This window comes from Diplotaxodon limnothrissa, linkage group LG4 (assembly GCF_057381915.1).
Source record: "Diplotaxodon limnothrissa isolate DT_005_m linkage group LG4, D_limnothrissa_male_GT1.1, whole genome shotgun sequence".
NCBI lineage: Eukaryota > Metazoa > Chordata > Actinopteri > Cichliformes > Cichlidae > Diplotaxodon > Diplotaxodon limnothrissa.
In genome coordinates, this window is record NC_140599.1 from 29,872,200 (window position 1) to 29,941,070 (window position 68,871).

A 68,871-nucleotide genomic window follows, 5' to 3' on the forward strand; every position below is an offset into this window, starting at 1 on the left:
ATGTAGCAGATAAGGTGTTTGTCAAATATAAACATGCTTATCCTCATAAGAAAGTTTTCAAATGCTGGTTTGCTGCAGGTTGCCTGCCTGCAGAGAAAATAACTTACCTTTACAGAATAAATCAAGGCTCGGACTCCGAAGCAGGAGAACCCGCAGATGATACTAGAGATGGCCAGCTTCCTGTGGTACTTGTCACTGCAGCAGGACGCAGGAGAGTCCTCACCGACACAGATTACTTGATTGCCAGTGTCCTCAGGTTGTTGAACACCTGTTCCTGGTACAGAGTTCAGCGGGAGCGCTTCCTCTATCGGTGCATCTAACTGATATGACTCTGACATCACTGCAAAATATGCCGTCAAGTTAGAGAAAGTTTAAACTCAAAGACAAGACGTGGTAAGCTGTGCGAGACAACTTTAAGCAATGTAAGGATTCTGTGTGCACAACAGCACTGGAAGGATAAGTTAATGGTTTCAGTGGCTGCTTGATAAGAATGTTTGTTTAAAGGATAAAAAGGAGTTTTAAGGAACTGGTTTCATTCTATCTGCTGGTTTCACCCTGCTTAGGTAAATGTTTATTTTGTTATTGCTCTGGCTTTTTGACTTATACATCACACTGCATTAATAGTCAGACAGAACAGTCCAAATAATCATCAAAGGGTTTTATGTATTAATTCTTTTAGCTATATTGTCCTTAATTTTTCAAATCAGTCTTTCCTTTGTGAAACTGGAGCGCTCGGGGTGAACTGTTGTTGCTGACCATGTGGCTTGTGTTACAATGAGTTGGCTTGGGGCAGCTTTAATAATTAATTTCCTACAAGGCTGTACAAAATCCCACTTAAGAATTTTATATGAAATGCCTTCTGCATGTCTAAACATCCCTCTCCGTGACCACCTCTTCCCTGGGAATACCGAGGCATTCCCAAGCCAGATGAGAAATATAATCTCTCCAGTGTATCCTGGAGCTGCCTCCACCCACTGGGACATATCCCAAACATCTCAGCTAGTAGACAGTCCCTCCTGAATGACTGAGCTTCTCACTTCATCACTACAGGAGAGCTCAGATAAAATTCAAAAAGGAAGAAGGCTCATTTTGGGCACTACCCACTGGTGTGTCCAAAGCTGAATAATAACCTGTAATAATAACACAAGTCAATTCATGGGGGTAGATTTCATGTTGCCCGTGCACATCTCTAACTACTTTGGTGAACTCAGCCACAGTAGTGAACGAGCCATCCCTCTTGTTCCCAGACTCTCTTTCCTCTAAGCAAAATTGGGATATAGGACATTAAAAGTACTCATTCTACTTTCTCACCATATGCTCAGTTGAGGTTCTCCTGTCCATGCTCTGATCAAACTCCCCCCACGCCCAAGTCTCTCCTTAAGCTATTGATAGAGCTGCACTGGCTTGGCGTGCTGGCACTCATTATCTGCCTCCTGAGTCCCACAAACCAATCAGATTCGACCCTTCTTCAGCTTGACAGCTCTCTTCACCTCCATCTGATTTGGGGTTTCCCCCCAAAAGGCCACAACCACCTTATGGCCACAGCTCCATCAGCAAAGAAGGAGCAGAACAGTATCTATTTAGACTTAATGCCTCCAGCCTCCTTTGAAATTTCTGCTGGAGGTTTGAATTGAGGATTTTGTGGAACCAGGTGCTCCCAGCACCTCCCAGCACCCTCTTGCTATATGTTCGTGTACACCAGGTTAGTCCAGCATCCTTTCCCACCATCAGATCAGCACCGCTCCTCTCTTCACCCTAGTCTAAACATGTTCTGCAAAATATGCAAAATTTGTAGTGTATTTTCTTAAGTGCGTGTGAGAATTTTTTGGGGGAGTGGGTATTTTCACAGGAAATAAAAAGTATCCCGTGAAAAGTGTAACATGAAGAGGATGATAGGTATCCATGTTCCCTGTTACCTAAAAACAAAACAAAAGAAAAACACTCCCTCCTCTCTAAAACAAACCAAAAACTTGAAAAACTTGATTGGCTGGTGCAATCAAGAAAAAGTATCAGCTGAGTGTTGGACTGTAATATTACACAGTTCTGTGAATAAACAGCAACTAAATTATGGCCTGTATCTTCAAATGTAGTGAAATACTACAGTAAACATGAGTTGATTGAGAAGGTTTTAAATAAAGTACAAACCTGATTTCTTCGGTCTGATGTCACTCCTTCAGTGAAGCAAAGGTTGTCTGGTTTCTTTTTAGGGTGATATCGAAGTCTTGATGAGAGATAAGCAGGTATGTTCTCTCCTCCTTCTGTAACCTGACGTGTCTTCCTTTAAAACGTGTCAGTTGAAGTTTAAAAATGTCCACAAATGGTCATTCAAACACCGTTCACCTGGTTGTAGGATGACGACATAAACCTGTGCTTCTACCATGTACGTTTCTGAATGACAGGACTGTGCATGAGGAATGAAGCCGCGCCTGATTCAATTCAATTCAATTCAATTTTATTTATATAGCGCCAAATCACAACAAAAGTCGCCTCAAGGCGCTTCATAGATACAGAGAAAAACCCAACAATCATATGACCCCCTATGAGCAAGCACTTTGGCGACAGTGGGAAGGAAAAACTCCCTTTTAACAGGAAGAAACCTCCGGCAGAACCAGGCTCAGGGAGGGGCGGCCATCTGCTGCGACCGGTTGGGGTGAGAGAAGGAAGACAGGATAAAGACATGCTGTGGAAGAGAGACAGAGGTTAATAACAGATATGATTCAATGCAGAGAGGTCTATTAATACATAGTGAGTGAGAAAGGTGACTGGAAAGGAAAAACTCAATGCATCATGGGAATCCCCCGGCAGCCTACATCTATTGCAGCATAACAAAGGGAGGATTCAGGGTCACCTGGTCCAGCCCTAACTATATGCTTTAGAAAAAAGGAAAGTTTTAAGCCTAATCTTAAAAGTAGAGATAGTGTCTGTCTCCCGAATCCAAACTGGAAGCTGGTTCCACAGAAGAGGGGCCTGAAAACTGAAGGCTCTCCCTCCCATTCTACTTTTAAATACTCTAGGAACAACAAGTAGGCCTGCAGAGCGAGAGCGAAGTGCTCTAATAGGGTGATATGGTACTACAAGGTCATTAAGATAAGATGGGGCCTGATTATTTAAGACCTTGTATGTGAGGAGCAGGATTTTGAATTCAATTCTGGATTTAACAGGAAGCCAATGAAGGGAAGCCAAAACAGGAGAAATATGCTCTCTCTTTCTAGTCCCTGTCAGGACTCTTGCTGCAGCATTTTGGATTAGCTGAAGGCTTTTCAGTGCGTTTTTTGGACATCCTGATAATAATGAATTACAGTAGTCCAGCCTGGAAGTAATAAATGCATGAACTAGTTTTTCAGCGTCACTCTGAGACAGGATATTTCTAATTTTAGAGATGTTGCGCAAATGGAAGAAAGCAGTCTTACATATTTGTTTAATATGTGCGTTGAAGGACATGTCCTGGTCAAAAATGACTCCAAGGTTCCTCACCGCGTTACTGGAGGCCAAGGTAATGCCATCCAGAGTAAGAATCTGATTAGATACCATATTTCTAAGATTTTCAGGGCCGAGTACAATAACCTCAGTTTTATCTGAATTAAGAAGCAGAAAGTTAGCGGCCATCCAGGTCTTTATGTCTTTAAGACATTCCTGCAGTTTAACTAATTGGTGTGTGTTATCTGGCTTCATGGACAGATAGAGCTGGGTGTCATCTGCATGGCAGTGAACATTTATGCTATGTCTTCTAATGATACTGCCTAAGGGAAGCATGTATAATGTAAACAGAATTGGTCCTAGCACTGAACCCTGTGGAACTCCATAATTAACCTCAGTGTGTGAAGAGGACTCTCCATTTACATGCACGAATTGGAGTCTATTAGATAGATATGATACAAACCACTGCAGCGCAGTACTTGTAATACCTACAGCATGTTCTAATCGCTCTAATAGGATATTATGATCAACAGTATCGAACGCTGCACTGAGGTCTAGCAGGACAAGCACAGAGATGAGTCCACTGTCAGAGGCCATAAGAAGATCATTTGTAACCTTCACTAAAGCTGTTTCTGTGCTGTGCTGAGCTCTGAAACCTGACTGAAACTCTTCAAATAAACCATTCCTCTGCAGATGATCTGTTAGCTGTTTGACAACTACTCTTTCAAGGATTTTTGATATGAAAGGAAGGTTGGAGATTGTAACTGGTTGAATCTGAAGGTGGCACCAGAGGAAAGGTCGTATTATCTGAATCAGCTCTATCTAAATTGCTTTATAATAAGTAGGAAAATAAGTGTGTCATTCATAATACAGTCTGTACTATATTACCTTACCCCTGACTGTAACCTGTCACTTGTGTTTCAATATGCTGGATATTCGAGGTGCATGAATGGTTCTGATTTGGCCAGAGGTCGTGACATTTTGAGGTAGTTCCTTGAGTTCGGTCTAGTTTGTGTTACCAGGTTTAATAAATCTGCACAAACAGATTTCTGGTGACTGGGACGTTTATATTAAATCATAAAATGTTTTTGTTTAGGTTTTCTCATCACACCATAGTAAACAGGAAATGGAACAGCTGAGCAGGAGGGTGCAAACCTTGTGCCAAGCATCAGCAGGAGCTCGGTGTTCAAGATGGATGCATCATGTGGGGTTCCAGAGTCATTGTTCCACCCCAGGATGAACACAGATGATCGAAGTGCTGCATGAAGCTCATCCAGGCATTTCTTGAATAAAAAAAACGTTGCCAGATCATTAGTGTGGTGTCCGGGAATACAGAGCTCTTTGGAGGAAAAGGTAAAAGTAGGTTCTCAATTTCAGAGAAACCAAATACAGGCACCACCTCCAATCCATCCATGGGAGTGGTCTAGCCATTCATGGTCCAGACTCCACCTAGGTTTTGCTGGCCAATATATGGGTCACATAATGGGTCCAGTCACTACTGACGGACTCCCGGGAATCTTGGATTGCATGGACTGGTTTTTCCTGTTCCAGTTTCTGATTACACCTCACACAACCACAGGCATGAACCCCAGATAAATTGTTGATGAGGAGAAAGTCCTCCTTCACCCAAATGTGGGAGCCAAAGTCACCCAGCCACATGGGTGACCTCTCCAAACGCCCTGATAGACTGAACTATTAAAAGAATGTGGTCAGTACAAGTAACACTATACATTTAAAAAAAAACTTTGTCAAATGATAATGAGATACTGTAAAACTATTAAAATATTTTGTTTTGTACGCACAAATACTTCAATCAAATCAAAGCATAAAAAATCTGTCATTTTATTAGAAAACAGCTTGTGTTAATGCTTGTATAAAAGTACAACATGTATATATATACATTTGACATTAATGAAGTAAATATTGTAACAATGCAATAATCCCATGGCAACGTTTTTTTAATGAGTACATGTTAAAATGTTTCAAGTGGATGAAGACCATAAAAGTTTCCTCATTTTATTATAAAATTGTTTGTTAATGTTTGTATAAAAGTGCAGCATATATATACATTTGACATTAATAAACTAAAATAGCAAGAACAGGACCTCATAATGTCCTGATAAAGCACTGCCCCAATCACTGCCTCGCATTTTATCTCCAGTAGAGACTCAATCCTAAAGTCACAAGTTGCCTCATTTTAAAGTGACTTGTTGATTGATTGATTAACTTATATAGCATCTGTAGTCATCTACAGTAAGAAAGTTAAAGTATAACTGTAAGAATATTAAGGATTGAGTCTTTACGGGAGCAGCTTTACATTTAAGTAGCTTTATATTATATATAACAGCTTTAGTCTTCAATCTATAATATATACATGTACGTTCGTATAGTCCACGGGTCAACAGATGGTTTAATAAATATCACAGCATATAACAAAAACAGTTGTTAGACATTTAATACTATTTTGAAAGATGTTTGTTCTTTGTGTAAAAACTAAAGGAGCTAGAAAAGTATAAATTAGGACAGCACCCATTTCAGCGTAAGAAAAACCAAGACAGCCTTTTTCCATTTAATGTAACCTGTAGTTTCTCCACAGCTTTGGTGTTCGTAGCCATTGATTCAGCAGCTTCCTGCTCTCCACTGTCCGTCTCCTTAAACATCAGCAGAGACACTCCTCTGGCTGTTCTCCTTTGAGGTTGATCAGTCAATCAAAGTGGCGAGATATGAGCCCAGTGCCAGCAGCAATGGAGCTGACACTAGAACGGAAACCCACGTCACGATGGAGATGATGCCCCATTTTTTGGCCTGTCTTAAATACTCTGGAGCTCTCCTGTCTGTCGTCGGCTCGGCCTTCTCAGCTTTTTCAGCATCCTCAGCCTGTTAAAGTAAACACATGACAATATTTTTCATTTAAAGATGAAATCAAAAAGAAGAAGCATTTTATTTCAGTTTCTCTTATTCTAAGGGAACATAATAATTGAATATGTAGATCTGAGGAGATGTGAAGGTTAAGATGTTTCTCATTAATGAGCTGTGTGTAAGTGGAAGCTGTGTTTTTGCTGCACACTCTGATGCTGTTCTCATAGGATTGGAAACAAATCCAGAGTGCACATTATGAATAATAACTTCCGCAGAACATTGCTTTTCTTACAACATGAGGATCATACCCTCATTCACTGCACTGTGCCTGGTTTAGGGCAAGTTTTTTAACACACCTGTACGAACAGGTGATTGTAGAGCTGAAAAACTCTTTTAAATTGAAGAAGAGCTGCATGAAGAAATCTGGTTTCCAACAGGAATTACTTGCCCTTGTCTTGTGTCAGATAAAATTTGACTAAAGCATCCCAAACCAGCCATGACAGTTAATCTAAGTATGGTTATTCTCATAAGAGACGCCTGCATGTACTCAGAACATGACTTAAAATAAAGTACCTTGACAGAATAAATCAAAGCTGGGACTCCGCAGCAGGAAAACCCGCAGATGATGCTACAGACGGCCAGTTTCCTGTGGTACTTGTCATTGCAGCAGGACGCAGTAGAGTCCTCACAGATTACTTGACTGCAGGTTTCCTCGGGTTGTTGAAGACCTGTTCCTGTTACAGTAGTCAGTGGAAGACTTTCAAGGTTGTTTAGATGGTTCTGGGATGACTCTGACATCTCTGCAAAATATGACGTAAAGTTAGGGAAAGTTTGACCCAAAAGACAAAAAACGAACATCTCAAACACGCTTAAACATTTTGTGTGCACAGAAACACTGAACGGACAGTTTGACGGCTGCTTGATAGACATGTTTGATTTTTCAAGATAAAAGCAACTTTAAGGAACTAGTTTGTTTTCAAAGGACAAACCCTGCTCAGGTAAGCCGGTTTTCTCCACCACTGAACAAAACAATTTCGATTCAGATTCAAAAGAATTTAAAATAAATGTTTCCCACGGGTTTAAACACGCTCTGCAAAAAAATGTAGTGTATTCTTGAGAATGTGAGTGAGGACTGGGTATTTCCATAAGAAACAGAAAGTATATTTTGAAGAATGTTGCAATACAGTGAGCAGCGTGCGTAACAGTGTTCCCCTGTTACTAAAAAATAAAAAAATAAAGTAATAGCTTGAAAAACTAGCTTGGTGGGCAGGTTGTTACGGCAAGTTGAAGCCTGAAGTGTTACTTATCTAGCCTCTGATTTAAAAGAGCCGGGCGGGCGACACCTACATTGTGCATTTTTTGGTAAGAGATGAGAAAATGTATGAGCCGAGTGTAATATTACACATGCAGGGCTGCGAATCATTTGTAGTGAAGAGGGAGAAAACTCCGTCCTCCACCCTTCACATGAAGTGGAATACAACAGTAAACATGAGGCGATTAAGTAAGCTTTGATCAAACACTGCTGTACACCAAAATCTTAAAGGTGGTTCTACAAGGCAAACAGAGTATTAACAACTAGGGAGCTAAGATTTTTTTAATCACTATGACAACCACTTAGACCGCATTCAAAGGCTGAAATCAAGTACAAACCTGAGCAAGTTTTAAAAGGCAGTGTCCTGAATCCACTCCTCAGTCTGATCTTTGTTCAAAGTTTGTCCGGCTTCTTCTCAGAGTGATATCAAAGCCTTGTTGAGATGGTCAGCAGGTCTTTTCCAACTCGAGCTGCCTTCCTTTAATATGTGAAGATTTCAGTTAAATATTTACAAATGGACATCCAAAGAGCGCTACTGTGATTGTAGAGAGACGACATAAACCTGATCTGTTCCTGTTCTACACAAGCTGTTGAATGACAGGAAGAATAGCCTTTGGTGAAACTCTGTTTGCGACTTCCACTCCCATTTCCCCTTTACTGCCCTGCCCTCTTTCCCCCCCGTCTCCACTCCCACTCATAAAATGTGTCAGCTTGTTATTACCTCACAGTGTTGCGTTAGTTCTCATATTTTATTTCAGTTTAGATTTTCCTTTCTCTTCCTCAGTTGTCGCACTGATACATAATGCACAGACTTACAACTGTTTCTTATTTCATACCAGATTCCAGAAGAGCTGAGAAAGGTGTGTCAGAACTTGTAATGCCTTCAGGTAAACCTGAGATTCCAGTCTGCTATCTATTTTTAAATTGCCCTTTCCTCTGATTGTACACTTGATTTTCTTTCTGCTCATCACAGCAGAATCAATCACTTTTAACACACCCTGCTTTTTTCCAGTCTCCTGACCCCCCCTCTACTCTCTGACCTTCGCATAAGATACATTCTTAAACACTGATGCAACCTGAGAGCATTTTTCCAACATTGACCCCACCCACTGTACACAAATACGGCTGTTCCCTGAGACTAAAAAACCTGCCGTGACGTTACAATCAGGGTGCTGTTTGTTTTGTGTCATAGTGCCAGGCATTTCAAAAAAAAAAAGAAAAAAAAAAGACTGCCAATATGTTACAACGGGCCGATCGTGGCTCAAGAGTTGGGAGTTTGTCTTGTAATCGGAAGGTTGCCGGTTCGAGCCCCGGCTCGGACAGTCTCGGTCGTTGTGTCCTTGGGCAAGACACTTCACCCGTTGCCTACTAGTGGTGGTCAGAGGGCCCGGTGGCGCCAGTGTCTGGCAGCCTCACCTCTGTCAGTGCGCCCCAGGGTGGCTACAATGTAGCTTGCCATCACCAGTGTGTGTGAATGGGTGGATGACTGGTTGTGTAAAGCGCTTTGGGGTCCTTAGGGACTAGAAAAGCGCTATACAAATACAGGCCATTTACCATTTACTACAGTTAATGTAATGACCCTTTCATATATCTAAATATAGCGACAGCTGGCTGTTTCAAAGCAATAAAATTGGTTTACAGAGTTGTAATTGAGCAAACCTAGACTGGGGAAAGATCACTGAATAAAATATTCAAATGAAAGTATACAAACAAACTACAATAAAGTTTTATGACATAGAATTTTTGTGGTAAATTCTGTCCTGTTAAAAGAAAAACCTCTGCTGTGTCTAGGAGCGGAGAAACAAAAACATACAAGTGATGCAGTCATCTGCACTGCCCTACATCCACAAATAGCTTCTGGCAGGAATATGCAACTCTGTAACACAAATAATGGAAAACAGCCAGAATCTGGAGACAAGTAAAGGTACCCCACAGAAACATTTAAACACCTTGAACTGTTTATTCTTCAAATTTGAAAGATCTACGTAAGTAAACTGGATCAACTAAAGCAGAGAAGATACATAAGATAAACACTGCTGTTATAGTAACTTTATTGAATGATGGCAAAACAAAGTCAGAGTAGGCTTTTTATGATTTTTGCCATCAGCAGGGTGTGTGTGATTTCCTCTAATTTTAAAGGTAATTAAGGCAGGATGCAGGGTTCAGTACAAGCAGCCTATAAGTCTGCTGCAAAATAGCAGTGAGCAAATATCCTGTAGTGGCTGAGTAATACTAGAAGAATGCGACTGGTAAGTTTCTTCTCCAGGTGAATCATTTAAACCACCTGTGACCTGTTACCGCCCACATTCCTTGACCTTTCCTGCATCAACAATACGACTGCAACTGTGTGCGATAAAACAACAAATGTTTTGTAGATGCACAGTTACAGTTCTGTGCAATAAAAATGTTTAGGTGCAAGTTGTACAGTAAATATATTTACATTCTCCCCAAAAACTGCAATAAAATGATGACATATAAGAATAGTTTGAACCCTATGAGATCTAACTCACCTATGGTAATGAATCTAAACCTTAGCCTTTGCTATCTGAATATATCATTCTCATTTATTTATTTATTTATTTTTGACACTAGGTCAAACTCAGTTTTACTCATTGCAACTAATTTTACAGAGGTCTAGGCTGATTATCAGAGCATTCAAAGTCTTAACAGTTCCACGTCTTCACTTGAACCCACCCTCACCCCCCTTTTTTGTACTTTTAGCTGTTTATAAGGGCATTTTAACCACTGTAAACACCTTGTGACAGTCTGGTATTTTTCCTGCCTTACTTAAATCTTGTTAAACCACATTTAAAGAAAAACAGTCTAAATCTGTCTGTTATTAATAACTGCAGACACATAACTAATGTTACATTACTTTGTAGAATTTTAAGGGAAAAAAACCCATCCACGAATTACCACTGACACTAAACTATGAAGATTTCTAATGATTTCTGCAATGTTGTAACTACAGAGGTGGGCAGGCCAATGGAGGGTGGGATTTTGGTGTTTGTCTTGGGAATTTTAGCTCATGTGTCATACCCCATGACAATTATTAACTTACACCAGTTACCATGGTCACTTGATTAACAATCACAATACGTGGTTGTTAATTGAGTGAGTCATAAGCATGTGTCATCAACTATGCTCCTGACACAGCGTTCCCAGTCTGCTGACTGACACACTATCAGTTTCATTGATGTTGATAACAGTATGGCTAAAACCGCCTTCAGTTTAACTTTGATCAGAAAGCGGTCCTGACCACTGGAGTCTCACAGATGCTGACCTCACTTTACAGATTTCCTGGGCCACATCATGAACATTGTTAGAATCTGATTTATCACCACAGAAATATAATAAAGATTCAGCGGTTATCATGTAACTAAATAACTCATCCATGTATCTCTAGTTTGCTGGATGATTGCAATGCACTGCTTACAGGAATCTTAAGAAACTACCTTGAACAACTAAAGCCACAGCTTGCAAAATTATAGGTAAATATTTAACTATGTAACTACTATAACTATTTATTTATAATTGAAAAAATATATTTATCTATATGTACTTCTGCATCCAAAGTTTTATAAATCACTTTCCATCCTGTATTAAAACTTTTAAAGTTTTAATACTGGATTTTATATTTCAGTAGCTCTCTGGCATGCTCATAAAAATGATGGATGAACTATGAACCCAGGTCTTTATGAACACTAGACACGCTTTGGCTTCAACATTTTTACTGGTCTACTGCTGGTTAGTTTCTTGTTGAATTTCTATTTCTTTATCAGTTTAACTTCTGTGCTTCACATGAAGCAGGTCTTTCTTACATCCGCAGGCTGAATTATATTAGGCTTACAAATGTCCTTTTTGACAAAGCATATAGTTAGGGCTGGATCAGGTGACCCTGATTCTTGCCTTAGAATTGGCTTAGGCTACTAGGGGCTTCCAATGATGCATTACTGTTTCTTCTTCACTGTGTGTTTACACACCTGCATTTAATTCTGCATTTAATCATTAGTTAATATTAAACTCTGGATCTCCTCCACAGTCTGTCTTTTGTCCTGTTTCTCTTCCCTCACCCCCAATCTGTCACAGCATATGGTCACCCCTCCCCAAACCTAGTTCTGCTTCAGGTTTCTTCTTGTTAAAAGGGACTTTTCCCTTCTCACTGTTGCCAAGTGTTTGGTGAAAGGGGGTCATTTGATTGATGGGATTTTCTCTGTGTTATTGTACGTTCATTACCTTGCAGTATAAAGTACCTTGAGGCAACTGTTATTATATTTGGCACTACATAAATGAAATTGAATTAAATCAATTTTAAGTGTCACAGCTATAACGTTTGTGGTAGTCTGAGTATCTTGACTTGACTTTAATACCAGTAAAACAGGAGTAAATACAGCAGAGCACAGGTGGGTTTGCAAGATAAACAACTGGAACTCAAGAATTAACTGGTTAATAAACTGGTTGAAAAACCATTCGTAGTTAAGCAAATGGTCCTTAGGTGCAAAAGTTCGATTACTGCTTTCTGCAGCAGTGAAGTTTGTTTCCTCAGAATGTGGGTTAACTCCCCAGTAAGGACCAGGAAAACCTCCCACCAACTTCCTGTCTTTGCAAAGTACTGTGATTGGGCTTGGCTTCCATTAGGCAGGTTATTTTCCAGCTGGTAAAAGGGGGAATGGACAAGGCAGGTACGTGGATTAGTCCAGATTCTCCAGAGAGGAACACAGGAAATGAAAGGCAGGTGAGTGTCTCACAGGTTAAACCCAAGCAAACAGTTCATAATTGCACTAAACCCCCTAAATAACAGTACCACAAAAACTGTTTAACAATCCGGTCCTGAGCAGCACTCTGAATTTAAATAATGAGGATGATCACTCAGGTGTACAACAGGTGTGCTTGCTCTGGGTTATCAGACACCACACCCACTGCTGTAAAGGATTGGTTAATCACCATTCACTTGCACAGAGGGGAGAGAGAAAAAGCAGGTGCCATACTAAGACAGGGTGAACCATTTCTATTTATTTATTTAACTGTATGTATTGTGTTTATACTTTTATGTTTAATTTTAAATCACCTGGAAGTTAAAGAATGGAAAAATGGTTAAATTACGTGAAGTTCATTGCATGAGCCGTATGAAACAAGGTTGGTGAAATTTAGGGGAAAGAAACTGTAGATATTGTCTTAAATGAATGTGCATTGCAATGTTGGTATCACATTTTTATTTATATTTATTATTTATATTTTATTTATTTATCCTGCTTGTGTACGCTTTTTTTTTTTTGACAGTATTTGTTTTTTATCATCTGAGTTCATTCATGTTAACTGACACATGGTTATGAAAAATATTTATTGCTCCTCCAGCAAGACCGTAAAAAGCGAAGAAAAAAAAACTATTTCTCGTTTCTTTGACATCATTTGAGCGTCTCCGCTGGGGCTCCGCCTTGAACTTCTAATCCACCAATGAGTGATCGGGAAACTGTGAGTGCGGAAGCAAACCCGGAAACGTCACAAATCAAAACAAAACAGGACACGTCGGCTCTGTCACGCTGAAGTCCACTTTTAGCTGGGCTTTAATTAAATGCATTCCAGTGGATCTGAAGCCGCAGAATTGCTCAGTTTGTTTAAAAAATCGTTTACATCCCTCCGACTATCGCTCTTAAAAGTATAAATGGAGACGGACAAAGGTGTGGTTTTGGCAACAGAGAGATATGGCAGTGCAGAATCCTGGAAGTATGTATCAAAAGATGGAGTGATGGAGAGGAGGAGAGATGGGAGTGAAGGTCACTCAGGAGGAAACTCGGTTTTTGGAGTTTTTAAAGTAAGGCACAAGTGAACTTAATTGTGCTTACGCTAACTGCAAACATCAACCTGAAGTTTGAACTTTTGATTTCAGAGCGTCTTTCTGCCTCAAGGTTATCCAGAGAGTGTGAGTGATGATTATCTGCAGTACCAGTTCTGGGATACAATGCAGGTACAGTGGGTAATACAACAGGGATAGTTACATATCTGTGACATTAAACCCCTTCAGTCACGCTCTTCCTCCTCTCTCAGGCCTTCTCCAGTTCCCTGTCAGGGACTCTCGCCACTCAGGCTTCCCTCAGAGGTGTTGGTGTTGGAAACCAGGAGGCCACCGTAGCTGCAGCCACTGTTACCTGGTTATTAAAAGGTGGAAAAGTACATTTACATTTACATTAACCCTGCACAGCTCGTGCTGACCTCACTGGTGTTTCGATAACAAACAAATGTGTCTCCCTGCAGATGGGACTGGCATGTTGGGAAGAATCCTCTTCGCCTGGCAGAAAGGGTAAGGCTTATATGAGAAGATCTAACCCAGTGTGCAAAAGCAAATACTTTAGATTCTAAAACTGTGGCCACTGATGATAAATTTTTTTTAAAGTGCATAAAATTCAGTGCTTTAAGGAAATTTAAGGAAGTGATTCTATCAGTATTTCCTTCAATGCCATTTGCCAGTCTCTTCTCTCACACACACACACACACACACACACACACACACACACACACACCATTGGCTTTTGTTCTGATAGAAATTATGTTCAGAGTAAGTTTCTTCGTCTTTTTCCAGGAGTAAGCTGGACTCTGAAGCAAAAAAATGGAGGTATGTGATAAATGTGTAAGACAAGTCATTCCAGTCACCACAGGAAACCCATTTGAGTTTTGTTTGTTTTTTAATTCCCAATTAGACTTTTTGCTGATGTGCTCAATGACATTGCCATGTTCATGGAAATACTGGCTCCTTACTTTCCTGCTTGCTTCACCTTCATTGTGTGCACTGCAGGGATATTCAAGGTAACAAACAAACAAACAAAAAACAGGTTAATTCTGATCAAAATTATTTAATGTACACCACAATTTAAAAGGCTATTCCCATTGCTAAATAGGTGATATAAAAATGAAATTCCTGTCTAGATGACCAAGGACAGCCCAGGTGCAAGGATGCAGAAAAAGTATAAAACGTTACGTTGCGTTATCTTGCATGTCATCCATTTGTGTTTGTCTTCTCCAGTCTATTGTTGGAGTGGCAGGTGGTGCGACCAGAGCGGCTCTCACTGTTCATCAGGCCCGCAGAGACAACATGGCTGACATCTCTGCCAAAGACGGCAGTCAGGTAGCTGCCACTTCCTACTTTCATCACACTGTGTATCATCAAGCTAACCAACGTGAGCAGTTTTACACTGTTCATTGTCTACATGTTTTCAATCTTTCAAATGTACCAGGATGGAAACTTAATGTGATGGTAATTAGAAAAGGATATATTCTGTATACAATATTTTGGTGTGGCACAAGAAAGAAGCACAAAAAGCCCTTTAATGGTAGTTTTAAGTTAAACCAGGTAAAGCACGTTTGATTAATAATAACAGCAACATTTCAGGCCCCTGCTACTGAAGCAGATACAATTTATTATGTACACAATGTTTATCTCCAGAGACACACAGTAAAAAACAGGTAATTTGTAGCAAATCTGTAAAGCCATCATAACATCATCATCTCTGTGTTTTCCTTTAGGAGACTTTAGTGAATCTGGCCGGACTGCTGGTCAGTCTGATACTCATTCCCCTCGTCACTGATAATCCAGTGTAAGTTTTGCTATATTTCAAATACTAATTATATTCTTAACGGGTCAGTTTACCCAAAAAACATGTTTTTGCTCCAGCCTGCAATGCTGTTTATGATTGTTTTGATGTGAGGTTCTAGTTTTGGAGAAAAACTTTTTTTTCTTGGCACTTTGAGCCTTCAAGGTGATTGTGGTACAGTTTTATTATATTATAAGACAAGGTGGACATTTCCTTAGCTGGTACTTCCAAACCCAGACAAAATGATCTAGAAGGATCGGGTCAAGTAAATTTGACTTAAACGACTGCACAGCAAGTAAAGTTATCAAAGAGAAAAAAAAATAAAGAAAAAGAACAAAAAAATGATAATCAAAGTATAGGATAATAAAAAAAAAAATAGTAATAGTAAATAATGTGGGTGAACTGTTGCTTTAGAGTGTTTCATGCCTCTAACATCACCCACCTCAGTCTCTTTCTCCCTTTCTGTCTTGTTTAGATTGACTCTCTGCCTCTTCTTCCTCTTCACCGTGCTTCATCTTTTTGCCAACTACAAGGCTGTGCGTTCAGTTGTCATGGAAACCTTCAACGAAGCACGGCTTTCTATCGTACTGCAGCAGTACCTGAAGGACAAACGAATCCTGAGTCCACCAGAGGCCAATCAGAGAGAACCAGTTTTCTTTGGTAAGAATTAAGTTTTTTGTGCTATCACACTGGCAGGGTAGAGTCCTGTGTCGAGTCATTGTAAATCTTATTAAGTTGTCTTCTGTTTTGCTTTTGATTTTGTTTTAGAGTTTGGGCAAACTGTGCCGATAAAGCTTGGAGTGAGGCTGCAGGAGATTGCACAGAGGTGATTTCAAAACTTGGTTTGCACGCATTTAAATGTTGCAGTAGCAATGAAAATATGCAGGGGAAGAGTGAGACAAGGAGGAAAAATCCAGAACAGGGAAGTTTTTATTAAATAGTTAAAGTCAGACACTGAAAAGCTGAAACGTTCATTTCTCAAATTACATGTTTTCGATTCTTTTCCTTGCGTCTTAGTTCCTCACACCAATGCAAGTGGAGGAAGCAAAGAAGAAGAAGGCTTTTCTCATTTCATGTGCCTCCTTGTCTGTTCTGTCCACCTTCCTCTGACCCCCAAATCAGTCTGTCTTAAATCACACACAGAAACCGTGACGGGCAGAAAGTTTGATGATCTTAAATAACTGAAACAGTTTATGGATAAAAACGATGAGCTGTTTAAAGATTCCTCCTCCTGCCACAGTTTGTGTATTCCAGCTGTGAGCCACTGGTCTGTTATATGTTGAAGTTAAAAACACTTCGGAAACATGTCATAAAACTAAAAGGAATTTCATTATCGTTCTGCTCATTTTGCAGCCCAGAAGATCTTGAGTTGGCTTTGAAGGAAAACAGCATGCCTTACCTGTTAGGAGTCAGAAATGGTATGCTGTCTTCCACCCATGCAAAGAAAAGCAGCATGTTTACATACTTGGAAAGTTATTTTTAAACCTCCTGTCTTTCTCGCAGGCTGTGTATGTGTTTGTTTGGGACCAGAAGCTTCAGTGAGTGACGAAATCAGAGCGATGTGCCAGGCGGTAGTACTCGGCAACATGCTGAGCTCGTCAAACTCCAGAGAAGCTACAGGGGCTGCACCGAAACAACAAAGTGAGCCTCTACCTCTTTCCATGTTTAACTGTTTAAATGTGAAGAACTGTAAAACTTCCTCTTTTCTTTTTAGAAGGTCACTGGGAAATGGTGCACAAGAGTCACAAGCTGATGGATGCCATTTTCAATCCATTACTTAAGGGTGAGCACATGCAAAACTGCTTTAACTTACCAATCATCCTCTCTGATTCCTTTAGTGGAAGCATGATTCTGGAAATGTAACCTTCAGGTGCTGAAGCTGCAGGATGGGACATGAAACGAACCCTGATCGACTGGGATGAGTGGAGAGTCGAGTGGAAAACAAAAAGCAGCTGAGAAGCTTTAAATAAACAAAGGTGTTTTTAAGTATGCCTGATTTGATTCATTTAGCTGCCCCAACTCTCCAGAGAAAAATAGTTTATATGTTTACAAGAATAATATTTTATTTATTTTTATATTTTAAGTAATTAAAAAAAAACCCAGCAGATCACCACGGAGAAAATGATCTTGGAGCTTTTTTTGTGTGGGTATTTTGAAGAAAATATCAAAGTATAGATGCAAAAACAAAACGGTAGGGAAGGGGGCGGTATTAAACTGCCTTAACCAATCAAGGCACAACAAAGAAGAGGGAGCAACAACATCCGGTGCAAAGCGGATATGTCAAGTTCGAAACATCGTTGAGTAAAATTATAATTTACTAATAGTACGTAAACACAAAATAATAATAATAATACTTGAAGTTTTCTTACATGCCACAGGGCTATTTCTTACTTATTGTTCTTAACTTTGTTTTTTTGTCATTTAAAAAAAATTGAAAAAGTAGATTAAAATATAAGTGAATTTACAAAATGAGACAAATCACTATAAGAGTAAATGTAAACATAATAGATACATAATTCAGTCCTCCCAGTCAATTTTAGTCTTAGTGAATTGTGGCTGTGTTTTAAAGTACATATATATATTTTTTAATGCCTAAATTCAATTTATTACATTACATACAGTAAGACAAGTGATTTTATGGACATATCTTTCTGGGGAAACCACAGTTGCTGAACGATAACACGAAATTGTAGACTTAACCCCCAAAAAGAAAAAGCTATTAGTTTAGGAGATCATTTCAAAGAAATATCACATTTATGGATCCAGCAAATTAATTTTCTGTAGTTTTCACCATATGGTTAAACATAATCTCAATATCAGGAATTTTCACAAATACCACGATTTTTGAAAAAACAAAAATCATATTAATTATCAATCCTAAATATTATTAATTTTTAATGATAAATGTAAAAAAAAGTACATATTTCTAAGGAAGAATAAATGCGACCTTTATTTTGAAATGTCCTTCCGGATGTTGAAGTGTCCAAATTGTTGTTAGCTGGAGACGTTTCTCATACAACTTTAGCGTTAGCAACAACAAAATCGGTTTTTGTGGTTCCAACTTGACCGAAATTTGACCATAAATGGGGAGATATACGTGTGCCTACAACTGCGACACCTCGAGCGATCCAGACGTAAAGTTTTTTAAGTAAGTTTTCGACAATAGCGCTGCTTTTTGGTTAAACTAAACCAACAGACAGCTAGAAGCACGTTTGTAAAGTAACAGTGGCTGACAGAACTAGGCTTGTATCAGTGTTAAGACTCAAATTTTCCACCTTTTCTCAACATTTTAAGCCCACATAATTAGATCTTTTTCTGTATACATGGGAGTGCAGTTCGGAGTGCACCTGGAAAAGTTACCGAGACGTGTACACAAGCTCACTAAGCAAAAAAAGGGCATAAACAAATAAAGTTTATCACTGTACATTTTGCTGCAGCATTATTTTTTTTTATGCAGTTGCAATAGAGGGGTTTTATTCACACTAAATTCTAAGTCAAATCGTTTGAGAACCACTTGTGAGCTGTGTGCTGTAGGAGTGACTTAAGGGTTTAAGGTGCTGGTGGGAGTGTATCAGGGATCAGCCCTGAGGTGCTTCTTTCAGCAACAAACATCATAGTCCATAGTTTTCATGGACTGTGATGCAGGGAACATTGTGACCTATACTGACAGTAAGGAACAGGTGTGAAGATGTGGACTTCAGAGAGAAGAGAAATGAGAGGGATACAGGTGTGATACTGCAAGAAGTAGATGTACTGAAGATAGATGAGTTTACATACCATCCAAAACAATAGACAGTGCATAAAAGAGGTGAAGAACAGAGTGCAGGCAGAGTGGAGTGGGTGGAGACAAGTGTCGGGTGATTTTTTTTTTTTTTTTTTGACAGGATAGCAGCAAGGGTAAAGGGGAAGGTTTACAAGATGCTAGTGAGACATGTTATCATTTATGGTTTGAAAATGGTGGCACTAACAAAAAGACAGGAGGCGCAGTTTGAGATGTTAAGATTTTTATTGTAAATGAGCAGGATGGACAGGATTAGAAATGAGTATGTCAGAGGGACAGCTGAGGTTGAGTGTTGGGAGACAAAGTTAGAAAGCTGCATTTTTTTAGATGGTTTGGACATATGCAGAGGAGGGACAGTGGATATATTGGACAAACGATGCTTAACATGGAGCTGTGGATTTGGTAAAGGAGAACATACAGAGGGTTGCTGTGACAGAGGAGGATGCTAAGCATAGGTTGAGATTGAGGCAGATGAACTGCTGTGGCGACCCCTAAAGGCAGCAACTGAAAAAAGAAGAAGAAAAAAGACCACTTAAGATCCTCTAAATTACATCTATGAGACAAAAATACTCCAGATTAAGATCTTTAACAGTAAATTATGCTCTTATTATTATGTTTTTCTGTTGTTTAAGTTTAATTATCTAGCTTACGTTCAGTATATCACGCTGGAAATACTGAGTGTTATATTACATATAGCATATCATAATTAGTTTTAACAGAGTTAGTCAACAGGTAAAATTTACTGAACTCTACACAATTTTTAGTGAGTTACTTTTCACACGGGAAAAAAATGTTTTCTGTGTGTGCATGCAGGTTTCCCCTGTACAATCCCCGAAAACTTAAAAAATGGGTACTGAACATGAAGTGGAAGGACTGGACGCCGACTCGCTTTTCTGTTCTGTGCATCAATCACTTTGAGGAGCAGTACATTGACAAAACGGGCAAAAGTGTGACACTTCGGGAAGATGCGGTTCCCACCATATTTACACCGACTGACAACACACAGAAAAAGAAGGTTTGTGTGTATCATAGATAATTGTTGGCATCATTTAGAAATAAAACATTTGTGAAATATTTAAAGCTGCATAATGAAACTCCTCCTGTTTTTCTGTTTAAACCTCAGCGGCTTTTTAAAAATAAAGGTGTTGTTACTGTCTCCTTGATACAGGCTGCCATTAACCCGAGACGTAAACGACACAAGGTGAGCTGACCCAGACAGTTAGCTTTTTATTGTTTAACGTTTAATGTTATTCATTTTTCTAAATGCATTACGTGTTGTTTATTTTATTGTGAAAGCAGCAACCTGGTGCTAAAAGCTCAGAGAAGGATTTGGCTGCATCTGCAACATCAGCTCTCCCTGCAACAGACGACAGTGTCCGGGCCAAAGAACCCAGCCAGACAGACCAAGAGACATCTGGGTATGTAACTACACACAAGGAGACGTTTACTGTCCTAGTCCTCTTTTCATAAATCAATAATAAGCAGTAATGCTTCAGTATGCACAGTACGGATGCCCTTCATGAGGGATTTGTGTCTCTTCCTTGTTATCTTTCACTTTTTAGGCAAATGTGTGAACAGCTACACTATGGAGCCAGTTTCTTAAATCATTAATTATACGTCTAATAAGTCAGTGTTTACAGTTTGAAGACTGCCATTAGCTTCTTGTGCATATTTGCTTGTTAATTATTAATAATACATTTATTTGTAAAGTGCATATTTACAAAGTGCTTAACCGTTTGAATAAAACCACACATTAAGGATAAGTGTACATAATTAAACATGCAGTTAGTCTTACATTCATTCCTGCATGCACACATTCAAAGAACCAAGGGCCAAAAACAACAGTCAAACAATTAAGGAAAAGCGGAGTTATGAAGCGTCACTGAAAACCAACCATAAAAAATTCAGCCAACCTGATAAGCTGAGGAAGGTTTAGCAGTGGCAACCTCAAAAGCATTATTACCTCTGGTTTTAAAGTAAAGACGTAAAACAGTTAAAAGACCTTTTCAGACCCAGATGACCCTCTTCAGTCTAAGCAGATCTGCTGTATAGGTAGGAGCCAAGCCATGTAGGGCTTTATATGTTATTAATAACATTTTAAAATGAAGAAAGGTTTAATTTTTGCAGTGTTTGTTCAATAAAGGAAACAAGGCTGGATGAGCTTAGAGATCAAAATTTAGATTGTGGTAAATAATATTAGCAGCATATTCCATATTATTCTCTAAAACCAACTTCCTCCTGTTCTCATCGCTCCTTAATTCACTGAATCTGCAACTTTTTTGTTATATATTTGCTGAGCTTTTAACATTCACACCATAATGAGGTTATGAGAAACAGTTTCTAGGTGTCACAGATTGATTCAGTTATATTCCACTGTATATTTATAGTGACCGTGTAGTTTGGGAAAGAAAGCCATATTGCTGACCAACTTGTAGTCTCGAGTTTAGTTTTAGTGCACTTCTTATCGTTCACACAGGTGTACTTAAAAGTGCTGCCTTGTAGTCATAAGCTATACATTCAAATATGCACATAAATTCTGAAAACAAAGCATTTTTCTTTGCGTGGTTTTGATGCTTGATATTTATTTGCTGAGAAAAATATTTGTTTTGTGCTCAGTGAGGGACATTTAAGATTTGTTAGAAGTTTTAGAAGAAAAGCAAAAGATTAAAAAGGATAAAAGGACTAAACATGTTACTTCTGACTAGTCAGTTTCTCTCAGAGGTATAAAAACAATCTGGTTTGTCAGCTGCTACCTGCTGAAAGATTGTGGCTCATAAATGTCTTTATAGAAGCAGTTAGCATTATACAAACGCCTCAGATTTTAAATTGATATATATTTAATGCACAAGCCTAAAAACCACAGTAATCTTGCAAAAAGGTTGTTTTGGATGGTACAGTTTGCAGGTATAACACAATGTCAAACCTAAGTTGTTGTTTTTTTTTTCTTTTAAAAGCTGATAAAAGCATTTAAGATGACATTTTCCTGCTGTACACGCATTTAAAAACAAATTTACAGTCATGGTGGTTTGCTGTATTGGTCCATTGGAGATCTGCCCACTGGTTAGGTCACTAAACCAGTTTTCAGATCTAACCAAAGGTCTCCTTGGGACTTGTTGTGTTGGCAAAGAGGACTTTCTGGTCGATCACAGGTTTTCTCTTGGAAAAAGATCAAATCAAATCAAACACCAGAGAGGTTTCTTTGGTGCTTCTCCTTCATAAATTTAAAATTTTTCCTGTTCTTTTATTTATTTTGTTAATAATTTCTGTACAGATATATATTATCGTTTCCTTAATGTTTTACGTTTTTTTCTGTTTTAATGATTAGAGATCCCAAAACGTCAGAGAAATGGAGGATTATAATTGATGAAGCACTGATGAAGATCGATTCATTTCCACACTTTTTTCATGGAGATTACTGTGTACCACAGGTAAATGGAATTGTATTATATACATACTGATCACTGGGATAGCTTAAGAGTTTATGTTTAGCTAATCTTATGGCATTTACGGCATATCCGATATGTTTTATCTTGTTGTTTATCTTCATTAGTGCGAGTTAATCTATGTGTGTGTTTCCACCTGCATCAACAGAGTATCCACTGGGCTCCAGATAATAATTTCAGTGTAAGTAGAATATTTTCAGTCTACTGGGGATGTAATAATTCTCTGAAACTGGATGAACGGATGAACACTAAAACCACAACCCTGATCACTTGATTGGATCATAAACAAAAAATAAACTTTTATTCTCATATATTTCCAGTTCACCCACTACTGGGACATTTTTAAACAGAATTCACCAGACTAGCTTTAACCAAGGGCTCCACACGGGTATCAGGACACTAAGTGTTGCGCACAATTGTGTCACAGTTTCCTGTCTCTGCTGCATTATTCTTACACCCCTTTAATCTGTAAAGGTTTGTCTTTTATATCGTGGAGCACTTAATTCACCTCCTCTTTTGTCATTTTTACAGCCTGAGGATAAAGACAATGAAAACATTATAGAGGTACGTCTGTTGTACGATTACCTGCAGGTGTTACTCCAAATCCAAACCAGGGTTTTGGGTGGTTTTGTCCCTCTGCCTGATGCATTGTCCTGACTGCAGGTGAAGGAGCCATGGGAGTGGCTTGCTCTGGATGTCCGAGGACCGCTGCCTCAAACAGTAAACGGACACAAATACATTTTGACGGTGACCGACTTCTACTCCAAATGGGTGGAAGCTGTGCCGATGACAGCGTGCCTCCCTTCAGATGTGGCAAAGAACGTCGTGGACATCATTGCGCACTTTGGATATCCACTGAGAATCCTCTCTAGACTGCCTCTTGACATAGTCCACAAAGTGAGCGCGCACACTTGATTAATCTGCCTGGACTGTTTTGCAAAACCTGATTTCATATCAACATCAAAAATGTAGTTGAAGTTTAGAAACTTGCATTTTTTAAAGTGCCTTATAAATCTGACTTGGAATTAGTGCCTGAAAACCAAACCCAAGGCAGTTAAACCCATGTGTAGTTATTATAGTGACATGCTTTTAATTTAGAAGAGCATATTTAACCTTCACAAGACCAACTCGGCAATCATATAATGCATAAAGAGAAGCTAATATACTCCTCCTTATTTTCTTTCACACATATACTGTTGTGGTTTGTTCCAAATGGGTAACAGTTTTGTCTTGTGGTACTTGCATGAATACAGTTGTTTTTTTTAGAGTTCCAGTATAAAAATATGGTGCTGAGAATGAAACTTTATCTATTCTGTGAGATGTCATGATAATTAAATGCTAATGAAATAATATTGGTTTTATTTTTGTTAAATTAAACATATACTCTGAATTGTCCAGTATAACATGTTATACTGGAAATGAATTACCACCAGCTGAAAAAGCCCTTTGTGTCTTCCAGCTCATAATATAATGCATGATACTTTTTTTTGTTATAAACTAATGTTATAGTGTGTCCTCATTGTCCAGTTTCATACAACTGTATACTGTGTGAATGTCTTCCCGATGACAGATCAACCGAGAACTGAAAGATCAGCTGAAGGTTGCTGTTGCTCTTGTGGTCTATCATCAGCAGACGGGCATCGCAGATATGATCACACCACAGCTGATAGACAGGTCTGTAAAAAGCCAGGGTGTGCTAATATTTGTTTTTTGTGACATTTTATAGTCTTGTTATGCCTTTATACCTGTAGTTTTGTTTCTTTTGGTCCTTTTCCAGATTTGATTAATTTTACCAAAATACATTTTGTCATTTGGATGACCTACAAAGTTCATTCTCTTGTTGTTGCAGGTGAAAACTTGTAGCTTTTAACACAGGATTAAAACACTTAGGTTATTAATAATATCACGAATGCTAAAGTCTCTGAAGTTTTCTGTTACCATATTGGTTTTGCAGTTAATAGTTTTAGATGCATTCGTGCTTTTAGGGCAGTTATAACTGTGCATGCACCAATAAATCAGGCAAACATCAGTATCTGTTTGTTAAGTGGTGATGTAACAGGATTATTCATAGTGAGTCATTCAAACCACACAGGAACATGTTTTAATGCATTGTGTTGTTGATGGATCATCTCTGAAATATAGTCCGTTTTCATCATCTTCTTCCTACCAGATGATAGTGGGAGACCCTCAACGTGAACTTTTATTGAGAATAGTTTTATCCAGATCTGTGCTAATGTGTTTCTATCAGCTCGACCATAACTAGCCACCTGGTAGTAAAGCATATGTCAAGTATCCCAAAGCTGCTGTTATTTTTTCCATCTACCTTAACATCGAAAGTTATAGCCGAGCTCTACTTTTTTCTTTTTTGTCAAAAAATATACTAAAGTGAGAATTTTGTCAACTTCAGATGGAAATTAGCTCTTCTTTACTTTTGGATGTCTGGACATGAAACTTTATTGAAACAGCGGTCACGCTCATTTTATTGGAGCTGAAAGAGTCTGGACAATTTTGAACTCTCTGTGGATTCTCAGTACTTGTTTTGTTGGGAGCTAAAGGAATATTTGAACAACAATTTTCTGCTGATGATGTAGTTGTCTTTTATAATAGTATTTATGTTTTTTTCTCAGTGAGATAAAAGGGAATAAATAACACCAAAAATATAAAATATCTGGCACCTGTGGACCAAACTGTTATTACAAACAATCGGCGCATAATACCTGGATGTTCTGTCATGATAGTAACATCTCAGTGCTGTAATGTTCCTAATCAAACAGGATGGTGAACGATCTAATAGAGGAGCATGCAGCTGACTGGGATGTTTACCTGCCTGCCAAAGTGTTCAGTCTGTGCTTCAAAGAGCATTCAGAGACCGAGGAGAGGCCTTTCTCAGTGCTCTGCTGTAAGGGAATAGAGCCTGTTCAATTCCCCAGAGAACTGGATGTAAGTGTAGGTTTTAAAATTTGAGTTCTAATAAATCTTTAATAAATCTTACAGGTAAAGTAAAATGACTTTCTGTGTAATCCATTTTTTCACAGTTTCCACTTTCCAAGATCCGAGAGAGTGCCTTTGTGGTTAGATAGAAGTTTATTCGGTGAGTTTTATGTGGAGTTGTGCACCACACTGTAATATAATATTCTGTATTTTACTGTTGTTTGGAACTGTGTGAAGCATATGGGGCATTTGTGGAATATATCACTGGGATTAGGTAATTACTGTTTCTATAGCAATTATTCAGGTTTATATTTTCTCTCGGTTAGATTATTGAGGTGTTCTTTTAACAAGCATCAGAAATCAGTTGAACGACTTCAAATCCAGCAGTGAGACGTCTTAAAATATTATGCCAGTTTTAGTGACACTACACTGTGTTGTTTTAAACTGACTTAACAGTGATGTTCAACTTGTCTCAGTTTTATTTTCAGGTCACTTTAATTGGAAACAAACTGGAGCTGCTTTAGCAGCAAACCAGGGAAGAAGAACGTGTTCAGTCCTGGAGGTATTCGTTCTGGTGGAAACCCTGATGAGTGGACCGGGATGTTCTAGTACTGAGTTCTGTGGAGAGGATTTGTTGATGAAGCTGTGCATTTCGACAGCATTTTCCACTTTGTCTGTGATACACTGAGATGCTCCACCTATTTTTCATTCGCAAGTATTTTTGGATGTAGTATTTTAATTCAGTTTTTTGCTGTAGCACTGCAGCAAAATGTCTTGCTTAAAATATATAGCAGCATGTCTGCAGTGTTGAGACTGGAACAAGCTAAATGTAGGTTAGGAAGGCGAGACAGTTTTCTGAGCCATAGGAGACTGATCAGTATAGCATTATTATTTTTATGACTTCAAGCAGTTCAGCCACCTCCACTGGTAAGGTTTAGGCTGCTGATCGTTGATGTTTTCTGTTTGTAAAAAGGTAAAAGATGCCAATAAACTTTATTTAAATATCATTTTTAATCACTAGTGAATAGTTTTTGTTTATTGACTATCCATGTTATTCTTATCCAATCTGGGGGTTCTTGAGGCCAACTCAGCTACCTTAAGGTGAGAGAGGGGTACACCCTGGTTGCCAGCCTATCGCATGATAACACAGAGAGACGGACAACCATTCATACTTACAATCTCACCTACAGCCAATTTAGACTCGCCAGTTACCCGATGCATGTCTTCAGACTGTTGGAGTAAGAGGACCCAGACTGGAAAAAAACAAAGTAAAACTTTCTTCTTTTTTTTTAACAATAATTTCACAAACAGCTGATTTACAAGTTTTCCAAGAATCAGTTGACGAGCCTACAACTCACTTCTGCTATTCTTATTTTACAGTAAAGAGAAGTGTGTGTTTTTCTGTCGCACTGTTTTTAGACACTGCTGACTCCTGAGGGTCAAGACAGAAAACCAAACCTCAGCTGTTGTCAGGTCAGTCATCCCACTCATCTCTGAGGGAAGGAAGGCGTGATGAAACACTTTAAAAGGTGTCGATGTTACAAAACTTTACTTGTGTTGAATCCAAAAGGAGGAAGCTTCTTGCGAGATCAGAAAAAATCTGAAAAGAAATTAAGATTTCCTTGACCTACCCCAGATCTCAACAAAATAGATGAGTTCATTTATAAATATCCAGAATAATTATAAATATTTTATAGATAAACACACACACAATCTTTGCACTTATAAAATAATTTTGTATTTGAACACTATTCTCATCTGCTAAAAACAGTATTTTTAACTCTAGTGACTGCTAAAACTATCAGCTGTAAAATCATCTACTAATCTGTCTGCTAACCATCGATGGCAGGGGTATCAAACTCAAGGCCCAGGGACCAAAATCTGGCCAGCAATGACTCCAACCCGGCCCACAGGTTAGCTTTGAACAATATTCAAGCAGGGCACTCATTTTAAGCTTTTAACCGTGCTTTTATAAGATTTACAACTTTTCATGCTGATAAGGACCTCACCCATTCATACTACACCAAAGTAATTAAGTAACAGATAAACCGTTAAATGGCAGAGTTCCTGTTTCGCCCCACTTACTATGGAAATTTCTGATTTTTTGTGAATTAACAAAAGCATTGTTTTATTTTAAATTTTAATTTTCCACATTTATTTAAGCCCAGAGTTTCAGTATTCATGCTCACGTGTTGACTTTTGCAAAACAAAACGTCTCAGTGTGTGGGGAAAAACGTGGTGCAATCCTTCATAAAACGGGAGCTCCGATTAACTCTGATAATTTAAGCAGTTATGAAGAGAAATAAGACATTCAGACAGATATTCTCCTGTTGCATTAGTTTGTGCATGCACAGAGTGACGGCGCTGTGCGCGCTGCCCTCAGCTGGTGGATGGTGGAGTTAAAGCGGTGGCTGTCTGATGCTGCTCTGAGCTCATAGTTGTCGTTGTGCAGTGCAGTTTTTCTCCCCACTGTGTGCAGCCAACCGCAAGAAATGGTGAGTGAGGAAAACACATACAGAATATAGTGGCCTGTTGACTACGAAAAACCGACTTTAGGTCAGCCGGCACAGCCTCCCCAGAGCGGTAAAATGCCTGATTTGAGCAGCTAAGCTGGTCACAAAGCAATCACTCAGAGACGAATGTCTTTGTTTAGCTAACCTTTGCTAGCATTGGCTAGCTTCTCCTGCGTTAGTCAATACAGTAGCTCATGGTGGCTCGTTGCGCTATACTCTTCAAGTTGATAGCAAGTTAAGCACAGTGGGGTCCGATCAATGTGAACGAACTGACTGTTGTTCGAGATAAATCATCCAAATTTTTGTGGCTCAAATAGCCATCTAGCCGCACAAAAGCTAACTGGCTAAAGTTATCAGCTAACGCTGCCATGTATGTAACTTAGATAAAAAATGGTTGTTTAGCGTGAGCGGGGCTTGTTTTAAAAGTTAGAGGAGTTGAAACACAAACTGTCAACTTTATAGTTCAAGTCTGTGAAAACAGTTGATCGAGGAAGCCGCTACAGCTGGCGTTAACAGATGGCTGAAGCTTTGGTTAAAACTGCCTTAGCTAAGCTATGTGTCACTGCGGCTATTTAAAACGTGAGGTGTAGAGAAGTGACTTGGCTTACTCATAAAGTTACCAAAGTGTTCCCACACAGAATAACCTGGTTAAGCAGAGACTGTTTCAGTTTATAAACGCCCATCTACCGTCTGTTTGTTTTGCTCAAACTTTAACCAGCTTTTTCTCACGTGATAAATCTATCTGGTGATGGCACTGGATACGTTCTGTAGGCTCAACAGAGATGAGCAGTATCTGATATAAATGCTCAGAAAACAGAATTGAGCTTAATTCAGTAAGACAGGACGTGTGTTTCTGAGAATCAGGGTTACAGTGTTTATCACTATCATCACTATCTGATTTTCTCCTGTCACTTCATCTCACTGCAGGATGTGTTTCTAATGATCCGACGTCACAAGACGACCATCTTCACAGATGCCAAAGAGTCAACCACAGTCTACGAACTGAAGCGCATCGTGGAGGGCATTTTAAAGAGGCCACCTGAAGATCAGAGGCTTTATAAGGTGAAATAAATGACCTGGAAACCTTGTTAATAGTATTTTTTTTAACCTTACAATTTTATACTCTAAGCAATGTCTCAAAAAAAGATTGTTAATCAAAATAATAGCTGGAGCTCTAATACCTGTCCTTTATTCACTTGACAAAGCTGTTCTCACAAAACGTGAATCAAAGTTTTCTTTTGTTACTTGAAGTCTCCCCTGAATGTTTAGCCCCAGCAGTCAGCGGACAGGAGCAAACTTATAATTTATAACTGAAATCAAGTGACAGTAACATATTTTCAGAAATTAGAAGGAAGTCCTACATTTCCTCAAGCCCCCCCCCCCCCCCCCCCCTTTCCCCTCTCAATGTAAAAGTGAAGTTGAGTCAATGTCAATTACAAAAAGCTTGTCCTCCATTTCAGTTTGTCAGGAAAGTCTAATCTTTCATTTAAAAAAAAAAAAAAAATCAAAGTTTTTACAAAGTTTAAATATTTTTACTTTGGTTCAGGTTCTATCTGAACACATCATTGGGCTTCCTTTTTTTCCTTTCCTCAAACTTTGGCTTTTTGTTGAGTACAAGCAGTCTTCACATCAGAGAACAAGGCCTCGCCATTTTCGCTTTGTTACAAAACAGTCTGTCCTGCAAACTTGATCCTGCAAATCTCTGAAGATGTCTGCTTCTTTTAACTCTTTCTTCTTCAGGATGACGTGCTGCTTAATGACAGTCAAACTCTTGGAAACTGCGGCTTCACAAATCAGACAGCCCGGCCTCAGGCCCCGGCCACGGTGGGATTAGCGTTTCGTCTGAGTGGTGAGTAGTTCATCTTCTAACCCACCTCAATACTAGATTTTACTGTGAGCTTATTCGCTTGATCTGAACTCAGGTTTAGGGGAAAAAAAGATAACAGCCAAATTCTACATTCTGGATTCTGGTTTACACTAAGCAACTTGTCACATCGATGCGCTATACAATCCAAATTATCTCTAAAGTTCCAAAAACATACCTACCAACATTTAAGTTTCAAAATCTGGGAGTTTGTAGTTCTGTTGTAGCATATATATCAGGCCACAGACCGTGAGTCGTTTGGTATCATACCGCAAGTTGATGCTTGGGTGTGAAATTTGTGGTTTTCAGGGTTTTTTAACGTTATTTTTTTTATAGTTAACTCGGTTTCCCTGGGTCTTTTCTCGTGTATTATGAATAAATCTTCTTTTTTTTTTTTTCTTCTTTTTTTTTGGGTACCGGTACTGGTTTTATTTTGTTGTATTTATCCGCGACACCTTAAAGGGCGGCTCGTGAAAAGATTGTCGAACATAAACCGGTCCGTGGCGCAAAAAAGGTTGGGGACCGCTGGTTTAACGTACATGCACATATCCAAAATGTTGCTTTTTGTGAAAAATTTGTCCTCAAAAGAATGTACTACTAAAAAAAAAAAATGAGTCTGCATCAAGCAAAGATGAGCTGGTTCTGCTGTTTTTAAACAAGAAAATGAAGAACCGGAGATTCCAGGTTTGTCCAGTTCCGATAAGAAGGCAGAATTTCATGGTTTGGTACAGGAGTTGAAGCTGTATCACGATGTCAGTGGGGCAGTTTGAACCCTTGTTGGCAGAGTTGGGACCACATCTGAGGAGGCAAAGAAATCATTTCAGAGAGCCGACTAACGGCGTTTAGCTGTGTCTGAGCTGAAATTGTATTATGTTACTATTTGTGTATTCAGTATCGGTGTACATTTGGAGCTACAAGCACACTTGTTGGTAATTGCAGTGGTCTGATTGGTGACGCCTGTTCATTCACATGCTAAAAATTGAGCTTGATCCCAAAAAATTAGTACTATAAAATTACGCAGTCGGTGGGACTGGCTGCACCAAAATGCTCGCAAGAATCTTTCACGCCCAGCATGTAAAGGCTTTAAGTACTTTCCTGAATAACTTTAATAGGATATGTTCCCACCACAACTAATGGGTAAGCAAAGCTAGTCATAGTTTGCTGTTTGAACTGTAAGTTATTGTAATATGTTATCCTCTTTCAAGCCAAATGTGAGCTATAACCACTTCTGTTAAATTGTCCAGCTTTTAAAGAAAATTGTTGCAACTTGTTGTCTACAGTTGGAAAGAGGCGTTTATATTTTTACAAGTTTTTGATTATGTGTTATTAACTCTGGAAGCTCGGTTTGGTAAATGTGTCCAACTTAGCAAAGTCCATCACCCTGTGTCACACACACTGAAATGGGTACATATGTGGCTGAACTCATCATTGTTTATGTCTTGCGATTTTACTGCGTCTTTGTAGTAAAGAAAGATGAAATGGTAAAAAGAGGTAATTTATTTAGAACTCAGCTGTGGTGTCTGTGTAGAGATTGGCAAGGCACATCCTTTGAATCGGGTTGCCAGTTTGTGCCGCCAGATGGGTTGAAATTGTATTTGGAGTGTGTACTGTGTGTGCATTTCATAGACAATCTGGCAAATTGGGCAAAGTTGGCTCAACGTACAAAACGTACTGATCCGTGTATTCCAGTTATTCATGGTAAAGTTTAAGAGTCGTGCAGGTTTGGGAGTTTTCTGAGAGAAACCGACTGCCGGGAGATGGTCTTAAAATACAAGTGAAAACAGGAAAAATGGGAATGTTGCCAGAAAAGATTGCCAGAGCTTTTCAAAGAGTTTTTCTTTGTCACTCAGTAAATGCCATTTTTTTTCCAGTGGAAGAAGGAAAATACTTTTTAACTTATTCAGTGTTCAACATTGGTCTAGTTGTCCAAAACAAACACTTTGTGACTTTTTGGCGTTTTAAAAACTGTTATTTTAAAATTCAGGTCCCCCTGGATACAAAATTATTCATTTCTTTGGATCTCCTTTCATGTTACTTTGATCTCTTTCCAGAATTTAATGTCTCTTTTGTCTCTCTCTGTGTTTTAACTTTCTGTCGTTCTCCCAGATGATTCCTTTGAGCAGCTGAGGATTGAGCCCTTCTCCACTCCCCCTGAGCTCCCCGACGTCATGAAGCCCCAGGATTCAGGCAGCACAGCCAACGAGCAGGCTGTACAGTGAGCTCAGAGGCAGGGGAAACGAGAGGGACACACAGGGGGTCGAAGGGAGGGGTTGAATTTTTGGGAAGTGATGCCTCAGCGGGTGAAGTTTTGCCTTGCCGACGACCGATCTTCAGCTGGGCGTAAACAATTTCAAACGCGGATTCCCCCTTGGTGTAAATGTGAGGGTGCTTCAAAGTGGTTCATTTTGTCCTGAAATCGGCGAACGCATGCTAGATAAATTGATAATTACACAAAAGACCCCACAGAGATACCTGACGGACTTGTCACGACACTGTCAGTCATCCACGGGGTTGGTAAAGGCTGAACATGAATAATTGTACCTCGTATTTAATGAATTCTAGTCTTTATTTGGAGTAAGGCTGATGCTGCCTTACTTGTGTTCTTTAATTTGCTGGCTTCAGAGTGGGATTTGACAAGGTGTCGCATTTTTAGGTTTTTATGTTTGTGTTTCTTTATTAAAATATTACTAGGATTAACTTTTTTGGGGAGTGGTTTGGATATGTGTTGCTGCAATAGCTTGGAGTTTGTGAATATCTAAGTTACTGAGACTGAATGACTCATTTGAATCTTCAGTACACGTCTTCAGGCATAGCAGCAATCAAAATTCAAGTTGTGGCGATTATTCTTTACTTTTCCCTTCTTAACATTGATGGAGACCTCTTCACCTTTCCTCAGCAACGATTGGTTGTAGCCTGTGACTTGCTTGACAGTCTGAAGTGAAGAGGTGACACGTCGTGGTTAAATTATGAGCTGTGCCTGGCTGCTTATTTTGCCTCCCATTTATCCCGGAACCATAGCTCATTTATGTCATGCTGCAGTTTGTGCTGTATTTTACACTGTTAATACCATAATGCGTATTATTTTCAAAAAATAAAAATAAAATTGTATTAGAAATAAACACTTCTGCACATCAAAACTTCACATTATGGTGTAACACTGGGTCTCATGATCTAGAAACTTAATAATGATTACAAAAAAAAAAAAAAGTCTGTTATTACAGGAAGAAGATGTAATGGCCTGGTGGGTGTGGGAAAAGACGCTGTTTAATATTACATTTAAAAGCATATTTGAAGATTGAGGCTGTTAAACAGTGGGATGTGATGATCAAAGTTGCACTTGTAACTGGTTTAACATTAAAAGAATTGTTTTTCACATCTGTGTACTGTTGTGTGTTTGTACAATTTAAAGTGATCTTTGAACATAGACGGTGTAAAATGTTGCCCACAGCCACTGTGGCCTTGATGAAGCCACGATGTTGGTGTTTTAGCAGCTGCTGTTAAAACACCACAAGCTACTTAGGAGGTCTGTACCGCACAGAAAATCATATTTCGGGAAATCTGACAAGTGGATGACTTATTTAAACACACAGATTGTAAAGCTGTTATGAATGACGAAACTATCCATAGGAGCCAAAAGCCATTGTTGAGCCAGGCTGTAAATCTGTGAATTTTAACATTGAAATCTGTTGAAGCCAGCTTTAGAAGTTTGATTTGATGAATTGTGCAGCAATTCATCAAATCCACAAATGGATTTTCCTTATAAAATGTGCCACCATTTAAGGCAGGGGTGGGAGAACTCAAGGACCCGTGTCCTGCAGGTTTTAGATGTCTTTGATCCAACACAGCTGATTTAAATGGCTAAATTCCTCCTCAACATGTCTTGAAGTTCTCCGGAGGCCTGCTAATGAACTAATCCTTTGATTCAGGTGTGTTGACCAAGGGTGATATCTAAAACCAGGACACCAGATTTTGAGGCCTGGAGTTCCCCACCCCTGATTTAAGAGGAAATGAGCAGGCTGTCCGATGGTATAAGATTTATTGCCGAGAAGCGCTGTTGTAACAAAGGACTTACTTTATGTGCCAAGCTCATTTTTTGTGTTATACATCATGTAGCACTGTTTCTGTTTTTTAAGGACCAACGTCTTGCTTAATCTGGCGTCGTCCAGCACTGGGCAGGTTCTACTGGTGTGTATTAAATTGGCTTTCTAACTAATAAGGAACTTTATTCAGCCAGAATGTAATTTGGCAGGATATGTGTTGTTTACTCTGAATGATAGTAGGACCCAGAACTGGGCATTGCTTCGTCTAAAAATCTAAACCACTAAACTGCGAAGTGCAGTCTCTTATTTATCCTGTCTTTTAATTACTGCTATAATTATGGATATCAATCTTTTGGTTTTCTGTTATATAATGTTCTGGCTCTTTTCTATTTACCATCTACTTCATTGGAAAGCATCAAAATTGGACTGAAACAACCAAAATAGTGACGATAACAGAAGAAGTTGGGACTTTTTATTGCCTGTGGTGTAAATAACCTCCTTTTAGGAAAATCTTCTTGTTGACTTAAAAATAGATTTGACCATTCTTGTTTATTTTCACCTTTAACTTTCTGAGACATATTTCTTTAACGCAGTATTCAAATGAACAAAACAATATGTGACTGTAATTAAATATGCTGGGTCTACTTTCAAGAGGTAAATAAATCAAGACAAAAAAAGTGATAACTATCAACATTTCAACTTTGCCAGAGCACTGACATCAGAAACATCTCTGTACAAACTAATACAAACACTAATTTGTGAAAATGTTTGAAAATTTCTCAAAAGATATTTTTCATATTGCAGTCCAAAACCAAATGTGTATAATATTTATTGTGTTCATATTGTAAATACAAATTAACAATTTTTAAAGTTACACTAGTAAAATAATAACAGATTTTTTGATTAATGAACTTTCTAATAAGTATTAGAGGCTGCTTAGCAATCTCTCAAATCAGTTTTTGAATTGTTTTTTTTTTCCACTTAATGTAATGTGACTTATTTTGTCCTTGTTCTGTCTCTGTATTGCTCACTGTTTGATTTATTTAATTTACTTTTTTTATTGTCTGTGTACCATTTTTTTACACTTCTATTTATAATGATGAAGAAAAACTTTAGTGTGCTCATACGGTCACTGTCTTTCAACGTCTCAGTGACTCTGCCAAAATTCCGACAGTCCCTGAAAGCAGCAAACATTAGCTAGCTAGCCAGCGGGCTAGATTAGCATAGTGCTAACAACAGAATGGGCTTGCAACTGCTTGAAAGGACCGGTGACCTCTGCTTGGCTTCCATGCTCTGAAAGCATCTTGTTTCTCTATCGCCGGTATTAAAAAAATGGATGTCAGTGAATGTGTTTTATCGGCAGGCAGGGCCGTGCTGGACATGGTGGAACGGGAGTGGCAGCCTCTGTCTGCGGGCGAGCTGGAGCACAGGCTGGACCAGGCGGTGGAAGAGATCCTGGAGTCACAGCTCCTGGCAAAACTGGAAAAGCAGTCCCATCGTCGTCCTCCTACCAATACTATTTACGTACAGTTACTACAGAATCAGGTGGGGCCCCAAGTTTTACACACAGCAACAACATCCAGTCCGTCCGAGCAGGAGGAAGAGAAAGAGGAGGAGGCTGCAGAGTCCCAGGAGCAGGTTGATACTGTGGATAATCCAGCGATCAAGGTAGTTTTGTGGCTTTAGTTTTCCTCTGAGAAAGCGTTTTACAGTTTTCAACTACTATTAAAAACAATAGTGACAATTTTTGGCCAGTTTTTTTAATTTTCAAACTCAAATTTAACATGATATTCAAAAATCAATTAAAAAGAATTTGAACCTGAATATGAGATAAACTAAGGAATTTCTAAAGTGTACCAATCATGTATAACAATGCCTTTAATCAAATTATAAGCTCTGCATTTCATATGTTTGTCATTACTCCTTAATCTTATAACTTTTTGCTGGATTCATTTGTTTTATCTCACCAAAAAAAGTGGAAAATGCATCTTTTTCTTTGAGATGTGGCTGACATCCCAGTAGAAAACCAGAAACTCTGCATGATCCGGAAGGAGAATAAAGTGGATACATGCCTATTAAATACTGTTGTATTTTGTTTGTGTCTCTGTGTTTCACCAGTACATTTCAGACCTACTTCAAAGCTCCAAATCAAGGACACGAATGGCTGGACGGGCTCGCTTATCAATGTCCCACACTGTCCTCCTGTCTCTCACACTGCTGTCCGAGCGAGTCAGTTACCGCACTGTGTCCCGCCGCTTCCAGCTGGAGAAGGGAAACATCCACAGGATCTTCTTCTCTTTCTGCCAGCGCATAAACATGCTGGAAGAGAGGCACATCAAATGGCCAGCTGGTGTGTTAATTTGTTGGGTCATTAATCATATGTGGGCAAATTATGATGATGATAATATTTTCTCTCTGTTCTTCAGGGAAAGAGGCTGTAGAGGCACTTTTCCCATTCTCCAATCTAATTGGAAAAAAGGAAGTAGAAGGAGGACAAGGTGTTCCTCAGGTTCTGGGAGTGTTGGGACACACCCGGATCCCTATTCGCCTGCCTATAGGGAAACATGATGTGGAGAGCACCATACCTGAGGTGAAGAGAATGAAGATGGAGGCCCCTCCTGACTCTTGGTTAAACCTTGAGCTTGTGTGTGACATTAGAGGCCGGTTCTTGCACTGCAGAATCAGTAAAGGATCTCATGTGGACAGAGGTCGTGCTCTAAGAGACAAACTCAAACAGAACCCTGACCTAATGCCTTCCAGCTCCTGCCTTGTGGCCAGAGCTGGCTACCCACTTACTGATCAGATTTTTACCCCGTACACAGGAAGTCACGGACCAAGAGAGGCGCTCTTTAACAAGACGCTGGAGGAGCATTTTCAGATCCTAGATCAGGCCATTGCCGATCTGAGAGCCAGGTTTCGGAGGCTCACGTATCTGGATATTGGAAACTATGACCGAGCCAGAGCTGTTGTGCTGACTGCCTGTGTGTTGCATAATGTGTTTCTGGACCTAGGACAGGCGGTTCAAGGAGAGAAGGAGGAAGCCACACCCCAAGATGAAGAGGGGGAGGCGGATGACGAGGGTGTATGCAGACGTGACTCCATTACAGATTTTCTGTTTAAAAGCTTTAATCATGGAAACGCGTGAACATTTCAATTTGTTAATAAACTTCAGTTGTGCTCGTGATCCTGGCATGTTGCATTCATTAACATTTGAAGGTAGTGACTGAACCCCTAAAAACCAACAGCAAAGGTTTCCCTGAGGTCATAGAGCGAGAGCGGTGAAGGGATCTCTGTGGGAAAATGGGCCTCCCTCGCTCTGAGACTTCAGTAAACACATTCCAGGTTAAATTGAACACAGCATTAAATTTATTATGTAAATCACTGTCAATATTAAGAGTCAAAAGAGGATCATCCAAGATGTGCTCATTAGGTAACAACTTGTCAAGCTCTTCACTAACCAGAAGGTGACACCAATGTTTATATATTTTTTTTAATACACGCTGTAGTGTATGCATTAAAAACAGTTACTAAGGGAAACCCAAAAGCATAACCTAACAGGGATGGCGGTAGCTGCCAACCTTAATATGACAACAAACCAACTTTTCATTAATTTAAATGAATGACACTTTATATTACACAGAATTCATTCATCAAGAGTTTAGCTTTTTTTTTAATTTAATCATCTCCATAGTGTGGTGTTAATGCATTTTCCTAACACACAAAAGATCTATAGTCCAAGATTGGGAGGAAGGCGTGTCAGGACTGTCACCGCGAATCAAATAGACTGATACGGCAAGGCCGGGATGGTCCATTTGGTAAAGTAAATCTGTTGGGCATCTTTATTGGCCTTTAGACAATAATTCTGATGGCAAAAGAACCAAATGGGACAGGCGGGGAAAAAAAGGAATGGCACTGCGTGTAAAAATCTGGCAAGTCAAATATGTGGATCTACTGCGGTGACCCTTTGTGAATAAAGGAGCAGCTGAAAGAAGATTACTCTTAATCCTTGACAAAGTTAGTTATAAGTAAATTCTTCTCTGTGTTCAAATCAGGCACCTGGTAGACAGGAAGACCTAAAAAAGAGCCTAAATTTAAAGTTTAGAAACCACAATAGCATGAAATGTGTTCTGTCATGAAAGTATCGTCACATTATATGTCGCAAAGCGCTGTCCCATTTCTACTTTCCTCAGTTAGAGCCCTTGCAGTCTCACACACTCAGTCACCTATGAGGTGTTTAGGTCTTCTCCCCCTGCATATTTCACCTCTAGCTTGAGCAAGTTGTCATATTAGAGTAGTAATAAGAAGATGCATGGGGGTAACTTCCAGTATTTTTTGTACCATTCTCTAAGGTAATAGACAGCCAGAGCCTGTTTCTGTGCTAATGCTCACACTGCATTATTGCTACTTATGCTAATAATTTGTTTTAAAACTAAATAACTATATGTGCTGGAAAGATTTGCAGGAAGCTTTCAGCATAAAAAACACACAACAGAGACAGAGTTATAAACAAAGAGTATCTTATTAATACTTTAACATTTATACCAGTATCTTCATTAATCCCATTACTGAAATCTGTATTGTATTTGACTGCTTTTGGCCCGGCAATGGTTACTTTATTTACGTACAGTTTATTTTCGTACAGTTCTTTAACAGATGGGGGTGGATTCCCCATTTGTGTGTACTCTTCAACTTCATCCAAGTTTTCTATTTTGGTATAAAAATAAAAGATTCTTACATTATTTTGAGCACCAGGAGGAAAAAAGAGACAGGTTTAAAGAGAACTGTAATCTGCCTGCTGTGTTAAAGGTGAGTCTGGCCTCATACTGTACACCTGCTAATCCAAGCTACTCTGTAAACTGTAACGGTAAAAATGTGAAAAAGTCTACAAACATTAGACATTGCAAACGAGCTGTTCTTCTCATGCAGTGTTGGAAGGTCTTGGTAATTTCGCGTTTCCTCTCTCCTAATGTCCATCCTTTGAAGTCTGTGTGCCGTTCTTCTGAGCCAGGCTGGAGATGGCTTGGGCCAGGTTGTTGATGGCCTCAATTTTTCGCTCCTCCAGTGCTTTCTGCTGCGCCCACATGTTCATCTTCCTCTCCTGCAGCTCCATGTACAGCTGCAGGACATCCTGCGGAGGCCTGGTGAGGCAGGGAGCAGCTGTTGCAGGAGGCGTAGGGAGGATAGGGGTAAACCTCTTGCTCGCTATAGCTTTTCCTACTTTGGTCCCGCTGAGTTTGGCCCTGCGCTGGGCTTCGATCTCCTCCCTGCTCTTACCCAGGACTTCGTGCATAGCTTTAAAGAACTCCCAGTGGACGCTGGTCACTCCCAACCTCTTGGCCCTCTCTGCGTTTTTTCTGTATGTGGCCAGCATGTTTCTCCACTTGAGATCACATTCGTACGCCTTCACAGTGACATCAGTGACCTCTGACTCCCTCAATTTGGCATTGACCTTCTCTGCAACCATTTCCCAGAGTTTCTTTTTCTTGCACACTGGCTGGTCAAAGGCCTGATCCATTTCAAGCCGGGTATTGACTAGATGCCATGTAGCCTGAACTGTCCAGATAAATTCTAGGAGTGAAAAAAGGTAGATGATCAGATCGACTGCTTTTTTTTGGAGTTATTAAAGACAATGCCTTGGTCTACAGTACAGTTTTTCTTAAAATGCTGAACATCATGAGTACAACTACAACTGCAATACAACTACAATTAAGTTTTTCTGCGTTATGGTATACTGCACTATATTTTGGATGCATATCTTGTTCTTGATCTATATTTTAAAGCTATAGTCACATATTAAGTTTAAAAATATAAATAAAACTATTCCAATAATAATACTAATAAAACCAACCATAAAATAATGTACCGGTATATGATTTTGTATTAAGTACTACATCAAGTACTTTTATTGTAGGTACTTTGTATGCTTAACTTTTACTTAACTGAAAGGGTGTGTAAATGCATATTTAGCTACATTGCAAAGCAGTTTTTATTGAATACAAATTTTGTGCAGTGCTACTTTTAATGCAATAAACCAGGTTGTTGTTGTTCTTGCCCCCCCCCCCCCCCCCCATTCTCATTCTCCACCCCACCCCATACAAAAAAAGAAAAAAGAAAATCCTGGAAACGTTCCTGCTGAGTACTAACCTGCTTTTGTTTTATCCGTATCCACACTGGACACGACCGTTTCCTTTCCTTCCACTTCGGAGTTTTGAATCACAATTGTCTCGATTACCTCCATCTTATTAAAAGCACAACCATTACAGTTAAAGTTGTTTTTTTTTATTTACTAGCGGTGTATCTATCGCGGAATTTAACAACATCCAAGAGTCACCGATGCCCTCTCTCGCGTCGAGAAAGACGATGACTATAACAACGTCGCTTGGTAGCTTGGAAATTGTAGTTCATTTTGGTTATTACGCCTATTCTTTTTAGTATTCTGGACTAGCGGATGAACTACAATCCCTAAACTCTTTGACTCTTTTAACGTAGGTTACGATTTGTCGCGATCATGGGGGGTGTAGTTTTTCAAAAGGATGGTTCGCATAAGAGGAACTGGGCGCTATCAAATTCGAACTACACGTCCCAGAGTATTTTTAACCGACCCACCTCTTCACTCCCTGCTCCCTCCCTCGGCCGACCCTGTTTTGTTGTTTGGCTAAAGATGGCGTTAGCGGCTAACCCACTCGATTGCAGTTTGTTTCACAAAAATTATTCGGCCAGTGGTAACAAAACATTGATAAAATAGAGATTTAATTCGTCATTTTGTGTGTAAAAAATATATTACACCGAGAAAATACACGTCCACTTGGTCGATTAACGTTTGCTTGGCCTTCTTACGATATAGGCCAGTTTTAAAGGGAGCGGACCGAAGCCGTCGGAACTCCATATCCCGTCGGGGAGTGCGGCGTCAGGCGGTAACACTTTCCTTTTTCATGCTGGTATCTGTAGTTCTTACCACACAAGTCTCTTTTTTCCGGAAACTTTAAAGACAATGAACTAAACCAAGAGTTGAGTATATCTAAGTGGAAAGGACATGGTATATAATTTCTCGGTGTTTTACTGGAAACGTCCAGTGATGCCTCGCGGCGCCTGTGATATTTGTTTTAATTGAGGAGGACAAATTAAAAATAAGTACACCTGTTACCTGGAAATCCGGGGGGCCATGGCTGCAGAATGTGACAGAAAAAACCCGAGAACACCTTCCAGGGAAGGACAACCATCACCAGAGTCTTCTTTGACCTGGTGCTTGACTCACATCTCCAAATCTGGATCGGGGTCTGAGCGTCAGGGACAGTCAGGCTCAGGCGGTGCCAGAGAAACGGACAAGAGGTCCAAAGTCTCCCAGTGGCGAGCGCTTGTTGCTATTAGGACGCAGCACATCAAGGGCGGCAAGGCTGGCATTGCCAGATTCAGAGGTCAGGGTGGTCTCCGGCACCTGTTGGATCTGATTAAACACCCAGAGTGCTCGAGGAAAACTCTGGATCTCGCTCTTAGCATCCTGGGCAACTGCTGCACTGAGCTGGAGACACGAATAGAGGTGAGACAAGAAATAATAGATGAGTTTGTTTATTAAAGTCACTAACTTTTAAAATGTTTTCCTACTTTCCTACAATATCAGGTGCGTAAACTTGATGGGATAAATATTGTAGGTAAGTGGTGATTTATTGTTATACTATATATTATACTTTTTAAATTTAAGCAATCTTTATCATAACTTATATCTGAAAAATGCCTGTTGTAGTGGACATCCTTAAGAAAAATGTGTCACTGGAAACAGTCCTGAACCGAGCAGCCCGCGCTTTAGGGAACTTGGCCATGGATCCAGAAAGCTCTGCACTCATCCACTCTGCAGGTATGTCTGACCTGCTTCTGTGTGTCACATCCACCTTTGTAGCTGACAGCATTTAAAATGAGCTTGAAAGCTTCCAAATGGGCTTTTTTAGTTGTAGATATATTAAAAATAATAATAATAATAATAATAAGTGCTGTAACAGACAGGCAAAAGTAGAGTGCTCAAAGGGCAGATTTAAAGTCGATCATTAAGGTCAAACAGGGGAAAGAAGACAATAAACAAAAAAACTGAAAGCTGATAACCAGACAGTACAAAGATATCACATGTAATGCCATCACATAAAAGCAAGTCTATCAAAATGTGTTTTCTTTGACCTGTGAATCTATATAATTTCTCCTCTGATTATAAATCGTTCTTATTATCACACAGGTGGTGTTCCTCTTCTCCTTCTCTGCGTGTCTCTTTCATCTGCACCGTCCTCCCCCACAGCTGCTCCACCCAAAGATGCCTGTCCCAAACTTGAGTGTGCTCAGTCTGCTACTCGAGCCCTTCTCTACCTCTGTGATACGCCTTCTAATCGCCTTTCATTGCTCACCCAAGGGACCCTATCTGCGCTCACCCCTCTTATTGCACCAGAGTATCCCCAGGGGTTGAGGCGAGCAGCTCTCAGGACTCTCCATGAGCTCACCCGGGGCTGTGGTGTTGAATGTGCCAGGGAGGTGTCTCGTTCCGGGGTCCTCGCTCAGCTGGGTGTCATGGTGACAGGAGAGTCTGGTAAACCCTTTGAAGAGTTGGCACTGAAAACATTAGCCAATATGTGCTCTCAGGGTTGCCTACGCCCTCTCGTGGGGTCACTGGGAGTCATCCAGAAGTTCACAGAGGAGGTTAAAAGGGACCCACTGAAGTCAGGACTCTTCCTCAAGGCTCTGTGCTTGTGCTGCAAAGAGGCCGTGAACCGGGCCAAGGTGAAAGAGAGCGGCGGACTGGAGGTACTGATTGGCTTTTTGTCGGCTCATCAGAGTCATCCTCTTTCCCGTCTCGCTCTTATGGCCTGTGTAGACTTTGTTTTTGATGAATCTGCCATGGAGCAGCTGCAGGAGTTGGGGCTGGTTCCTCTTCTTGTTGCACGGCTAGTTGAGCTCACCAGAGGAGAGGAGCCATTGACTGAGAAGATGGACGTGAGCCTCTCCTCTAGTACGTCTCCCACCGAGCTCCTGTCTTCATTATGTTTTGATTCCTTTGATTTTCCTCCTCCCGAGGGACACAAAAAGGAAGAATCTGGTAGGGAGCAGGGCTCATCCAGCTTTTTAAGTCTCAGGTATGGAAAAAGGAAATTTATTTTTTAAAATTTAGTTTTCCCAATGCACTGTTTTCTTCTGTTTGATATTGTTTACAATTTCATTCCTTTCTCCAGGTCCTGGTTGGTGTCTGAGGGTTTGATAGCTTCTGAAGGGGACCTTCTAGATTCTTCTAATGTTGATGGAGAATGGGGGAGTCTTCAGATCCCGCCATCTTCATCACCTCAAACCCCTTCCTCAAACCCATATTCTAGTTCCTCTCTTAAAAACTCTTCTTCACCCAACTCAGCTATTTCTTCTGCTTCTAAAAAAGCACCTCACTCTTCGCCTTTGTCTTCATCATCATCAAAAGTCACCAATCTGCCTCCCTCCAATACGCTCTCACCACAAACCCAGCCTAGTTCCTCCACCATCTCCTCTCCCACTAAAACAAGCCAAACCCCCGTTTCTCCATCCAAGTTTTCATCCCCACTCAGACGCAGGCCGCGGGCTCAATCAACAACGTCTTTGACTAAAGTCACACTTGAGACTCCTCCATCTGTGCCTCGCGCATTAGCTTTCCATCACCCTTACCACCCCGAACCCTGGACGCCAGAGTCACCCATCCTGCTGCTGCTGTCGCGCTTCTCCCACGCCACCGATCCAAGTGCTGCTCTGGTCAGCTCAGGCGTCATGTCCGGCTTGCTCTTTTACCTTACCCAGCGTGAGGATCCCAGCAGCAAGTGCTTCCGCATGCTTTGCCGGCTGAGCTGCAACCCGAACTGTTTGCAGTCGCTTCTCCGAACGGGTTCTGTAGCGCTCATTCGCCACCATCTCTGCCAGAGAGAAGAAGGATTTGAAGGAGGAGACAGGCAGACGGACAGAGTGAAAGCCAAAGTTAAACAGCTTGGTGAGATGAACACAGTCATGTTAAAATAAGTGAAACCTTATACAAGATTTAAATAATGCACACATAAGTAATTAAATATGCTCACAGGGTAGAGGTGCAGTGTTAGTCTTTTACATTTAAAATCTGCTTATTTTGCTTTATTGGAATCATTTTTATTTGAACTGAGAAAGCCAGGCTACAAGTGAAATGACTCCTAACAAGTAACCCTGAACTTTACACGGATACACTGAAAATTCAACTAATTCAATTGCTGCTTGGTCACATTTGGTTAACTACAGGGACGATATTGATTCGCTGTTGATCAGAATTTATCTCAGGAACCGTCTTTTGTTCGATCAAATATAATATCTGGTCTTTTTGTTTTTTTATGTAAGACTAAAGAGTTTATAATTGTGTGCTGACTTTGCAGGTGTGGCCCTTCTGAATAACCTGCGTGTCCAGTGTGAGTCTGGATTTGGCTCTGGGGTTCTTGCACATGTGATGCTGTCTGGCTCTGACTCAGATAAGCTGAACTGTGCACTGTCTCTGCCTTTAATCAGCAGGTAATTATTGGATGTATACTGATAATGTATTCATAAAAAAATACTAAATGTATAACAGTAGGGCTGCAAGGATTTATTGAGTATTTCGAAAAATTCAGTTCTAAAAAGTTCTCGGCACACATTCTTTGCTTCGACACTTCGTTTAAGGCATGGCCCTGTAGCGGAACATTGTCACCATGGAAACGTGAGCGCTTCTCCCAGACTTGTGACTTAAAAAACAGACGTGCAATACAAACATATTTAGGAGCAGCATGTGAAAAAAAACAACAACTCAGCTCCCAATTTTAAACAAAAACACAGATGACCCAACAGCAGCAGTGATGATGCTACCACAGTTTAATGGGGAGGCGGAGTCTGTTTACATCCCGCGAAGAGCAAAGAGGCGGAGTCATTACGCGACGGTGAGCTCAGGTTGATTGAAAGAAAACGTGTTTCTCGTGTCCAAAACAGCAGGCTCTTCATCAAACCAACTCATCAACAAACTGTGATATGAAGAAAAACTATCTTTGTAGCTGCTCCATTCACCGCCATTTGTTTTACACAGAGAAAAATCTGCAGCAAGCCTCCAGGAGTTGTATTAAAATATGCCGATGAACTGGTAACTTAGTCTGATACCAGACTAGTTAGATTATACAGCTCGCTGACGGCTGACGGCAGCTGTCCTTTTTTACATGGATGCGAACAGGGGTGAGTCTAAACGGGGGCATGGTGTGCACTAGACCATTTATTTCAAAGCTTATGTTACATTGTTCAGATTCAAAGTGAAATAATCTGAAATACTGTCTCAATTAAATTGCGTTAATATTTAAAAATATACAAATGAAAGCTTTTTTTTCACAAGCCAAAAAAAATGTACATGGGCCAGTAAAACTCTGAGCCACTGACCCGAGGGATCTTAGGTTGGATGGTGAATGTTAATGTTCATTATCTACACCATCATAACCTCTTGTGTTCAGCAACACAAAAGCTTTGCATCAATGCACGGGGCAAACTTCAAAATATTCAGATATGCTTGCTTCTCTTCGTTGCAGCCACTACATTTTCCTTTTTCCTTACAGATGCAAACTCAGTCATTCACTTGCACACTTTAACACATAAAAACACATGTAGAAAAACTCAAAAAGCCTTCTAAGAAGACAGTAAAGATTCATGTTTTATGCCTTAGTTTATTTTGCATATTCATCTTATTTTATTTGACTATACTTGAGAGTATTTTTTAAAATATATTTTTGCATTTAAGACAATTTTTTAAATTTAAAACGTAAATAAAAAGGGTTTGTTTTGTTGACGGATAAGACAAAAAACACGGGAACACAATGAGCAGTTTGTTTTAAAAAAACCTGTATTTTGTTTTCCGCATTACTCATTAATAAGACAAAAATATTTCTACTACTCGATTAATCGATGGAATAATTGATAAATTAATCAATTAGTAAAATAATCGATAGCTGCAGCCCCACATAACAGTAATCTGTGATGAATTTTGAAGTAGACCAAATATAGTGGATTCTATTCTACTTGCATTATATTTCTGAAATATGGAAATCTTCTATCTGAAACAAGCTGTTGTAGTTCTTCAACCTTTACACCAAATATCCTCAGACTGCCTGTTTCTTGTAAACAGAAGGCTTGAACAGCAGGCAGGCGGGGCTTCTGTTCTCTTACCTGCGTGCCTGAAACAACTATATTAGAAACTGCCAGACATCCTGACATCTTGTAGATCAGATAAAGAAAAGCCTGAAAATAAGCTTACTGTAGTGTGAGGTTTTTGTCTCAGGGATTACTTGTACATATGCTGACCTTATTATTTGAAACAATTTCCTTCTTGAATAGGAGTATCCATCATTGTAACAGTGTGTATATGAGAGGGAACAAAGAAGGTCAGAATAGACAATAAACACTCACTATTAATGTTTTTACCTTTTCTTTTTCTCGTACAGCAACAAGTCACTGCTGAAGAAACTTCTTCTGGACAGCGGCGGGCTGCTCTTGGCCCTGCGGCCCCTCAGCTGTGACGACGATGATGGTGCGGACGAAGACCACCCTGCTGAATGTGAAAGACTGCTTTCTGACTTTTTGAATTCTCCACATTCAGGCGTGACCTCACATCTCCACTCGCTGTACTTCTCTCTCCTGATTGGATGCCTGTCTGCTCTCACAGGTACCATTAAAACCGAGCTCGACAAAAAACATTCAATTTCAGTTATAAGACAGTCGATCAGTAGCCTTGGTCATTTTTCTCCGCCTCCCTCTAAAAAAGCTCGGCTAGCAGACACGTGCCCTTACAGCATCTCTAACTTTGATCTGTTCTTGCTGCTGGATGATGGGACCCAGGTCCCAGCCTGCAGGGAGGCTGTAGCTGGGGTTGAGGGCACAGGTGGGGTTGGCTCTGAGTATTTCAGGGCCCTGTTGAGAGGTGGATTTGGAGAAGCTCAGGGCAATTCAAAAGAAGCTATCCCCATTAAAGATGTCAGCAGAGGTGCATTATTACCAGTGCTACATTATCTGCATGGATGTCGCTTTACTAAGGGTGAAGAAACAATTAAGGAAAGGGAGGAAGGAAGGAAGAGTGGACAGTGCCAGATTTTGGACAAATTGGTGCTCGATGGTCTGAGTCTCTATGAAAGCGAGACAGAGGAGCGCTCGGAAGGAAATGTGGATTTCCAGAAAACTCCGTTATGTGAGATGATGATTGGAGGTTGCAGGTTTTTGGTAAGTGAGCTACAGAGAGACTTAGAGGACCTGTGTGTGTCGTTTCTCCTGTCCTGCTGTCCGAAAGCCGCTAATCGGACTACAACAGAGGCCAACGCTGAAAAGGATGCATCCAAAATGGACCACGAGTGCCCCGAGTCTGCTGAGGAAAGCCTGGCCAATCGAACGTCAGAGCTAGAGCTGACAGGATTTAAGATGCAAACTGAAAAAACAAAGAAACCAAATTCCCTGCAACAGACAGACGGTAAGAAAACAGTGGACAAATCAGTCAGTTCAGAAGAGCTGACTTTAAGACCAAAGAGCTTGATTAAAGATTCAGAGCAGCTTCCTAAATCTGCGGCTCAGGGCTCTCGCTCCTCGGAAACATTTGCTGAAGGTGGTGTTCTGGCTGCTCTGCTGCCCCAGTTGTACTGGTTTTCCCAGCGGTACAGCTACCCAGCACTGGGCCGGGCTTGCCTGTCCTTGCTGCTGGGCTGTCAGGACTGTCCTCGGCCCTTCCTGTCCTCCTCCATTGCTGGGGACTGCCTTCGCAGACTGGCCAGAGAAGCTGACTGTGCAGAGACTCTCAAACAAGATCTGTTAAGTTTGGTCTCCGTAGCTTTGACCTGAGCAAGGATCGAAATACTGATTGATCACATAATTTAAAGGGGCACAGCGTGAGTTTAAGTGTCTAGAGTTTCCATTGTCATACGTTTAGGAAGCACATGGATTATGTGGTTTACAGCAGCATGGTTACCTTAAAAAATGCTGCTCCAGCACTTACAGAAGGAACTGCTGATTTATGTTGATTTATTTTGATCATTTTGAAGAATACATTTCTGTTTAGCTTGGATGTAAATGTAGCACGTCCCAGCATGATGTACATCTACTATAATTTACTGTTGGTGATTTTATTTTATTTTTTTTATTTTAACCGGGGAAACGTTAAAGCAGATGTCTGTCATGCATTTGATAAAAATAGCTAAAATTATGAGGTTGGTCTGAGAGCCAGTTGTTGGAGATGAAGTGGAATAGCAGATAAGCAACGTATATACATTTCAAATGGCTCATAAATTTATGCCAGTAAATATATTGGTGGAACATCACTTTGGTCTCAGTTTCTTCTTGTGGGAGGGTGTGCGTACACAAAAAAGGGAAAACCTAAAGCCTTGAAAGTTAATTGAGTTTTGGTTAACTTGGATAACTAGCAGTAGAGAAAGTCAAGCTCTCCAGATGACTCTGGTGTTTTCAGGGTTTCTGCTACTGCATTACAAAGTTTCTGGGGTTAAAGATTTTTTTTATGGGTAAAAGAAGCAGGCAAGTACCTGTTCAGCTTTTTTTTTTTTTTTTTGGACTGCACGTAACAGTTAACAAAAGCATTCAATGCTCTCACATAGATATAGGTATACAGTACTTTCTTTTCATGTTTGAGGTGGGTGATTAACCTCCCACTGTCTTTGTTTCCTTCCAGTCCAACATTTGTTTTCCCCCTGAGAAATTATTCTGGTTTTTCAAAAAGTGGTTTCTACTAATCAAATTATCTACCTGGCAACACAAGGAATTATACAAAATTTTGTAGTGCAATTTTTTGTCAGTGGAGTGGGAATCTGAGGACCTGCAGGCAATCAGGATATTTGGTTCTGACCAAAAGTTCTCATTATTCAGAATCATATACATTATATTAATTGATCATAACCATTAATTCGTGAATGTGTAGATCAGCTGGAGAAGATTTTATTTCTACTGCTGGATAGCTTTATCAATAAGCCAACATAAAATAATTTCTAGTTTAAAATCTCCCCAAGTAAGCTTTAAAATTGATGCTATTTTGCATTTATAATATAATGTAGTAGAAAGCTGTGTAACAGAGGAATAAAACACAAATACATTAAGATTGTACTAGAGTAAATGCATTGGGTTAGGTGGTGGTGTTGGGCATCGTAACATCGCTCCAGTCCAATGGAAGTCCAGCCATACGTGCATTTCAGAGGCAGCCCTGCTGTTACATTTATCACTACAGTATAATTGTGCAGCGCTGCAGACAGAACAGCTGGAGAGAGGGGGGTGACACCGGAGAGTTAACCCACCTCAATTAGGCTAGTAAATGTCAAGTTAACCTAACTGTTGTGACCAGGCTCACGGAAACTCAGCATTCTGTGTCTTTAAAAACTGGTCATGCATAAAAGTTTTCAGTCGGGGAAACAGTTGCCAAAAATTTTATGTGGGCTTGAGTTGGCGTGAAGCAACGTGCCAGTGCAGTCGTCTGGATAGTTTGTGGAAAACAATGCACCTTTATGACACGGTGGAATCTGCCACCGAGTCAGGTCACTTATGATACTTGATGCTACTTATTGTTTAACAATAGGAAAAAACTGATGTTTGATAGAATAATAGTTTTATATTTAAAGCCTGATATATGTTGGATTTTAATCTTTCTAAATTTGGCACCCCTCATGGAAAAACTCAGTGCAATCTGCAATCACATCGGTCTAAAATGTAAATACACTTTCATCACAGCACCACACACAGACACATATTTTGTGTATTGATTAAATTAAAATGAGCACTTCTCCAATTTAAAAAATGAACTGGCACTCATGGTAATACAGCACAAAGTGGTTTTATTCCTGGCTGTCTACTTGGCCCCTCAGCCGTTTTAATTAAACCAAGTAGACTGCAGACCGGAGTTTGAAGCATGCAGCAGGATAGAGCCGAGAAACTGAGCCGATCCTTTCAGTGATGGGAGCTCTCGTAGCCGTCAGGCAGAGGGTTGGCGTGCGGGTTGTGGAACAGACTGTGGTTTCCATCTCCCCAGGGAAATTTCTGGAAGGGGACATATAGTATTTTGGAGAAAATGATATTGAAAGAGTGAGCATTTATAGTTAGAAATGGTTGTTAATTAATACATTAACCAGAGACTCACCTTGGTGCGGATACGCAGGTGAGAATATGGCACAAATTCGAGCTGTTCATGTGAGTGCGCTTGGGCCTTCATGTAAGCATTGGCTATGCAGACACTAACCCCAGGAAAGGCCAAGACGATGGTCAGTATCTTCCAGGTCTTTGCTGTCCGAAACAACAGAAATACACAAGTGAAGCACTTGTTAAAGCACGAGGAATAAATCACAGGACCTGCCTCACTATTGGTCAGTTTGTGATTATTTGCCAGAGCAAGGATAGCTGTCGGCTCTGCAGACATTTCAGTTAATGTTCAACTAAAAAGTAAATGTGCCTTAGTTTTGATCTCTAATGGGGAGGCTTTGAACCATTATGGTATTTAGTTATAAAGGACAGGCTGACCTCCTCCTTCATTGCCTGAATGTGACGCAGCAGCAAGCACCCGGCGAGCGGCTAAGGCGGCCGACATCTGAACAGGTGGAATGAGAGAAAACAAAGTTTAATAGCAGCTGTAGATATAAATAATGCACTTTTTACACCAGAGTGCACGTAGAAACAGACAGAATCTGACTATTGGAATTTTATGTGCAATATAAAAAGTAAAATGAAGCAACATTTAATTATTTTAATTTTAAGAAGAAATTAAAGATCAGCTGAAAAGAACATGCAGTGATAAGGTTATTTAAACCACGTGTGTCATGTGCTTTAGTACCAAACAAAGTAGCTACAAAGCATGTTTGAGCAAAGGCCTACCACTGCTGGTGTATGTCCAGAATTTTGACAGCCCCTTTTTCAGTTAAAATACAGTAAAATCTGGTAAAAACTTACTGTTCCTCAGGTAGATGGTGCTCAGTATTCGTTATTGTCCTCTTATTTTTATATCAAACCAGTTCTTTCTCCTCCCCGTTTGTCCTTCAGTCTGTCCTAAGCTGAACTCTTTGTCAGACTCCTCCCCATTTCAGCCTGACGCCGGGCCAAGAAACATTTATATTTGGTCAAGTGCAAAGGCGGGCTGATATACATGACGAAGGGGATAGGAAGGAGGTGCTGCAGAGCACATTCAGCCTGCATGAGAAGGGCTCAGAGTTTTTAGATATAAACAGTGTGTTTGCTTTCATATGTAGTTTCATCCGGAGCATAGCGGTGAAAGTGAGAGAGACACTGGTTCATCTGTGGGTCGAAGGTTCAAAGTAGTCTGGAGTTTATTTACACTTAGCATTATATTCACATCAGTTTACATCAGCAGTTTACATACATCGTGCACATGCATGCACTGGTGATTTGGGGGTTTTAATGATCAGTTGACATCTGCAGACATCTTTAAAAATAGGACTCGAGTGCACACATTTTAATTTATCTGTGTATTTACAGTGCTGTGAAAAAGTATTTGCCCCTTTCCTGATTTCTTTAAAAAAGTGGTTTTAAAATGGTGATTTCATCTTTTAAGAGAAGAAAGACATCCAAACCTGCCCCTAAACCTAATAACTGGTTGTGTCACCGGTGCCAGCATGAACTGCAATCAAATGTTTGGGTTTTCTAACATGAACGGTGTGTTTAAGGTCATGCAAAAGCATCACAATCAGTCTGGACTTTGACTAGGCCACTCCAATTTATTTATTTATTTTTTTAAAGCCACGCTTTCTTCAAATCTCTGTCCTACGTTCTCCTTCAGAATTTTCTGGTAAAGAGCAGAATTCATGGTTCCAGCAATTACAACAGACGTCCAGGTCCTAAAACGGCAAAGCAGCCCGAGACCATCACGCTGCACGACCATGTTTGAGTGTTGGTCTGAAGTTCTTTTTAAGAACCTCGCGATAAGTTCAGTTCTTTTTGGTCAGCAGTGGTTTTCTACTTGGAAATCTCCATTATTGCCGTTCCTATTATTGAATCCTGATCTCTGACTTTAACAGGTGAGGCTTTAGGCAAGTGAGGCTTGCAGCTCCTTAGATGATATCCTGGGTTCTTTTGTGACCCGGGTTATCTTAGTCTAATATAAATTTTAATATTAGACTAAGATGATGATCTGAAACATCTAAACAAATATGCAAAAACGAGAAATCAGATTCAGAAGGGAGGCAAATAAATTCCTGTGGCACTGTAGATGCTACTGTTGTGAACACTCTTCTTAATGCATGGAAAGTCTAGCATCCTGAGACTCTGAGCATTAGAAACAGGAGATTAGTGGAGGATTAGCTAGCGTCAGAGTCACAGTCCAGGATAAAAACACAAAACATCCAGGAGTACAGCAAGAAGATGGCAGATGAGCTTCTCCAAGAGTGCCTCAGGCAGCAGTGATGATGAATAAGAGAAGGTCCTGTCATGTAAGACCAAGCATGCATGGGATGTACCATCAACAGACAGGAAGGAAATCCTGCCAGTGGTTAGAAGCACCAGATCCACAGAGGCAGGACTAAGAAGATGAGAGGGAGCTTTTATTTACTTATGTAATTCTAGTCTTTTGGTGTCATTATATTGGTACCTCAGACTGAGGTGTGCATCTTTTTGATAGACTCAAGGAAGCAGCAGAAATATCATCCTAAATCCAAATGTACGCACACCAGGTCATAGATGCAGTTTAATTTTGGCTCTAATCTACTTGTAAAACCCTTCATTAATGTGTTAGGTCTTAATTGACTCGTCAGAACTTAAGCATTAAAGGTCAAGAATTGTCATTAGGAGTTGCTGATGAAACTTCCAGAGCTTAATAAATCCTCAGAGTCTTCAAATCTTGCCATAACAAAGGACGACCATTGAGTTGAGGCTCAGATTGAGGATCTGTTAATGAAGCTAATTAATACCTTCAAAAGCAGGCTATAAAAAGACATTAAGGTGCTTTCACTCTGTAATTTCCGGCGTCCAGAATGTCATTAAGAAATGCAGTTAAAGACGAACTGTGGAAGTCAAGACAAGATCTTAATGATGAAGAGAACTTTGAGATAAAACTGCAAGTTTGCTGAAAAGAAAAGCCCCAAACTGCTGCAAGCCTGGTGTAGCATCTCACGTGAGTGGTGGCACACGTTTCCACTCATGATTACAGTGGGTCCATGTGAGAAAGTCAGTAATAGAAAACCTTACCTGTGACATCATGACAAAGGTCAGCTCTAGTCCTCAAGTAAACTTCTTGATGAGTGGATAAATAACGTTTAAATCAAAGTTCCTGGCCACAGTTAGAAGCATTTGATGAAAAAGTGCGTCTATTCTGCTGCGAGATGTTTGGCAGTCAGTGCACAGAAAAAGAGCAGACTGTCCAGCAGATGGGGTAGTGCTGCTGTGAAAAGCAAACTGTCCTTAAACGCTCCTTTAGGCCTCCTGTGCTGTTGCTCTGTAATGTTAAACACTTTCATTTCTGCACTGAACACTACTTCCTCCCTCTGAAAGTTCAGCAGTTTCATTAGAGTTCATTAGACTGCTGCAAGTTTTGTCATATGTATCGATTTTGGTTGATTTACTGCACACAGCTTGGATGCCGAATGGTGTTAACGGAGTCTGTTTTACACCTGTGTCGGGTCATAAATCACATTTTTTAAAAACTTTTTTAACATTAAAAAATATCTCCATAAAAAGGTAGCATCTCCACTTTGAGTTCTCCTCTCCATGAGTGTTAATTTGCGATTTTCACACTCAGTAATGGCTTTGTCGTCTCTGTTTGGACGGCTTCAGGCTGCAGAGCAAACAGCAGCGAGAGCCAGCGGTGATGTCAGCCAGACATGCAAGCATCCTGTCTGAACGTCTAGCACTTGTGTTATTTTGGGCAGAGGTTAGGCGCCATCTCACTGCACACACTGAGGTTTGCATGTGCTGCAGCTGTGCTGAAGTTAAAGCGGCCAAAACTGCAGTCAACCTCAAGAGATGTTATTTCAATCGCCCACTGACCTATCAAAGCTCTGCGTTGATAAGTATCTGTAAACAGGCATTCAAATCGAAACAAAATGTATTCGGTATAGAAGTTCACGATTCATATGAGTCTACTGTTGCAGAACTTTAGACGCTCCAAAAGTTGTGCAAGAGAATCAGATTTAACAAATTAAACTAAAATATTACATATATTACATTGTTTTTGGTGTTATCCCCTTTTTTGTTATGCAACTGTTATTTATTCAGGTGGGCAGAGTTTAGTTCATATTAAAAAACCCTCTCGGTTTTCACATTTTTCTGCAGCTCTACTGTACTTTACTGCTTTAGATCCATGGAGGTGGCACCAAGGAATATGAGATCAGTTTCTTGGATGGTCCGTTTACTTTGATCTCAAATGTATCACAAAAACAACACAAAACCCAGGGAGTGTGGCAGTTTGGCAGATTTAATTTGCTTTTTGTGATGTTCGTTATTATGAATCACACTGGCTTACGTGGCTGTTCATTTATGTTTTCCTCTAGTGCCATCATAAGGTTGATAACTTCAAAGAAATAATAATCCCATTAGCCTAAGCTGCACTACTGCGATACTGAGCATGGTCAAAATTACTCCTGCTTAGCAGCGCTGTGCCTGAATTCTCACTATCTGAGCTAAGTGTCTCTCCAGCATTGAACACAGCACCTTTGTCTGTAGGCAGGATGAAGGACAGCTGCACGCAGATTGAACTGATTCAACAGCTTTTCTGCACAAGCTTCAGGAACAGCGCCTTTCAGTAGTGTGTGTGGAGGCAGCCAGAGGAAACACTGCAGACTAAACATGGAGAGGCACGTGTAAATTAAAAATATGGGCAAACATCGCTGAGGTGATAGTCTTGTAATTAGTCTCATTCCACTTATACTTGTTTTGCATTTATAGAACAAATGGTTTAAAACATCCATCAAACTGTTCTGAAATTTTTAAAAAAAAAAGGAACCTCAGGTGCTTCGACCCTTCCTGACATCCCTTAACACCCACACAGCTGAGTCTGTGGATATTTCCTGCCAAGAGAAAGACAACGGTGGATTGTATGCAATGCAATAAGTGTGTGAGATGTTGGACAGAAGCGAAGAGAACCTCCGCCAGCCTGTCTCACATGCGTTCACATGAGAACAGCTCACACCTAAGCGCTTTGTTGAATTAAGAACTTCAAGGCTACGGTTTCTGTCATTAAGCAAACCAAATCAGGATTACAAATCATTTTGGAATGGCAGTTTTTCTACCTTTGATTATATGTATATTGAAAGTATAGAGAAATAATCACTTAAAATAGGAAGTAAGAGATGGAAATGGACCGAATGCTATAGGGTGGGGTACACTCTGGACATGTCGCTACACTGTCACATGGCTAACGCAAAGAAATAAGAGCGACCATTCACACTTGTATTCACACCTATGGGCAATTTAGAATCACCAATTAGCCTAACCCTACTAGCTGCATGTCTTTGGACTGTGGGATGTAGTTGGAGTAGCCAGAGAAAACCCACACAGAGATTGGGAGAAATCCACACAGAAAGCCTCTGAGCAGATGGTGGTGCAGAGATTCTGCTGTGAGGCAACAGTGCTAACCACGGTGCCACTGTGCTGCCCCTTAAGTAGTAACAGAACAAGTACATATACAGTACTGTGCAAAAGTTTTAGGGGGGCGAGAAAAATGCTGTAAACAAAGAATGCTTTCAAAAAATGGAAGTGTTAATCATTTATTTTCATCAGTCAACACAATGCAGTGAATGAACAAAAGAGAAATCTAAATCAAATCAATATGTGGTGTGACCACCCTTTGCTTTCAAAACAGCATCAGTTCTTCTAGCTACACTTACACACAGTTTTTGAAGGAACTCGGCTGGTAGGTTGTTCCAAATATCTTGGAGAATTAACCACAGATCTTCTGTGGATGTAGGCTTCCTCACATACTTCTGTCTCTTTGTGCAATTTCCAGACACACTCAATGATGTTGAGATCAGGGCTCTGTGTGGGCCGCACCATCACTTCCAGTACTTTTTGTTCTTCTTTATGCTGAAGATAGTTCTAAATGACTTTGGCTTTGTGGTTGGGGTCGTTGTTTCTGCTGCAGAATACATTTGGGGCCAGTAAACAATCATTTATATTTCCAAGAGCATTCATTGTTTACTGCATTTTTTCCACACCTGCCTAAAACTTTTGCACAGTACTGTACATATACAGTCCATTATAAGTGAAACAGTAAGAGAAATCTGCAGGTGCATAGTTTGCTTATTTGGCATTGATTGGATTTATTCAGTAGTGACACAGCTAGAGAGAAAGCATCTGCTTCTTCACAGACAAAAGTCTGTTAAACTGCCTCTTTTCTTTTCTTTTCTTTTCTTTTCTTTTCTTTTCTTTTCTTTTCTTTTCTTTTCTTTGCCCCTGCGACTGAGGATAATGTGTCTTGGTGAACTGGAAATAAAAGAAAATAACAGTTAAAAAATTGACAATGGCTCAATAAACCTTCTCCGGTCTGAAAACTCCTGAAGCAGATCTTTCATTGTTGCCCTGATTTTAAGGAAACGCAGCGGATTATCTGTTTCCATCTCTTGCTGTCGTTTGCATTTTTCGGTGTCGCTCCAACCGCCCGCATGCTCCCTCTCATCACGTCTGCATTTTGTTTCCCTCTTGCCTCGCAGCTCCATCTTTGCCATCCTTCTCCCAGTGAACCCAGTATCTCTCACCTGCATATGTCCATGCCTACTCAGTCTCACCTCTCTTACTTTATCCCTGAACTGTCCAGCCTGAGCTAGCCCTTTGAGGTACTCATTCCTAATCCTTTCTATTCTTGTTGCTCCCAATGCAACTCTAAGCATCCTTGCATTTAATTAAAACTGAAGGCTCAGATTTGAGAGTCCCGATTTAGGGATGGGTGACTTGCTTTCAGTGTGTCGCCACTGTTTAGTATTGTCCCAATCTCTGGTTGTGCAGTCTTCTCCTTGGGGCTTTAGATAGAAAAATACATGCAAGGCTTTTGCTTTGTTTTTTTGTGTGAAACTTGCTCATTGTCATGAGTCAACCAGTGCATACAGAGTCATGCAGTTTTAGTATGTTTTCATATTTTAATTGCAACTTTTATCAGTGCCTAATATCGTTGCCTTTTACAGTGCAAAGTACGATAGTAGAGTCTAGTATGAGCTAATCTGCTGAGGGGAAACAGTTCAACCTTTCTCTTATGGGATGAATATGAGTGAGACAGGACTGCAGAGTGACTGGGTGCAGACACTTGAGCAAACCGTGAGAAGCCAGATTTGACCATCAGTATTGCCCCACCATGACTGAGACGGGAGGGGATCCAGAGTGACGCGAGCGGTGTTTCTCCACAGTGGAAACTTCCATATAACACCCATCACATGAGCAGCGCCCATGTGGACAGAATGAGTGGAGGGAAAGTTCTGTGTGTCTATTATCTGCTGTATGGATGTTTTCCAACAGTTTGACATAACACGCACACTTATGTGCCACTCAGGTTTTACTGTATGAGACTTGTTCAAGGTGTTTTTGTTTTAATTTTCATCTGCAAGTGGAAATGTTCAATGCTACTGAACACTGAAGTTGTTCACAGGACTCTGGGCAGCCCTATGTAGCAGTCAGCAAGTGTGAGCAGCTTTGCAAAAGCAGAAGCTGTGGCATTTTGCTGGTATTGAGCATTGAAGCATGCATTAACACGATGCAACAGTCTTCCCAGGATTGGTTTTCTCCAGCAAATTCACCCCAAAGTCAGACCATGCAAAGCTAATAGAAGCAGCAAAAATCCCAAGAGCTCAATTTCAGCCTCTGCAAGGCCTCAGCTAGCATGTTGAATGTTAAAGTTCCTCACTGTACTTTGAGTAAAAGCCTGAACAAGTGTGGCTTGTTTTAGAAGGATTGCCAGGAGAAAACCTCTTCTCTCGAAAAAGAAGATGATAGCATGGCTTAGGTTTGCAAAGCTGCATCTGAAAAAACCACAAGACTTTTGGAATAATGTTCTTTATGCAGATGAGACCAAACTGAAGATGTTTGGCTACATTTTTAGAAACACAGCAAATAATCAAAAGTACCTCAAATCAACTAAAGCTTGGACCAAACTGGGTTATGCTACAGGACAATGATCCTAAACAAAGCAGAAAATCTTCAAGCGAATGTTTTTGAACTATAACAAGAATCAAGGTGCAACAATGGCCGAGGCAAAACTAACTGCCTGTAAACTAATGAACTAAGCAACATTGTAAAGAAGAGTGGGCAAAAATTCCTCCACATCCATCTGAGAGACTGATGAAGTCATACAGTGAACAATTATTAAATTATCACTGATAAAGTTTGTTCTACAAGCTACTGAATTATGGGTTGCACTCAGTTTTTCAAAGGACTGCACGGGGCCATGCAAAAACTTTCTTTTGCTTGTGGTTACGTTAAATATAACCAAGATATATATCTGGAACTAAAGCATGCTAATAATGAAACTAGGATCCTTATGGTGATGCAATATAGCCTGCAAGCTATTTAATACATAATACATACGTTTCATATAGTCAAATTTCATTTAACATTTTCAAACAAAAACAGTTCCTAAACTGATATATCATCAGGTTTCCAGAAATGTTCTCAGCTTTCTTTCACAAACAGTTATTTTGAAAAATTCTGGGCGCTCAATTTTATGATAGACTCCCTGATTAAATACTGTTGGTGTATGTAACGTCTTCAAAAGACACAAAAAAATAAAAAATAAATTGTGAGAGGTTTCAGCCCTCCACAAGCACTGACCGAACTTTTAGCTGAAACACCTTCCCTAAAAACCAGCACCAGTACAGTCACTCGGCAGGTCTTTGTGTTCTTCTCTTTATGCTACATGGAGCTTAACACTAATATTAAGCCCCCCTGGAGGTGACCCACAGTGCTTCACAAGCTGGATGAAGACGAGCATAAAACCTCCAATAAACAGTTCTGTTCCAAACTGCCACAGCGAAAGTCTACAAAGAGTAAACAATGGTTGTTTTTCCAGGGTGAAGGTTTACTTCACTGAGACAAAACTGTTCCTTTCTGATGACAGATACTGACATTACGAGCAATGATAAGTAATTCCATGTGTTTGTATTTACACAAGACCACCAAGTTGATCATCTTATTGGCTGCAATTGGAAAACTTAATATCAAAGGTGACTTTAAACCTACTCAGGTGTTTTTCACTGTCCATGTGCCCTCGTTACATTGTATCCAAGTCTTTGTTAATGCTTAAGTTTGGTTTCGCAGTTCCTGTTGAGCATTTTTGTTTGTTTTAAGTGTCTTGCTTACCACTATTTTACTGAATCAGAACATTTCAGTCCAACTGACCTTCATCAGGTACAAAACGATGTATTAGAAGCCATGTAAAATGCATACAATCTGACTTACAATGTGACTTATTAAAAAAAAGTGGTAAGTAAGTTTGTAAAAATTCTTTCTCTCTCCTATGCATCTGTTGTTCATTCAGGTGTGCAGAGATTTTGAACCAGTTGTTTATTTTAAATGAAAATGGAGCCGTGACTCTTTCTAAATGCTACCTGATTGCTTCTTATTGACAAGAATGTGTCATATGTGCATTTTAATTTCAACAAATAGTGAAATGGAGACCAGAATTAAGCCTTTGGCCACAACAGTTATGGAGCAGGCATCGATGACATCAAACACGACACTGATTAAAGCGATTTTTATTTCCTGTTGTGGACACAAACACGATCAGCTGCAGACACCATGGACGAGTCATTCCTGTTATAATTCTTTGAAGTCTGCTTAAAGTCCGACTGAAGGGCGTAGTTGCTGCGTTGTAAAGTAACATCTCTGTAGATGTCTGCGTGGAACCTTACGCTCAGTGTCTGACGATGAAAGCTGCATCACTCGGACCAGAGGGGATCCTAGCAGATGTGCTGAAACCGTAACACGCCCATAACTCAGACTGAGTATGCAAAGGGGGATTAATGTAGAGAGGGGGTTGCAAAGCAGCTTGCAGGTGCATCAGCAAAAGTAGATGGGCTAAAGTAACTTATATAATACTCCCTGTGTGGGATTTGCCTAATGGGTGCGTAATAGGATATCAGCTGATCTACCAGGATTAAGAGGAGGTAAATCAGAGTCCTCAATTCAACTCTTACCCAAAGTGTCAGCTGTTAAAAAGTCAATTGTACAGGTCACTCGTGCTCTCCTCTTTTCTTCTTAAAGGACACATGAGGGCAACACATGGCACATTATATGTATATACTGGGGTACAGTGTTTTACCGACCACACTGAACACACCGTCCAGATGTGTCTCTCCAAACTGAAGTTATATTACTCTTCTCTCGGTTAATGAGCCAACACACTTCATACCACCCGCTCTTCTTTTCAGAGCTTTGACTTCTCCTCGTGATAAACTCGCACACTCCTTATAAATGCATTGTTTTAAAGGCACCTCTCAAATGTGTAGACAGATAAATATTTGGAGGTGAATCATGGGTGAACGAGTAATGAGTCAGACGTGGCTCCTGTTATTGTCTTACGCTCGGTACCACCAGGGGAGACGATGTGGTGGTCTGCACGTGTGACTTCAGTTTTCCTTCTGTGGCGTCTTTAAAAGCAAAAACATCGCATGTGGTTCTTCGTTCCAGTCAGACGTTTGCATCGAGCGCTGCCGTGCCTCAGGTTAAGACATAAACTTAAACATTACATTAAAAAAATGGCTTTCATGCACAGGACCTCACACACTCTATATGATCCTGAGCTTGGCATTGATATTGCCATGGGTTAATGCTTCTTGTGCCCAGTCTCAACAGACTGTAGTGGCACACACTGCTGTCTATGTTGTCCCAGAGATGGCAGCTGACAGCCTGTTTTAAGAGATTACAATGCTCCCCTGTAGAAAAGTTCTTAAAATTACATTTTAATTGAGGTTTGAGACTACTGGAGACACAGCAGTACCTTGTGCACACAAATATAATAATGTCGTCATGTATTAAGTCTGCAATTTCCAAGTTCCTTTTTTAACCGGGATATTTGAATTTATACGAACAGATTCTTTTTGTATACTCCTTTCCCCCCTCTGTTTAGGAGGTGCAGTATTTGTTCTACTAACAAAAAGCAGGAAAAACCGGCCTGCTGTTAAACATTATTTAGTTTATGTGGAAAAGGAGTTCAGATGTGTCATAATTATCTGCAAATCATCTGTCTTCACTTTCATATATAAATGTTTTCCAGGGCATGGGTGCTGTATTTGCATTAGTGAGCAGGGAAATTGAGTTTGTGTGTGTGTCATCAGCTTTTTTCATAGTTGTTCCTCGAACTGAAGAGAGTCGGTATGGAGAAAACACTGTTGTGTGTTTTTCAGTGGCCTTTTGTCTGAGCTGTTTAGAAAAGCATCCAAATTTGTAAAACAAAGAAAGCATCAGCAGCTGGTTTGTATTTAGTATTTAGTATTTAGTATTTATTTATTTATTGTCATTGTCAAGAACAATGAAATTGCGTTTGGGGCTTCCATACAACCCAAAAAAAAAGAAAAAAAGAAGAAAATAATAAATACCCCTTAAAACCCAAGTGTACATATTTAACCCAGTGTGACTCCAATGCAATAAGACAATCCTTAGCAATAATGTTCGTAGAAATTCAGACAAAGACCTGAGAAACATGACAAAATACAACAATGCAACCCATTCAATATTATTGTACTGTGAGATATGATAGTTATCTATTTAAGAAAGAGGGGGGGGGCAGGAGGGGGAAGAGAATAAAGATATGATGCACCAATGCAGACCAGTTCATTGCTATTAAGAAGTTGGATATGGTTATTGTCCGTGAGAGGGGGGCAGAGAGTTCAGGAGCCTCACAGCCTGTGGATACAGGCTGTTGGCCAGTCTGGATGTTCTGGCCTGTATAGACCTGTACCTTCTCCCTGAGGGCAGCAGATGGAAAAGGTGGCGCGCAGGGTGATGTTGGTCCCGCAGGATACTGTGCACCCTCCTCAGACAGCGAGTGGGGAAGATATTACTGATCTCTGGCAGACTTGTTCCAATAATTCTGCCAGCTTCTTTCACCACCCGCTGGAGTGCTTGCTGATCGGCCTTGGTGCAGCTGGGGAACCACACTAGAAATCCATACGTCAGAACGCTGCTGATGGCACAGTTGTAGAAGTTCAACATCAGAGATCTGGGAATGTGTGCGCTCCGCAGTCTCCTCAGGTAGTAGAGGCGCTGTTGGGCCTTCCGTACAACTGAGGTGATATGGTTGCCCCAGGACAGGTCCTCGGTCACAGTTACCCCCAAGAATTTAAAACTGCTCACCCTCTCCACCGCCTCACTGCCAATGAAGAGAGGCAGATGGTTGTTATGACCCCTCTTCCGGAAATCTACAATGATCTCCTTGGTCTTTTTGGTGTTTAAGACCAAGTTATTGTCATGGCACCATGACTCTAGTTGTTGCACCTCTGTCCTATAGTTTGTCTCATCATTGTTGGATATAAGTCCGAGCACTGTAGTGTCATCTGCAAACTTAACAATGAGATTGGACGCGCAGGAGGAAATACAGTCATGGGTGAAGAGAGTGTATAGCAGAGGGCTCAGAACACACCCCTGAGGGGCACCGGTGTTGACCACAAGGGTGGAAGAGGTGTTCTTACCCACTCTGACACTCTGTCTACGGTTAGTGAGGAAGTCCACAATCCAGTTGCACAGAGAGGAGTTAAGTCCCAGTTGGTGGAGTTTGGGACGGAGTTTGTATGGCCGGATGGTATTAAAAGCCGAGCTGTAGTCTACAAAGAGGAGCCGTGCATAGGTGTTCCTGTGTTCCAAGTGCTTCAGTAATGTGTGCAGCACTGTGGCGATCGCATCCTCGGTTGACCGGTTCTCCCTGTATGCAAACTGGTGCGAGTCCAGGGATGGTGGAAAAGCAGCTCTGATGTGTTTAATGACCAGTCTCTCCAGGCATTTGGCGGGAATGGGGGTGAGTGCCACAGGTCTGAAATCGGACATTTGACTGTTTTGGGATGGGAACGATGGTTGCTGCTTTGAAACAGGATGGTACCAGTGAACAGGACAGCGAGGTGTTATATATAGAGGTGAAGACGTCCGCCAGGTCCGCAGCACAGTCTTTTAGCACCCGGCCCAGCACTCCATCCGGCCCGGCCGCCTTCCTGGTGTTAATGCTCCGGAACACACGCCTCAGCTCATGAGTGCTCAGGACCGGAGCAGGGTCGGTTGAGGGGAGAGGGGACAGGACAGGGTCGGTGTTCTCCCTGTCAAAACGGGCATAAAAGAGATTTAGATCCTCAGCCAGAGTAGAACTGTCGGCTGAGGGTGATGGTGTTCTTCTTTTGTAGTCCGTGATAGCCCTGATGCCCTCCCAGACCTGCCTTGGGTTTGTGTTGTTCTCAAACCTGGCCTCGATACGCCTCCTGTGCTGCTGCTTGGCAGTCTTGATGCCTCTTCTCAGGTTGGCCCTGGCAGCACTGTATGCCTCCTGGTCCCCGGATTTGAAAGCGTTGTTCCTTGTTCGAATAAGTTGTTGAACTGGTTTGCTGGACCTTAGATCCCAGGAGATCGGTGGAGAAGGTGGAGAACCGGAGATAGTGAGATTATGAAGCATCCCACTGCTCTGGACCAATAGACTGAAGCCTTGTTATCCTGGATTTGGGAAAGAGGATCAACATGAAGGACAAAGTGGCAGGTTAAAAAACAAAAAGTAGATTTTAAAGGCTGATATGATAAAACCGCAGATGCAAAATAAAGGCTTAATATAAAAATAAATAAAATATAGAGTACACAGATAGACAGACTATACATAGAATGGACACTGGAGCAGACAGCCTGTATTTAAATACGTGAGATATTTGGAAACACCTGAAATGTCAATAAAGAAAGCAGAACCATGACAGTCTATGTGTTCAGGGAATTGCCAACAGACACAGAACAAAGCTCTTCTTTACCCCCTGTCAGCTCAATGAGCCAAATTCTGTCCACTCTGCTTTGTACAGCATCTTTAGCTTGCCTTGTCTTATACATTACGCATTTGCATATTTTTCATATTATTCAGGGTGTTCGGCAGAAAAACAAACAAACACAGACAAAAAAAGGTAACTGCCATGTTGGCAGGAAAAACATATCTAGAGGGCAAATAGGAAAAATCCAGAAACGCAGAGAGCCAGCAGGAGAAAACAAGGACAACACAAGACACAGAAGAAGGGAAGGGGTAATAAAGAACCAGTGGACTTAATCAGACACTAAATAAAGTGTCAAAAGAACAAATGAGGGAAGTAAAACCCTCAAAAATCATATGAGCATCTAAGCTTCAAAGTGAAATATTAAGTCAACTGAAAGAGAGACAAACTTAGATACAGACACAAGGGAACACAGAAAAAATAGCAACGGCAAAACAATAACTAAGGATATCAAACATCCAAGAATCAATATTCAGCCCCACAAAATAGAAAAAAAAACTAGGATAATAAGAGTAGAGCCATGAATATTTACAAAGACTATGACAACAAGCTTTTAGCATTGCACCACAGTGCATTTCATTACACTTTGCATTATAAGTGTGAATGTATAAGAGATTACTGAATCTTTGGCTCCTTATATGTGTTAACAGTGAAAACAGTAGATTTGATTATCACTCATTAAAATGGTTGTGTGTGTGTGTGTGTGTGTGTGTGTGTGTGTGTGTGTGTGTGTGTGTGTGTGTGTGTGTGTGTCTGCATTCTCACCTAAAGGAAATGGAGCGAAATGGGTCTTTGGCTTTGCCCATTCAGACTGATGTGTGTTTTCAGAGGGCAGGACTTGCCAGTGGGAGTGTATAAAAGCATATAAAAGAGGCTGCGGTGCTTTAAGTACCAGACTTGTATTTGTCTTTCTGTACATCTCTTTCTTCTCTTTAAGTGCTGCTGGTTTTTGCACAGTGCCTCCTCCATCATGCTGGCTCGAGCTCTGCTCCAGACTTCGCTGGTTCTCTGGTTGGCTCAGCAAACTCTGCAAGGCGGTAAGAAACTCACGGGACAAAGTCTAAAGTTTTATGAACTATTTTTCTTGGCCTTTTTTTTTTTTTACATTTGTAATGGTTTAGATCCATGAGCTTTAACACAAAAGTATTCATTCATGTTTTAATTATCGTGTTTGCTGCTTTAAAAACATTGGAATCGCACAAAGATTAATATAAGTCTAACTGGCATAATCCAACTTAATGTAAAGAAGTTACTAAATTTAGTTGGAAGAAAAATAATTTATGTTGATATTTAACATGATCTAAAGAAATGCTGCACAAAAAAGCTTTTTTATTTAGTCAAAATTGAATTCATTTTGTCTAGCGTCAAGATGAATTGTATCTTTAGCTGACAAATGAATTAGATCATATCATATTTTGGTCCAAGTTAAAGTCCCGATGAATCAGCATCTTTAGTGAGTCCCTCTCACTCACTTGTTAGATCTCATCTCTTTGAGACTGAGGGGAGGACTGCATGGACTCTGGGCTCCAACAGCAGAGTAATCGCCAAGTTGCTTTGGTTTATATGATCTAATTTCACTGATTCAAAGGATGCAATGAAAAGGTGGCATAAGCAGGCAAAATGTCACATCCAACTGTGAGAAGAACTAACAGGCTCCACACTGGCGCTGTATCTGATCTCGTGCTCTGGTCGCATCAGTGGATATCTGTCTGTCTCGCACCTTTAGTCCAATCAGGTTCCACTACTGATGTAATCCTCAACTGACATCTAAACTGTAATTCCCACAGTTTTAAGGTCATCTTTTGAGTCTCCTACACAGTGATAGTGTTGGCCTAAAATTCAAAATTTAGATTAATAAAAACAAATAATGCTTTTGTTGAAGGACCTCTAATGTCCTTTAAAAAAAGTTCATGCAGTAAATCTGTGAAACAAATATGTTAACGTTTCCTAAATGCGCATCACTTCTTTACACTGTATTTTACAGTTATGCATATCATATTTTCCTTATCTGCATTTTTTAATCAGTTGCATAAAGTGAAAATAGCGAGGCGAAAATAAATCTCTAGGTCTCCCAATAGATATCCTGATATTTGTAGGTGAAATATTCATATCCTCTCAATAAAACATTTTGTAGTTGTTCTTTTTGTTTTTGGTACATATGTGGCTACAGACTCTCACCATCTTCACTCACTTTTATTATAAGTTAGATTCATTAGAAATATAAGTATAATTAATTATAAATCACAGATTCATTAACTAACACAACACAACAGTATTGTTATCATTACACTGTTTGGTGTTTGATAGGCTGTAACCATGGTGACTGTGAAAAACTGTTCACATTTTTTTAATGTTTCAGGGGTTAAACCTCAAAGTGTTTCCTGGGGGAGGGTGCTTCCAGCCAGAGGTATTTATACGTTTTTAAATTGTTTTTAAGTTATTTCAATGTTAAATTCATGTTTAAAAACAACAACAACACAGACTGTATATAAAGGATGGACAGCCACTGTGACATCATTCTGTGATTTTGAACTCCAAATGTCTTAAATCATCAGTATCGCTGCAATGCACGGACACATTTTATATCATAATTAGTCCTAAACAACAGACCAATAATAATTTAGCACAAAACAATTGTTAAAACTGGCAAAAAACTGTCAAAATTTCTTGGAGAGTCTGTACCACAGCACAGGTTGTAATATTTGTCAGATAAATCCATTAAAAATGCTGCAAAAGGCACCAACAGTGTAAACATGATGGAGTTCAGTGACTCAAATTAGAGGCACTGAGGCCCATTACTGGAAGTCACGCCCCTATGTGTTGGTCGAGTTATAAAAAATTGATACAACTCTGTTACAAAGGGCGAAACTATCCATTTCGACCAAAAATAACAGGTTAAATACACTGTTTCCTTAAACTCTGAAATTTTCTTATGTGCCTTTAACTGTTTCCCGGTTTTGTGTCTTTTTTTGTTTTGTTTTATTGAGGTGTGGGAATCGGCGGCGTGAAACCTGGAGGTAAGTCTTTCATACAGCATACATTAGCAATGTTCTGGCTGATTTGTGTCTTTGGATGCACAAATGCACATATTGTAGTCTATTCCTTCGATGGGCATTAACTCTATGAGTGACTAGGGCTGATAAATTATGGTAAAAATCTTAATGGCAATTATTTTGGTCAAAACTGTAATAGCTAAAGTAATATTTTAAAAAAAAGCAAAGTGTAAAATAATTTTTCTGTTTCCTCTCAGTTACTGGTGCCCTTGGAGCACTGGGTAGCCGATATGGCAACAAAGCAATGAAGACTGGAAGTGGGTTTAATCTGCTTGATTTTCTGCCTCTTATGTCTCTTTAACCATACAGGGGGGATATTTAAACTTTTACTTTGTTAAATATTTCAGTTGGACGTTATCCTGCAGCCCAGCTTGGTGTTGGTGAGCAAATCAAACATGCAAAAGCAATTTCTCCTGTTTAAAAGGGATCCATCACACAGTTTTTAAAGATGTTTTTGACCATGATATTACTTGGGATTTACTATGCACAGAAAGATTCTGTTGATGCACCTGGTTTAAAAACTATATTCTTTAACTATAACTTTAACTATAGTCTGTATATGTATTATTTTCATTGTGCCCTCAGGAGGCTACAGATCTCTTGGATTAGGAGGAAGAGCTGGTCTGATGCAAGGTGGATATGGAAACCAGGGAGCCTATGGTACACACTCAAACCCTCACAGCATACTTTTTCATTCTTTTCTCTTGGATGTGGTCAGTCTAGTTCATGAAATAAATAATAGTTTATTAAAAATGTATGATAAATTTTCCCTGTGGCTTTAGGTGCCAGTCTGGGCCCAGGAATGGGGCTGGGGGCTGGGCTCACAAACGGACTGGGACTGGGATTGGGCCAGGGAGGAAAACGTGGTAAGACTGATATATAAAGAAAGACTTAATAGGCCCTATTTATATATCTTCTTCTTTAGGGAGCCATTTACTTTACTTTGTGTTTTTGTTATTGGTCGTTATTTATTACTCGAAATAAATAACTATGTGTGCTGCTTAAATGTGTTACATATGTCAAGGTTGTTGAAACTTTACCCTCACTGTTCTGATTTGCAAATTACCTTATACATTTTTTTTACTCTTATGATTCATCATAATTATCATATTAACAATGCGACCAATTATTTTCTCAGTACTTAAGATATTAAGCCTCCCTGTGTTGTCTGGTGCAAGATTGGGGTTATTTTTAGTTGTGCTCACACCTAGCAGCAGAAATCTTGGCAGCCTGTATTGCATGCAAATCCTGGCAGAAAACCAAGAAGGCTAAGATGCAACCAGTTTTGTGAAAGGTTGAACTGCTACAACTCATGTCACACCTTTTACAGATATTACACAGCAAGGATGAGGATGAATCTAACAAACGGTTGGATAGCAGCTGCAGGGATCTTTGTAAAGAAATATTAACTCTGTGTTTTTGGGACTTTTCAGCTTATGGTGCTGGCTTGGGAACACTTCCAGGTAAACACTTTTGTTTCCTTGTGCTGTATGCACAAATGAGAGTAAAGAAATTGGTTTAATAAACACAATAAGTTGGACCCTGTCAACCTGTCAGTGGACATGGTATATGGGGCAGACTGCATCTCAGCTAATGGATTATGTGTCCTTGTAGTATTGAGAGAAACCCAGGATGTCAGTGACGTAACCCCAGTGCTGATTTATTTAAAGATGAGCTGTTTTTGTTTCCTTGCCAGGATATGGATCTTTAGGGGGCATTGGCTATCTTGGAGCACGACCAGGTAAGTGATGAACTATGTTTCATGTGATGTCCTGTTCTTTTAGCTTTGAACTGTTTTAGGCCTGTTGCCAGACTTGATGCAGAGGCATGCATAAACATCAGCCTTATCAAGCTGATCAGCAGAGATTGTTTCTCAGAAGCTGTCTTAATACATTATCCAGTACAATAATAATACGCCCACATCTGTGACACAAGCACTTTGCAGAGATTGTGTCTTTGCAAAAAAAAAAAACCTCCTAAACTGTAATACGCTGGCCTGCGATGCTGCTGTTATCAGTGACATCTGCTTTATGGGTTTCACCCGTGCAGGTGTAAAATCTGTGGTGTTTCTGTGTAATCAGTCTGTCTTCATCTTTGCTGACTTATGATTCACTGCTATTGATGTTGATTTCATGTCTTTATGTGCATGAA

General features: G+C 40.1%; 8 protein-coding genes across 9 annotated transcripts in view; 6 read left to right on the plus strand and 2 right to left on the minus strand.

The window, feature by feature from the left end:
- The first annotated feature begins 13,116 nt into the window (after window positions 1-13,116).
- On the plus strand, window positions 13,117-17,145 carry rusf1 (RUS family member 1). Of its 2 annotated transcripts, none has more exons than XM_085352818.1 (14): window positions 13,117-13,400; window positions 13,476-13,553; window positions 13,634-13,748; window positions 13,841-13,886; window positions 14,166-14,198; window positions 14,284-14,389; window positions 14,607-14,708; window positions 15,107-15,177; window positions 15,650-15,834; window positions 15,943-16,000; window positions 16,528-16,592; window positions 16,678-16,815; window positions 16,889-16,957; window positions 17,045-17,145. In XM_085352818.1, exons 1-14 carry the CDS (start codon window positions 13,251-13,253, stop codon window positions 17,128-17,130), a joined length of 1,302 nt encoding a protein of 433 aa, XP_085208944.1. In that variant the 5' UTR covers window positions 13,117-13,250; the 3' UTR covers window positions 17,131-17,145. The 2 variants fall into 2 exon arrangements, with proteins under 2 accessions (XP_085208944.1, XP_085208945.1); XM_085352819.1 differs by having other exon boundaries at window positions 16,892-16,957.
- A 1,030-nt stretch (window positions 17,146-18,175) lies between these two features.
- LOC146634146 (uncharacterized) lies at window positions 18,176-26,037 on the plus strand. The gene is made up of 12 exons (XM_085352820.1): window positions 18,176-18,322; window positions 19,769-19,970; window positions 20,124-20,156; window positions 20,255-20,373; window positions 22,281-22,383; window positions 22,547-22,579; window positions 22,930-22,962; window positions 23,062-23,295; window positions 23,969-24,072; window positions 25,173-25,338; window positions 25,434-25,489; window positions 25,806-26,037. The coding sequence occupies exons 1-11, from the start codon at window positions 18,258-18,260 to the stop codon at window positions 25,476-25,478; spliced, it is 1,137 nt and encodes a 378-aa protein (XP_085208946.1). The 5' UTR covers window positions 18,176-18,257; the 3' UTR covers window positions 25,479-25,489; window positions 25,806-26,037.
- Window positions 26,038-27,727: 1,690 nt separating this feature from the next.
- On the plus strand, window positions 27,728-33,047 carry elob (elongin B). Its single transcript, XM_085352821.1, has 4 exons — window positions 27,728-27,824; window positions 28,770-28,904; window positions 29,583-29,691; window positions 31,813-33,047. The coding sequence occupies exons 1-4, from the start codon at window positions 27,822-27,824 to the stop codon at window positions 31,923-31,925; spliced, it is 360 nt and encodes a 119-aa protein (XP_085208947.1). The 5' UTR covers window positions 27,728-27,821; the 3' UTR covers window positions 31,926-33,047.
- A 1,903-nt stretch (window positions 33,048-34,950) lies between these two features.
- On the plus strand, window positions 34,951-36,923 carry LOC146634148 (putative nuclease HARBI1). The gene is made up of 3 exons (XM_085352822.1): window positions 34,951-35,414; window positions 35,865-36,096; window positions 36,173-36,923. The coding sequence occupies exons 1-3, from the start codon at window positions 35,079-35,081 to the stop codon at window positions 36,889-36,891; spliced, it is 1,287 nt and encodes a 428-aa protein (XP_085208948.1). The 5' UTR covers window positions 34,951-35,078; the 3' UTR covers window positions 36,892-36,923.
- A 1,416-nt stretch (window positions 36,924-38,339) lies between these two features.
- LOC146634149 (uncharacterized) lies at window positions 38,340-40,067 on the minus strand. The gene is made up of 2 exons (XM_085352823.1): window positions 39,891-40,067; window positions 38,340-39,314 (listed from the first exon to the last, which is right to left on the minus strand). The coding sequence occupies exons 1-2, from the start codon at window positions 39,982-39,984 to the stop codon at window positions 38,710-38,712; spliced, it is 699 nt and encodes a 232-aa protein (XP_085208949.1). The 5' UTR covers window positions 39,985-40,067; the 3' UTR covers window positions 38,340-38,709.
- Window positions 40,068-40,433: 366 nt separating this feature from the next.
- Window positions 40,434-47,892, plus strand: armc5 (armadillo repeat containing 5). The gene is made up of 7 exons (XM_085352824.1): window positions 40,434-41,283; window positions 41,365-41,395; window positions 41,488-41,598; window positions 41,968-42,856; window positions 42,953-43,725; window positions 44,135-44,267; window positions 46,208-47,892. The coding sequence occupies exons 1-7, from the start codon at window positions 40,909-40,911 to the stop codon at window positions 47,586-47,588; spliced, it is 3,693 nt and encodes a 1,230-aa protein (XP_085208950.1). The 5' UTR covers window positions 40,434-40,908; the 3' UTR covers window positions 47,589-47,892.
- Window positions 47,893-49,543: 1,651 nt separating this feature from the next.
- Window positions 49,544-50,818, minus strand: cox6a2 (cytochrome c oxidase subunit 6A2). The gene is made up of 4 exons (XM_085352826.1): window positions 50,685-50,818; window positions 50,259-50,325; window positions 49,882-50,024; window positions 49,544-49,781 (listed from the first exon to the last, which is right to left on the minus strand). The coding sequence occupies exons 2-4, from the start codon at window positions 50,323-50,325 to the stop codon at window positions 49,692-49,694; spliced, it is 300 nt and encodes a 99-aa protein (XP_085208952.1). The 5' UTR covers window positions 50,685-50,818; the 3' UTR covers window positions 49,544-49,691.
- A 13,819-nt stretch (window positions 50,819-64,637) lies between these two features.
- LOC146634152 (uncharacterized) overlaps window positions 64,638-68,871 on the plus strand; it is a 14,511-nt gene continuing 10,277 nt past the window's right edge. The window contains exons 1-9 of the mRNA XM_085351902.1: window positions 64,638-64,704; window positions 66,027-66,074; window positions 66,655-66,684; window positions 66,918-66,977; window positions 67,068-67,100; window positions 67,306-67,380; window positions 67,503-67,586; window positions 68,154-68,183; window positions 68,417-68,461. Coding sequence (XP_085208028.1) covers window positions 64,638-64,704; window positions 66,027-66,074; window positions 66,655-66,684; window positions 66,918-66,977; window positions 67,068-67,100; window positions 67,306-67,380; window positions 67,503-67,586; window positions 68,154-68,183; window positions 68,417-68,461 — 472 coding nt within the window. The remainder of the gene's footprint in view (window positions 64,705-66,026; window positions 66,075-66,654; window positions 66,685-66,917; window positions 66,978-67,067; window positions 67,101-67,305; window positions 67,381-67,502; window positions 67,587-68,153; window positions 68,184-68,416; window positions 68,462-68,871) is intronic.

Coding starts and splice junctions, on each gene's coding strand:
- LOC146634149 (XM_085352823.1), bottom strand. CDS start 39,984: ATGGAGGTAATCGAGACAATTGTGATTCAAAACTCCGAAGTGGAAGGA. Junction 39,315..39,890: donor TACGGATAAAACAAAAGCAG/GTTAGTACTCAG, acceptor TTTCACTCCTAG/AATTTATCTGGACAGTTCAG.
- armc5 (XM_085352824.1), top strand. CDS start 40,909: ATGGCTGCAGAATGTGACAGAAAAAACCCGAGAACACCTTCCAGGGAA. Junction 41,396..41,487: donor TGATGGGATAAATATTGTAG/GTAAGTGGTGAT, acceptor TGCCTGTTGTAG/TGGACATCCTTAAGAAAAAT. Junction 43,726..44,134: donor AGCCAAAGTTAAACAGCTTG/GTGAGATGAACA, acceptor CTGACTTTGCAG/GTGTGGCCCTTCTGAATAAC.
- rusf1 (XM_085352818.1), top strand. CDS start 13,251: ATGGAGACGGACAAAGGTGTGGTTTTGGCAACAGAGAGATATGGCAGT. Junction 14,390..14,606: donor GCACTGCAGGGATATTCAAG/GTAACAAACAAA, acceptor TGTCTTCTCCAG/TCTATTGTTGGAGTGGCAGG. Junction 15,835..15,942: donor GAGAGAACCAGTTTTCTTTG/GTAAGAATTAAG, acceptor ATTTTGTTTTAG/AGTTTGGGCAAACTGTGCCG.
- LOC146634148 (XM_085352822.1), top strand. CDS start 35,079: ATGGATGTCAGTGAATGTGTTTTATCGGCAGGCAGGGCCGTGCTGGAC. Junction 35,415..35,864: donor TGGATAATCCAGCGATCAAG/GTAGTTTTGTGG, acceptor GTGTTTCACCAG/TACATTTCAGACCTACTTCA. Junction 36,097..36,172: donor GCACATCAAATGGCCAGCTG/GTGTGTTAATTT, acceptor TCTGTTCTTCAG/GGAAAGAGGCTGTAGAGGCA.
- elob (XM_085352821.1), top strand. Junction 28,905..29,582: donor AAGATCAGAGGCTTTATAAG/GTGAAATAAATG, acceptor TTTCTTCTTCAG/GATGACGTGCTGCTTAATGA. Junction 29,692..31,812: donor ATTAGCGTTTCGTCTGAGTG/GTGAGTAGTTCA, acceptor TCGTTCTCCCAG/ATGATTCCTTTGAGCAGCTG.
- cox6a2 (XM_085352826.1), bottom strand. CDS start 50,325: ATGTCGGCCGCCTTAGCCGCTCGCCGGGTGCTTGCTGCTGCGTCACAT. Junction 50,025..50,258: donor TTCAGGCAATGAAGGAGGAG/GTCAGCCTGTCC, acceptor TGTTTCGGACAG/CAAAGACCTGGAAGATACTG. Junction 49,782..49,881: donor ACCTGCGTATCCGCACCAAG/GTGAGTCTCTGG, acceptor GTCCCCTTCCAG/AAATTTCCCTGGGGAGATGG.
- LOC146634146 (XM_085352820.1), top strand. CDS start 18,258: ATGGGGAGATATACGTGTGCCTACAACTGCGACACCTCGAGCGATCCA. Junction 20,374..22,280: donor ACAGACCAAGAGACATCTGG/GTATGTAACTAC, acceptor TTTAATGATTAG/AGATCCCAAAACGTCAGAGA. Junction 22,384..22,546: donor GAGATTACTGTGTACCACAG/GTAAATGGAATT, acceptor CTGCATCAACAG/AGTATCCACTGGGCTCCAGA.